The sequence below is a fragment of the Mustela nigripes genome, chromosome 6 (assembly GCF_022355385.1).
Source record: "Mustela nigripes isolate SB6536 chromosome 6, MUSNIG.SB6536, whole genome shotgun sequence".
Classification (NCBI taxonomy): Eukaryota; Metazoa; Chordata; class Mammalia; order Carnivora; family Mustelidae; genus Mustela; species Mustela nigripes.
The window spans coordinates 71732496-71804584 of NC_081562.1; the positions used below are offsets into that span (position 1 = coordinate 71732496).

The following is a 72089-nucleotide window of genomic DNA, read 5'->3' on the forward strand; positions in this document are numbered from 1 at the left end:
AGGCCTTAGCCTGCCTTCCCCATTTCTCCACCCACTCTAGATACCCCAAACATTGTTAGAAGAAACTTTATTTCTATATGACTTGTGAAGAAAGACTGAAGCATACTGAAATTGTACTTTACAAAGAATTTCCTCCAGAGGATATTAATGTTCTAAATATGGTTGAATGGTGACAATTTGTTATTGAATCTTATTAGACTCCATTAGTCACTTCCAATCTTCTGGTTAAACCTCCATCTTTTTTTTAAGTTAGCTCTGTGATGACACCCAGTGGCCAAAATGTTAACTAACCACTGAATATTGTTTTGTTTTTAAATACATGAAGTACTTTTTTCTCAGTATACAAATTTTTAATACTGCATCTAATTTGTCTTTAAAACTTCAAAAGCATGAAGGGTGGCTCAGTGGGTTAAAGCCTCTGCCTTCGGCTCAGGTCGTGATCCCAGGGTCCTGGGATCGAGCCCCACATCGGGCTCTCTGCTCTGCAGGGAGCTTGCTTCCTCCTCTCTCTCTGCCTGCCTCTCTGCCTACTTATGATCTCTGTCTGTCCAATGAATAAATAAAATCTTAAAAAAAAAAAACCAAACTTCAAAAGCATGAAACAGTTCTGTATTAGGAATATCATCGATGAAGTGTGGGCAAACCAAAACATTTTAGTAGTATTTTTAGTAGTAGGACTTACCCAGCCAGTTCAGGCAGACAAAGCACAGCAGGTCAGGGATGGTGACATTCCTAACCAGAACTCTCAGACTTGGAGAAAGGGATTTGTAGCAGTACGTCTTCATAAACAAACAAAAGTCACAGGAGAATTTAACGGAGACTGTTAAGATGTCACCATAGTCCCACCTGGCACTTTAAATGAGGAAATGATGAACCATTCAGGTAACAGTAATTACTTTACTAGTCTTCATTCCACACTGGCATAGGATGTGTTCTGTTTATTCATTCATTGATTCACTCAGGAAATATTTCACAGAGAGACAGACTCTCAGAGGGAGACCAGTGCCCGGGAGGTTTATGAGGGGGTGCTCTGGGATAATGCCTGTAGGAGGGAAAAGGAGAAGGGAGGAGTGGGCAGAGGGAGAGAGGGGCTGCCATGCAGTCTCAGCAAAAGCTTCAGCTGACCCAGCAGGGAATTCTGAGGCCAGCGTGGCCCTTCAGTGTCGCCTCTTATTGGGGCATCATCGCCTTTGTCTAGCTGCTACTAGGATATGGGCTATCCCTGGGGAGCAGGTACCTGTGGCTGAAAGAGCTTTTAGCAGAAGCAGTGCTGCCGCCGCAGTCTGACAGCTGAGGCTTGTCTGCTAACCGTCCTCCCGGCAGTGGGGGGACTTAGTCCTCCAGGCTCCAGGGGCATCTGCACGACCCATCACAACCCCCACGACGCTGAAGCCGCACAATGCCAACAAGACAGCTAGGCTTTCTGTCTTTGGGGAACTTACAGACACACATTAAACCAATGAACGAACCGATAAATCCCAAGAAAGCCTGGGCTTTAAGAGAATACCTAGCAGGGCCGGACTTAAGAGAGAAAGGCTAGTGCCTGGCTCTCTGCTAGTTTCCTCCGTGCAGTAGAGGTGTGCGGAGGATCCAAAGGAGAGTGAAGACGCTTGAACCGGAAGCCACTACCTTAGCCCGTGAGCAGTTTGGCGTCCCTGTGAGTTTTTACAAAGGGAAGAGTGAGCACAAAGTAGACAAGTAAGCTGTGCATATAACAAACTGGATTCAAAAGACATTGTGAGGTTCAAAGTGGACACGGGATCAAAATTTTTTTGAGAAGTCACTCCTCATTTGGTCCTAAATTTCTGGTCTCATTTCTCGCTGTCTTGCTCTGGATCCTGTAGGTCCTGTATACCATGGATCTCTCCCATTCTTGGAACACCCTATGCTAATCCCACTTCTCCGCTATTATCCTTTGACACCAATGATATTTTCTGGAGTCCTTCAGGCCCAGCTCGAGTTTCACCTCCTCTTGAAAAGCTTCTCCTGTTTCAAGCCCTTTAAAGGTCTCTCTCTCTCTCCCTCCCTTTATTCTGAGAATAAAGTTAAAATCCTCAATGTAAGCCCCAAGACCCTACATGACCTGATTTCTGTTTATTTACCTTTCATCCTATTCCCTTGTATTTGTCTGCCAGCCTAGGGAGTGAGCTGGGACTTGTTTAACATTTTTCTTCAGGGACTATCACCCAGTGTCTTTAACACAATATATCCTTCCTTCATCGCTGAGTTGAAAAGATGTAAATCATCCTCACAGATGAAGTTACTTTATTGATAGCTGTTCTCTTTCTAAGAACTGTAGAGTCTAATGAAGAGGACTGACTTCTCAAGCTCATCGATGTACAAAGAAATTTAAAAGACTTCTGCATTATGATTTTGTAGCCAAATTTTCCCAGAGCCCTAAATACCTGTGTTTATCACAAATCAGGCATATATGTCTTCTATGTAAAATATTTCTTCTTCTAAGTTAAACATCAGTACATCTGGCCGCTAAAGAGTTAGAAGAACCATAGAGGCAATCTATTATAATCCCCTTAGTTCATAGTCAAGTAAATTAGCTTGGCAGTGTCAAATGATTTGAAAATGTTACTTAGCTAGTTTGTGACAAAGTTGAAGCTAAAACACAAATGTCTTAATTTCTAAATCAGTCGTCATCATCATCCTGAACAACATTTAGAAATCTTGCATTAGTCAGGTACTTCTCTAAATATGCTACTTATATTAGCTGTTTTAATCTTCACAATACTCCCAGCAGTAAAGAAGCTAAGGCACAGAGAGGTTGGCTAACTTGCCCACAGTGCAAAATGCATAATAGCACCCTCAAACAGATCTTTTTCTAGCTTCTCCAAATTCCAAGTCCAGACATATGGACAGTTACAGTAGAATAAAAATAGAATTCCTTCAGAGCTCCTGGGTGGTGCAGTGGTTAATGTCAGACTCCTGGTTTTGGCTTGGGTCCTGATCTCAGGGTCACGAGATCGAGCCCCATATTGGGTTCCACACTGAGCACAGAATCTGCTTGGGATTCTTTTTCCATCTGCCCCCACCCCCCTGCGTGCACTCTCTCTCTTTCTTTCTCAAGTAAATAAGTAAATCTTTTAAAAAAAAAAAAAAAGAGGGCAACTGCGTGGCTCAGTTGGTTAAGCATTTAACTTTGGCTCTAGTTATAAGCCTTGGGTCCTGGGATTGAGCCCTGCTTTGGGTTTCTCGATCAGCAGGGAGTCTGCTTCTCCCTCTTCCTCTGCCCTCACCCCACTTGTGCTCTCTCTCTCTCTCTCTCTCAAATAAATAAATAATATCTTTTAAAAAAAATAGAATTCTTTCTACCAGGAAGTAGACTCTTATCTCCTGATGGCTTGATCTGGGTTTGATGGTCAGCAACCTGCCTCACTTTGACCATAATCACTATGGATAGATCATCCAAACACAAAATCAATAAGGAGACAGCAGACCTGAATAAAGCTATAGAACAAATGGACCTAACAAACATATGCAGAATAGTCTATCCAGCAGCACAGGGCGCACATTCTTCTAAAGCACACACGGAACATTCTTCAGGAGAGAGAATATGTTTGGCCACAAAGCCATCATTAACAAGTTTAGAAATATGGAAATCCTATCAAGTTTTTTTTTCTGACTATGATGGTATGAAAGTAGAAATCAGTAACATAAAGAAAACTAGAAAATTCACAAATACTTGAAAATTAAGCAACACCTTCCTGAGCAACTGAGTAAAAAAAGAAATAAATATCTTAAGACAAATGAAAATGGAAATATAAAATACCAAAACTTATGCAACTTATGCATTGCAGCAAAAGCAGCTCTAAGAGGGGATGGGTATAACATATAGTGCTTAAAGTGTTTCTTACTGCCTACATTAAGAAAGATCTCAAATAAACAAACTAACTTAGGCTTCGAAGAATTAGAAAAAGGAGAACAAACAAAACCCAAAGTTAGTGGACAGAAATAATAAACATTAGAGCAGAAATAAGTGAAATAGAGATTAGAAAGACAGTAGAAAAAAATCAACAAAACTAAGAGTCAGTTCTTTGAAAACAAACAAAATTGAAAAACCTTTAACTAGTCTAAACAAGAAAAAAAAAGAGAGGACTCAAGTAGAATTATAAATGGAAGAAGAGACTTTATAGTTGATACTACAGAAACATAAAAGATTATCAGAGACTGCTCTGAACAACTACATGGTAACAAATTGGTCGACCTGGATGAAAGGGACACATTCCCAGAAACATACCTTGTAAGAGTGGATGCTCAGACAGCAGCTCGTGTAAAGTATATAATATGTCTTCTAGGGAGAAATTGCGGGATGGGCTATTTTGGCTGGGTCCTCTGCACTGAGTCCTGGGGAGCTAGCCAGGACAGGTGTTTGTATGCCTATGAACAGCTGTTTCTTTGCTTGCTGTATGTAGTCTTTTAGGTCTCATGTATATCAGCCTCATTGGCTTTCAGAATTCAGTGTTTTGGGGACCTTTCCCTTGGTTATAAGTCTTAAAAATTGGGGTAGTTAAATATGGGGTCCAAATCCTTTACTCTTAGGGAGAAGTTGGGAGTTTTTGTTTGTATGACACTGTATTGGGGATGCGGTTTATGGTTGGGCTGGGGGGACTCAGCCTAATTTCCTAATGTTTTCAGTGACAAGATGTTCTCATTTGCCTGATGTCTAGGAGTTGCTCACTAGTTTCTGGACTTATATAAAAAGGAATTGCTCCATGTGTAGCTGTACATTTGATCTGATAATGGAATATTATATATAATGGAGTATTACTCAGCCATAAAAAAGAGAGGAAATACTGCTGTTTGTGATCACATGGCCAGAGCTTGAGAGCATTATGTTAACTGAAATTGGTAAGACAGAAAAAACAAATACCATATGAACTCATATATATGTGGGCTCTGCAATAACAGGGAGTACACTAGTTGTTACCAAAGGCTAAGGGATGGGAAAGATAGTTGATGGTGACTAAAGGGTCCAAAGTCCCAGTTATGAGTCTGTTCCACATATGGCATGGTGACTATAGTTAATAACACAGTGAAACTGTATACTTAAAGGCTGCTGAGAGAATACATCTTAAACGTTGTCAGAACAAAATCTGGGTGGCTCGGTGGTTTAAGCCTCTGCCTTCGGCTCAGGTCATGATCCCAGGGTCCTGGGACTGAGCCTCGCATCAGATTCCCTGCTGAGCAGGGAGCTTCTCTTTCTCCCTCTCCCTCTGCCTCCCCCCTCTGCTTGTGCTCTTTCTCTCAAATAAATAAAAAAAAATCTTTTTAAAAAATGAAAAAAAAAAAAAAAAAAAACCAAAGCAAAGAATAGGAAGAGAGAAAGAAATGGAGGCTGAATGAGGTCATGGGCTATATGAGGTCACAATAAACTTTATTGTGGTGATCATTTCCCAATGTATACATATTTTAAATTATCATGTTGTGTTTCTTAAACTTACACAATGTTTTATGTTGACTCTGATTTTCATAAAGCTAGGGAAAAAAGTAACACATGTAATTCAGATGTATAGAGAAAAAAATAAAATGAAATAGGCCAATACTGAAGCTCACCCATTCTTTCCTCATCTGTTTCAAATCTGCTGATTCAGCCATCAAAAGTATTCTTCATTTCTGTCACTGTGTCTTATTTCTAGCATTTCATTCTGATTCTTTCTTACAGTTTACATCTCTCTATGGGCATTACCTATTTGGTCTCTCATGTTATAGGCTTTTTCCATCACATCCCTTTACATGTTAGTCACAGCTTTTTAAATTCTGATGATACTAACAGCTATGCCATGTCGGAGTCCGGATCTGATGAATACTCTGTCTTCTTGGGCACTGCTTTTTCTTGCCTTTTGGTATGCCATATACTTTTTTCTTTTTGAAAGCCAGATATATTGTCGAGTAATCGGTGCCAAGACAAACAGGTCTTTAGAGCGAAGATTTATGTTAATATTGCTGGGAGTTGGACTGTATTTAATGCTTCTTCTAGCTGTATGTACGAGACTTCAAATTCCTTCAGAGTCCTTGTTTTGGCTTTGGGACTTCTTGTGGTACTTCTTCTCAGGCAGTCTGGGATCTGCAGCCTACTCATCTATATTAAACTGGGGACTTATCGGTGTGTTGTAGCATGTGAAAGAAGGGAAGCATTCTAAAATCTTCTAAGTCTTGGTCTTTTAGTGGGCTTGTCTTGAGCATATGGCTTTCACCAATGTTTCTGGGTCTCATCGATGGGTCCAGTTCTCCTAATGCTCCTGTTCCTCCTGCCTGCGGTGTACATGATCTATTTCCTTCACATCCTCTCCCCTGTTGACTATGGAGTTTTTCCCCTTTGTAGGTGACACAGGAAGGCTGAAGGGAGCTAGAGTGAAGTGGGATTCCCTTCTCCCAGTTGCGGTAAGCTTGTATTATACCAAAGCCTTCTACTGCAGAGTAGGAGTAGGGACAAGGATCTGGAAGCGCTAGAACAGTAGAAGTATGAGAATATTAGAAGTAGTAGAATATTCTTCCATTCCTATTGGGGTCCGGGGGTATCTTTCTTGGATCCTCAGATCCATTCTGAGAGAACCTGCTGGCATTCCTGGAGGGAAAGTGTGGCCCACTCCCACCTCAGCTCATGACTCATGACCCCAGCTCACGACTTCGACCCCAGCTCATGACTTTGACCTGCAGAAGTTTCTCACTCTAATAGTAGTCCATACTCAACGTCCAGCAATCCATCAAAATTACCAGGTAAGTGTTCTTGCTCATTTAAGGCATCCAGCAGCTTCTGCTCCAGGTATCAGGTGCTGTATCTCTGGTCATGTCCAACCCTGCAGGCTTTGGAGAGGTTGCTTTTTGACCCCAGTTCTCTGAGAGGTCCAAGAGTAGTCACTGGTTTTCAATTTTTCTCTCTGTAAGGAAGGGATTGGTAATTTCTGTTCTTTACATGTCAGAGCTGAACATGTATTTTCTTGACTAAGATTCCCTACTATTGAGAACACAGGAAGTAGTTCAGTGAGGACTGAATTGTCTTTACACTTGGCTTTGGTCACAAAGTGAAAGGATTCCAGTGTAATCATAGTATTATACCCAACACTATGGTGTAATAGTCATGCGTAGCATTTACTGTGGGTAGAGGCATTTTGACAGGAGTTTTTTGTGGAATGAATGATTAGCATGGGGATTAAAGGAAGAATTTAAGAAGAGGCTAATCAAGGCATTGCTGGAGAATTATAGAGAGTAATTTGATTGGGGTGGAGGGATCCACAAGAATCCGTAGGAACTGAGGCTGGAAATATTAGGCTATGTCCAAAGTACATATGGACTAGAACATGTTTTATCAAATTCTGTGGTCAGCATGGAGTCACTAAAATATTTCATAAAGGGTAACAATGAATGTCAACAGTTAATCTAGCAAAAGTATTAGATAAGCTGAAAGGACACTGGAGTAATAGTATCAAGCTCAAGATTTGGTATCGGATGAGAAATGAAAAGGTAAAGTTGAGCAGGCTGTGATCTCAAAGGTCAGATCAGACACTTGAGAGGTCAAGTCCAAGAACCCAGCTTACAACATGAAAAATCTGAGATGCAGTCAGAGTTTACAACAGAGACTAGATTCTGGAGTCACTGCATGGAGGCTACAGCTTAAACTTTGAATATAGATGTGGTTCTGGGAAGGATAAGAACTGGGATTAGAACCTTTGGGAACGGGTACAATTAAGGGGTAGGAGAAAATGAATTTAGCAGTGGAAAAGCCAGAAAGGTGGGAGAAAAACTAGGATGAGATACAAAGCAAACTAAGGTAGATGTTCCTTTTTTTTTCCCCCCAAAGATTTTATTTATTTATTTGAGAGAGATAAGTGGGAAGGAAGGGGAGAAGCAGGCTCCCTGCTGAGCGGGGAGCAGGATACAGGTCTCGATCCCAGGACCCTAAGATCATGAACTGAGCCGAAGGCAGACACTTAAGTGACTGAGTCACCCAGGTGCCCTGAAGAAGTTCCTTTTTTCCTCTAGCAATGTCTGGCCTATATGGTCAGATGCTGAACTGGACAGACACACCCAATCCTGACAGAGGAAAAGAGCTTCCTGTATGACTTGGCTTGAATGACTTACTTCTTGCCAGAACTGAATTCTTTTTACAGTGGAAATAGATGTAAATGTTTCATAAGAAGTGGTTAGTGTTTATTAGGTAAAAGTCCACATTTATGAGATAAATATCCGTTCTTGGAATTCACCCAGATAGGAGAGTGCTTTGTGGTGGATATGAAATTGTGGTGGTAGTCAAATTTTGTATATAAAATTGCCATGCCCTCGGAGGTAACTGCAAATGATTTACTCCAATGTACAGTCTTCACAATATATGAATTTCTTTGCAGCTCTGTATTTGTATGGAGTGGCCGCTATATGTATACATACCTAAAACACAAGCAGATGCTCTATGCCAGGTCCTGACTGGCTTGTTCCTCCTGCTGACCATGTGGTCGGTGTTTAAAGGAAAACAGGAATCTTTGGTAAATCCCTGCTATAGTAACAAGACAGTTTTCATCAAGTTTGTGAAATGTAATTTTATTAATTAATAGAAGGGCATGTCTGACCAGACACATTGTTCCCAAATAAATAAAATCTCAGCATCATTAAAAGCACACAAACACGCAGTTTAACAGGGTACAATACAAAGTCAATTGAGATGATGTTCTTACTTGCATTTACTAAAAATCTGAGAAAGACTGTATTAATCTCTAAATAATTATCTTGCATAAAGAGAAAAGTAGAGCACAATTATTTTGTAGAAGTTTTGGGGAGTGACAATTTGAGAAGACTTCGTTTAAAATATATTAAGGTACATCACAGGTCAAATCACATTGTTAACATTACAACATGGAATTGTACTTAATCAAAAATAAAAGTGGCTAAAGAAGGCTGTATACTTTCTTCTTCTAACATTATGCTAATTTCTATTTTTGGCATGAGTTAATAACTTTTTCCATTAGTAGGAAAATGTGCTCTGCAAACTCTCGGAGGGCACCACGGCCACCATTGCATTTGCAAATATATCCAACAGCTTTCTGGGCAGTAGAGCAGGCATCAGCAGGCACACCACTTAGGCCCACTTTCTTCAAGCACTCCTCGTCAGATACTTCATTTCCTACCAAGTGAAAGAAACACTGGGTGAGAATTTAAGGAGACAAAGAATACTCAGTTCTAATAAGGCAAAACAAGTAAGTAATTCTGGTGGCCTCAGTAAGACCTCAAGCACGGCATTTAAGAATACCCCAGATTATTGGGTTATGGACTTTGGAGAGGGTATGTGCTATGGTGAGTGCTGTGAAGTGTACGAACCTGATGATTCACAGACCTGTACCCCTAGGGTTAATAAAACCTTATATGTTAATTAAAAAATAAAAGATTATTTTAAAAAAAAGAAGCATTTACAAGTGTAACTGAGGTCTAGGATTCTCTGTAAGCAATTCAAAATCAACTATTATCAGTTAAAGGAGGAGAATGGATTATAATTTCTGATTGCTATGCATATTAGAATTATGAGAAATTCTGTAAGTAAAATGTGAATTATCTAAACTTTTCATTTAAAAAATCCCAAACACATGCAAGAACCCCAAGTTTATGTGGAATGATTATCAATGTTTTCGATCATTTATCAGTGTTTTTCTCTTTGCTCCACCCCTTAGTTTTTTAGAGGGCTAGGAAGGAATTCTTAGACATCATGTTTTTACCCCAAAGCTCTTCAGCATCTACCTCTAACACATACCTATCTCTAATAGGTACGTCTTTTTTTTTTTTTTTTTTTTTAAGTGAGACAGTATCATCAAATTAACAATACCCACAATTCCTTAATATCATCTTGGGGCACGTGACTGGCTCAGTTGGTTAAGCATCTGCCTTTGGCTCAGGTCATGATCCTGGGGTCCTGGGATTGAGCCCCATGCTGGGCTCCCTACTTAGTTGGGGGTTTGCTTCTCCCTCTCCTGCTTGTGCTCTCTCCCTGTTCCTCTCTCAAATAAGTAAATAAATAAATCTTAAAAAAAATAATCATCTAGTAACTTAGTGTGTGCTCAAATATCCCATTGTCTCAAAAAAAATTTTTTTTTATAGTTGATCTGTTTGCATCAGAAGCCAAAGTCCACAACTGGATTCTATTGCTCTATATCTTAAGTACTTTTAATGTGTGACAGTTCTCTTTGATTATTCGTTGAAGAATTACCATCAGACTGACAAAACTATACCCTTTCTCCACCTGCCCTGCTATGCTCTCCCCCTTTCTGTTTTGTGTTGATAGGATGAATTTCAGAAGCACCCAGTACCTCAGATTCTCCATTCCGAGTAAAATTATTAGTATACCATAGACCAACTACTACTAATAAAATGCTTGTTAAAAAAAGTTTTAAATCTGTTCCACATTAATCTAATGAAAATTTCTAAATGATTAAATATATTGAAATCTGAATTTTTTCACTGAAAGGTGATGAAAATTCAAGTATTTATTTTGAATAATCTACCTCTGAAACTAAGCTATGTTTTGTAAAACTTACCTATATAAGTGTTGATATTTTCAAGGAACAAATTTTCATACGTTTGTTTGACCCATGCAAAGTAGTGTTCTGATCTTAAATTAAAATTTGGAGTCTTCTCCTATTTTCTTGTTTTCTAGCTTCTGCTTTTTATAGTTTTTTAAAAAAAATTTATATAAGTAATGCATATTTTTGGTAGAAACATTTTTTTAAATCAAGGCAAAAAAAAATCACTATCATCTTAATTACCACTATTTCTGGATCATCACTATATTTTGGCATATGCAATTGCATGATTTTACCAACATAAGTGATACACACTATTATTACTACCTTCAGGCACTATATTAGGCATCCTATATTATTTCTAATTTTCTTTCCAATAGCTTTATAAAGTTTGCTTTGCATTTATACTATAAATAGGAAAACCAAGGTTTGGAGAAGCTCGCTGAGGGTCGCATGATACTTAGTACACCTGGAATTTGTTGTATGTGCCACTAAAATTGTTTTCTCCTTACAAAAACTATATAATTTTCTGGCAAGGGCTCTGTCGTCTTCTCCACTGAATCTGCACATGCGGTTCAAAGGCTATTCCTGAAGTCCTCAGATGACCTGCTCCCAAAACATTCCCGTGCTGCTTCTTTTGAGGCCCAAGTTACCCTTGTAACTACCTATCTCACACATGGCTTATGTCATATGTATTTCAATAACTTGTCATCTTTAATATCTAAAATGTAGACATGAGACTGCAAGCTCGGGAGTCAGTCTCAGCAACCACCCCTAAGCCTGCACACAGCGTATCTGCTAAATGCCACCCGTGAAAACCTTGACACATGACCCTCTTAGTACAGATTACATGGTTGCAGAGCGTTCCACTTTGTGGATGTTTTATGCTTGCAGGGTATTTAAGTGGGCCCTTTTTCTTTTTTTCTCCATTATTCACTCATTTGTCTAATTTCCTTCTGGAATTGGAACTGAAGAGTTAAAACTTGGAGCATTTTAATAAAGCAAATACCATCCAAAGTGTACTTCCTATATGTTAGGGATCTGCTAAGTGCTTTACCCAGATTACCTCATTGCTTCCTATGACAGTCTTATGACACAGGTACTCTTGACATTTCCACTTTACAGAGGAGGAAATGAAGGCTCACCTTACCAAAGCTGACCAGTCAGGTGTGGTCTGACTCCAAAGCCATGTGTCAGTAATCATTCTATTAGGATACAACTGATATAGTACTGATACAGTACTAATATAGTACTGATATGTACTATCAAACTAACCCCCAGAAAGCCCATCCCAATTTAGCACTTTCCTCAGTGGTGCAGAGAGTTTCTATTTCTCTACAATTATGCCAATCTTGGGAATTTTCTTTATTTCTCTATTTCTTTAAAAAAGAAAGAAAAAAGAAAAATCCTGGTCCACTTTATGATGACAGAATAATAAGATACCAACCAAGATATGCCACTTCTTTCCAGCACAGGCCCATTTCTTTTCTCCACTCGTCCAGAACTGCCAGCTTGTCTGGCACATTGACTTCCATTTTGCAATCCAGTTTTAAGGAAGAGAGTGTCTGCTTTGAACATGCCCTTTCTGAGATTAACCTCACCTTAAAAAATAAAAAAAGAAGAGAAAAGAAAGAAGGGCAAAATGAATAAATAAACAAGTATTTCCTAATAAAATAAAACCTGGTAAATAATATGAGTCACAAATGAGTGAAGGACCAATTAAGTAAAATCAAATGCTATTTTAAAATGATGAATTTTTACAACATTTTCTAATAGTCCAATAAAGGTAAAAGACACTGTTTTTTTTATAGTGGGAAGGAACCTATCTGCAGTTTAAAAAGTATACATTGTCTGATACTAACCTAAAATTCTCCTATAATTCAATTTATCCAGAGGAAAGTCTACAACTTGTCTCTTGTGCTGCTTAGGTACGTACACATATTTAAGATTTCTAGGGAATTATAAGAAATTATCTTAGCTTTCATTTTTGAAAGTATATTAAGTTATTTTGAGTTAAAATTTTCAATCATAAGAATAAGCTAATCTTAAAAAATCCACAAGATATTTGCTTTTTTCCCTAAATCCTGATACCTATTTTTTATGAAATTTTTCTTATTGAAAGATCCTATAGGAATTACTAGACAATTACCATTTAAAAATAATATGTTTACTGAATAAACAAGAAATATTTGTTGATTGACAAATTCCTAATTTTATTCATCTAAGAGTAAAGGTATGACAGTTTTCTAGCCATGTGAAGGCTAAATTTCAGATATTTTAATAGAGAATACTAAAAATTTAAATCTATTTCCCTCACATGTTCTTTGACCCTGAATCATCACCTTGAAAAACATCACTATATTCAGGGGGCACATACCTCAATACCACTTTTCTTTAATAAACTTATCCCAATAGCATCTTTTACATCATAAGATATTATTTCTTTTTGGTCTCCTGATACATAAATGTGGCCATTGGTGAGACATCCATCAATATTGCAAACCAAAAGTTTTATTTCCTTAAGCTTCTCTTTGCCAAAATAGCCATATCTAAAAGAAACCAAAATAGACCTCTGAGTACAAATGCAATACTAATCACTCTCTCTCGACGGGCTAACACCAGTAAACTTAATAACCATTCCCACTCAGTTTCTCAAACATTACCCTTCACATTTACGTCACATATACACTTCAACTTCCAGTGCAAGACCTTGAGTAGAGTGGTCTAACCAGACTATGTGTTTCTCAAGTTACTGAATAAGCCATCTATAGGCATGTTTTATGTGTCTGTCTTCCTCACGTGAACAGACTATTTACAAAGATCCTAAAATGTCTGGAGTATCAAAAATTAGTGTCTAGAAAACTGAACATATCTACTAAAAGTATGTCAGGGTCCAGTGCAAAGGCTGTGCAAGTCTTGTTTTTACCTTAATACTCTTTGTTCTGCAATAGGCCAATCAATATCCACATCTATATCCACACTGTGCTCAGCTCGCATTTCGTAGTATGCCATTTTTCCACCCTAAAGATGGTATAAATGCCATGAGTACTGTTTTTAACATTTATTCACAATTCCAAAAGTTTATAATACAGAACAATGAATTCATTTCATTTCTACAATACTGAGAAAAAAAATAACCGAGCAAAATGACATTTAACAAATAATTTTTTGAGGGAAAACCTTTTTGTTTCCTATATCTTCAAACTATAGGCCATAATATTTTGACCCTGAATCATCAGGGTAGAGGTAGAGAACTATAATCTGGCTTTCCTGACACCCAGGTTGGTGATCTTCCACATCTACTATGTTATTTTGTCTCTTTTTAAAAGCAATGGATTTTTATTCAACTGTACAACCACAACCTGATGGTAAAAAAACATGGATTAAAAAGAGAATTTTGAATGGAATAAAATGAAAATCAGGACATGTGTACAACATTCAGTATCTGATTCATTTCTTAGTTGTAGCGGAATTCCTTGCTTATTCACTGAATGGATTCCAAAGATTAGTTTATTGTAAGCCTACAGGATAAAGGCCTCAGATGATAAATCTTATCAGTTATTGCCTTTCCTCCAGAAACTGATATTTTCCTTTATGAACTGTGCCATACGTCTTCCTTAGAACTGAGTTATACACATAAAAAGGTTTAAAAGATTTTTGCAGAATGAAGGCACAAACCTGTAAATAACCCATCTCTATCAAATGTCTCTTAGCAAAATAAAATGAGCCATTTTCATATAATTCTCCATCCCAGTCTTGTCGACGAGGTCGTTTAGCTGGATTCAAATTCAGAGGCTCAGTCACTTCACGAACTAAAAGCAAAAAGCTATAGTAAGTCTCTGTTGCTTTGAATACTGAGTATTCATTTAGTAGTTTTAAAAAATAAACTGAAACTGTAAAATAGATTTTTTAAAGGAATAAAATCTCTAATGATGCTGAAGATTTATCTTTGGTAATATTATTTAATAATTATTATCTAATCATAGAAAAATAAAGTATTTTACAGAGGAATTCTGAATAATTGAGATTTTGAGGCATTTTTAAAAATACAAGGTTCTGGGAGGACATCAAGGCAACCTTAAGGCAGCTTCAAAAGGACTGAACATGGGCGCCTGGGTGGCTCAGAGCGTTGGTCCTCTGCCTTCGGCTCAGGTCATGATCTCAGGGTCCTGGGATAGAGCCCCGCATTGGGCTCTCTGCTCGGCAGGGAGCCTGCTTCTCCCTCTCTCTGCCTGCCTCTCTGCCTACTTCTGATCTCTGTCAAATAAATAAATAAAATCTTTAAAAGAAAAAAAAGGACTGAACTTGTCATATAATATCCTTACTTGAATATTTTAATATAGTTCTCATTATTAAGTATTTGCTTCTATAGAAATACAGTGTACATGTTTATACAAGGTAGTTGAGAAATTACTTGCAGAGAGTTATTACAGAAAACTGAAGATTTCCTCATTGAATTATTGAGACTTTTATATTGATAAAAATGTTTGTATATTACATATTCTTACCAGTAATTTAAAAATATACTAAGCATAATAATAAATAATATTAACTTATTACTATCCATGGTAATGAAGGCTCAGTGATATCAGCATTAGTGATTACAACATGATATAACAAACGAAGCTCTCAGTACTGGTAAATAGCGATCCTCTTGCCTTTTCACTGTATTTTTTCCAAACTGTGTTTATGGGTGTGTATTGACATGCATACATGATTCTGTGTGTGTGTGTGTTTGTGCATGTGTGTTTAAAGCTGGTGATTATTCAGAATCTTTTTTATTCAAATTTTGGTTGTCAATTCTAGAAGCAATGGCTTCTACAAATAACTTTACTTACTTCGCTAACTAAACCATCCTTTTTTCAATCCTAGTCCATCAGTGCTTGATATAACCTAGGAAAAATATTCAGCAAATATACACTGATTAGCTACATAGGGTATAGTTTTACAGGCACTGGATACATAGCAGTGAATACAACTCTTTCCACTTTAACAGAATGTGCAATCTAGTGGTGCAGATAGGCAATAAACAAACTAATTCAAGTGGTGCTTTGAAGGAAAGGAATGAGGGGGCAAGTCTTTCCTAAGTGAACAAGGATCAGTGGCTGCTTTCTCTCTGGGGATATTTGCTGCATCTGAGGAAGAAGTGAAAGAAAGATCAAACTTGGCATAAGCAGAAGGACTTTGCTGGGGTAAAGAGAAACCAGAAGAGTATTTAATGGGCCCTGCAGACTAGAATCACAGATTGGCTTCTATAAGAGCCCACCCACTTTTTCCCCTGCAGGACGTTTCCTGAGTGAGCTGAGGCACAAGAAGCTAGAATGGGCTGGAAGGCAGGAGAGATCATTAGAGTTTTGTGGGGCTTAGATCCCAAAGTCCTGGTGGCTTGGGGTTATCAGGGATACATACAAGATCCATCTCCTGGCCAGACATCTGCACTAAGAGGTAAAGTGAGACTAAAGCTCAAACCCATCAGTAGAACTCCTAATTGGATCAAAGTGAGTAGCTCCATATCCTATCTGCCTGATAGAAGAAAGGGTGTGCCCCCCCCCTCAGAGGAAAATAATATATACAGACCCTTGAACAACGCTGGGGTTGGGGTGCCAACCACTGACATGGCCAAAAATCCACATGTAACTTTTGATTCTCCCAAACCTTAACTACAAAGAGCTTACTGTTGACCAGAAGCCTTACCAATAACATAGTCAGTCACTAACACATGTTTTGTGTATTTTATGTATTGTGTTGTTGCAATAAAATAAGCTAGAGAAAAAAAATTCTACTAAGAAAATCATAAGGAAGAGAAAATACATTTACAGTACTGTACTGTATTTATTGAAAAACACTGTGTACAAGTGGACCCGTGCAGCCCAAATCTGTGTTGTTCAAGGGTCAACTGTACTCCAGTCTCTATATCAGGCAGATGACAAAATACGAGTCATTCTGAAGAAGCAGAAATACATTACCCATAACTAGAGAAAAACAAACAGTTGTAGAAACAGAACTACAAATGACCCAGATATCAGAACCCACAATCAAGGATTTTCAATTAACTATCATAAATATGCTAAAGATATTAGAGGAAAAGATTTTAAAAAGATAAAAAGATGGAGAATTTCAGCAGAGAACAGAATGTCTAAAAATTACTCCAATGTACATTCCACAATAGAAAACACACGTATCTGAAATAATTCACTGGACAGGATTTACAGTGCTCTGGACAAGTCAAAGGAAATGATCAATGAACTCAAATATGTCAAATGAAATTACTCAACATGAAGGACAAAGAGAAAAATCAACAAAAAATACAGAACAGACTGTGAAAGACATGTGGACCCCATAAAACTGTTTAATAAGACACACTTAAATCTGCATCCCACGAAGAGAGGAGAGAGAAAATGTGGCAAAAGAAATATTTGGAGATAATGGCACAGAATTTTTGGAAACTAATGACAGATATCAACCTACAGATATGAGACGTTCAGAGAATTCTAAATAGGATAAATACAACAAAACGACAGCAATACAAATTGGAGTCAACTATGAAAAGTTAAAATAAACGGAAAAATCTTAAAAGCAGCCTGAGGGAAAAAAGACATCATATTTAGAGAAACAATGATCAGAGTAATAGCTGATTTCTTTTAAGAAACAATGGATGGCAGAACATAATGAAATGATGTGTTAATGATGCATCTTCAAAAGAGTAACATCTTAAAGATGCAATCTGAAAATCCTGAAAGAAAGAAAAGGCAAACCAAAATTTTATATTCAATGAAAATGCCCTTTACAAATAAGGGCAAATTATAGACATTTTTAGACAGACAAAAGCTGAGAGGAGCTGTTACTAACAGTTTGTACACTATAAGACAGAAGCACATGTTAAGTGGTAAGAAATGAAGAATAACTAAAAAGGATAAATATACAGGTGAAGAGAAGTGACTATTTTAAAATAAGTTAAAGTACCATTAACTATTTAAAATAAATAGAACAACGTATCATGGCTCATAATATATATAGAAATAGATTATGTGACAATAGAACAAAAGGCAGGGGCTAAATTTACTATTGTAAGGTTCTTAGTTATTTGTGAATACAGTTATCTGTAGTTATTTGTAACTACAAATTAGTTATTTGTAGACAATAACAAACTAAGGGTACAGAGTATAATCTCTTGAGCAGTGCTGTCCAAAAAATATAATGTTTATATAATATATTTATATAATATAATTTTAAGTTTTCTAATGGCTACAATTTTTAAAAAGTACAAAGTGAAGTTAGTTGTAATAATAGATTTTACTTAGATTTTATTTAGTATCTAAAATGTTTTTAACATGTAATAGATATAAGAATTATTAATGAGATACTGCATATACTTCTTTCATACTAATCTTAGAAATACAATGTATATTTTATGCTTAATGCATATCTCAATTTGGACTAACTACATTTCAAAGGCTTACACTGCTAGTGGCTACTATATTAGATGGTAAGGTTCTAGTGTGATGACAAAAAAAAAATACAAAAAGTTATACAGTATAAAATGGAACAATTTTTCAAGTATTGATTAATCCAGTAGCACTCTTAGTGATTTTATAAACAAGGAACATAAGAATAGACTCACAAGAAATACCATTCTGGGTTAGAACCACTGTTCATCAATAGCATTCTGTTTCATCGACTAGTAGAAAATTTATGACAAGACAAAGGTCTTATCCCTAATATTCACTTCTTGATGTTAAAAGACATTTATTTGAACATACCTAATTTTCTTAAAAATACTTACAGATCTAATTTTTATGGCTTTGGCTTTGTCATCTATTTAACATACATATTTCTTGGACTTCTTGAACTTCCATCATATACCATATAAAGCTCAATATTTAGTTTAACACTGGGCTTCCTTGATTTGCTTCAAAAATTTGTTTCTTAAGCTTTAATAAGAGCCTTCCTGGAAATTATTTCCTCAGAAATAAAAATTTCTGAAAACTGGTAAGTTCAACGTTAAAATGTATAGCTTTTAACATGGCACAAAGAACATGGCACAGAGAAGACAATATTTACTGAATGTAATGAATTTGTAAGTGTATTTACTGATGTATTTCATTGGTTTGGGTAATGTTCAGATTTCGAGACTGGAAAATCTTATTCTCAGCCTTTCCATCCTCTTACTTGCTCTTTTTTGTGCTGTCTCCAGTGTCATTGCTCCAGTTTCACTCATATTTCACTGTCTTCTTGAAGTCACAATAAGGCAGCTCTCCTATACTCAACAAATGCCAGGGCACCTAACAGAAATCAAACTGCCTTTCCTTACATATGTTACATTTACCTACTTGTTGGTCATCCTATTCTTTACTCCATATTTTACTAGCTTACCTAGCTAGAAATCAGACTCCTGCGTCTTCTTACATTGGACAATCTAACAAATTTTGGGACGCAATTCCAGAATTCATTCTTGAGGTCCTCCAGAACTTTTTGATAGACTTCTATCCCCACAATCCTATTATGACTTATATGGAGTTTGCCAAGCAAGTCTAGAACCAACACAGAAGTATTTCACATCTAGAAAAAGGACACGCCTGCCTCAAAAGGCAAATCGAGTGTTAAAATGTCCATTTGTAAAAAGTAAAGCAGGGAATTTGGTTTGTCTTGCCTCAATAATCACAAGACTTAGAACTGATTATAAATGTCATTACCTACTCTAGTTAATAATCACGTGTTGCTCCCTTCACTCCTAAAGAATATTTACATATGAAAAAGCGGGTTCTCCATAAAAGCTAAAATCAATACCGATATAACAGATTACCTCCTTTCTGAATTTCACTCCATCGAAACTGATGGCGTCTCACAACAGAGAAAACAGAATCATATCCTTCCTCTCGAATCATTTCTGCAACTTTTTGAAGGTCAGTAGGATGTAAACATGGAGAAGTTGCTTGAATATTTCCTACAATGTCAACCTCTTAAAAAGAGAAAACAAATGAAGAGGACATCAAAGTTCTTTGCAAGGAATACAAAGATCTTAAATTCAAATGTGAAAACAAGTCTTATGAAATAATAAATTAGAAATTACATAAAATTTTGAATAAACTATCAAATTCATACCATTGTGATAGTTAAGAAATTCTATGATGGCATCTAGTGAGGTAGAACTGTCTTTTGAAACTTCAGAACTTCTTCGATGAACTTGGGCACCAAATTGTTTGGCCACATTCTCAATTTCATCATGGTCTGTTGAAACCCACACACTGGATAGATAGTAAAAAATAAATATAACAAGTCAAATCATTAAAAGAAACCACTAAAGATAAAAAGGAGCTCTGCAACACCAAAATACACCTTACATGATGTTAGAATAGTTTTTATACCATCAAAAAAATTACAGATCTAATATAAAATTTAAAGAATTATATTTTGTATAATATATAATAATAAATAACACTTTATTAACTGTCTGAATAAAAGTATAGTAACAAATAGACTTTTTGTTTACATATAAAAATATTTGTATTCGTATTGTCTTATGTCATTTATTTATATAAGTATTATTTCTGTAGCCCTAGATACAGTTTTATAAAAACAGAAAAAAATGACACTTGGTATATTTAAGGCTACTGGTATATTAAGTAAAATAGAAGTTCAAATCTAAAGGCAATTAAGAAGATCTTGCTTCTTATTCCTCATTCAATCCAAATTAGTGTGTGAAGAATTTTAATATACTTGCCAAGAAAAAAAACGGATTTGTATTAGTTAAACCATGAAGCTGAAAGAATTTCAAGCTTAGAAGCAACGTAATGCCTAGACTAGGCTCAAAATATCAGCTAATCCAACTCTTCTGCTTTGCCAATAATGGGTATACTATAAATATATGACACAGTACTGACGGAGTTTTAGCCATTGATAATTACAGACAAGGAGAATGTGAGTTGACTGCCTCTGGGACATTTAACTTAACTGCGCCTTTCACCACATCTTATGTGGTTCATCGTTTAGACTTTCTAAGATGATGACTATGAGTAGAATGCTACTTCGGGGAATTGTGCCAGTATCTACTGAAGTTAAGTTTCCTGGACCTTCACAGATTCCCTTTGCTAGAAAAAAAAGATGTGAATATTCTAGCCACAATGTTTTATTAGTGATATTACACAAAGACAATTTAATGACTTGTAGTCTTTGGCATATGCATTTTTCTTTTAGCACCTTTATTCAACATCTACTGGGAGTAAGAGGAACTGCATGTTTTGGATGTCTATGCTCAATTGTCAAGAATGAAAAGAAAGTGAGAAACTATAGGAATTTTTTTTTAGGAGATAGTTTACTGAACACCAAAAAAAAAAGTAAAAAAAAAAAAATTCTAACATCGCCAGATTTTACTTACTGATTTCCATTCTTCCCTTTAATATTTGCAGAAGAAAGATTTAAATCTAAAGATAAAGTCAATAACCTCCCTAATTTTTTTTCTTTTTTTAAAGCCTACTAAACACGATGAGTCACTGGCTAGGGATCAGATATCTCATATTTACTAAAAGTCTGTGTGAGGCAGAACACAGAAGTCCCCAGAAATATTTGGGGGCTGATATTCTACTGGAGAAATGTCACAGTCAACGGTGTAAAACAAAGGGAAGTACCAAGAAAACCTAGTTTTAAAATAGAGAAAATGAAGGGAGGATGGTTAAATGGTAAATACAGTTAAGGAGTGAACAGGAAACGCAAAAGAAATGGTCTTTTGACATCTAATTTATGTCACCAATTGAAATTACTGATGTCACTTATTATCCTGATTTTCTATAATAAAACTCAACACCACAGGATTCAGTGACATTTCTGAAATGCTTAAAAGGCAAATAAAAAATAACAGAGGTTTTGGAAGAGATTTGTTTTTCCTTCCTCCCTTTTATCAGTCATTCATTTTTTCATTCATGAAACGTTTATTGAGTGCCTATTATGTTTCAGGTTCTACTGCGGACATGTAGTCCATTTTCTTGAGAAACTTTCAGTTCTTAGCCCATTGGTAGAGACAGAGGCCAACACAGTTCTGAAATACTCCTTAAACCAACAAGGGAACAGAGGTAAGGAAGGAACGACTAACCTCTCTACAATGCTTTATTTTTACAAAGTATTTTTATAGTGCCTGCTCCAAAACATGCTCAATCTATATGTGTTAATAAATGAAACATTAAATGGTTAACAGCATGGAATCTGAAGGAATGAGTCCAAATCCTAGCTCTGCCACATGTTAGCTATATGACCTTAGGCAAAATCCATCATCTCCCTAGGCCTCGATTTTTAGTAAAGTGTGGATGATTTAAAAAAAAAAAAATACCAGTGATAGTAACAGTACCTCATACCGTTGTTAGAAGGATTTAATACAAACCACAAGCTATTCAAAATAATAAAACAGGAATGGTAATAAAGGCATACATACATGGTCTCATTTAATCCTCACACTGATTCTGTTGGAAGGAAAACTGAAGTTCTGAAAGTCCAAATGCCTAATTTATATGTATGAAAATAGCATCCCATATGTAGACTTAAAATACAGTGAACATCATTTATTAAAGGGGTTATGTAAGTAGATCATTTTCCTTTGATTTAGGGGAATCAGAAGAGAGAGGGCAAAAACAAAGAGTCAGCAAGTGAATAAACAGGTCAATAAAATGTAAAATCAAGTACAAAGTAAATGTCAAAGCCTAATGCTAATGACTTTAGCCTCAAATGAAGTCATATTTCATCTAACAGGATGAACAGGAATATCAAACCTGATGCCTGTGAATATTATTTCAAATCACAAAATGCCATTCGGGGAATAACACAGCATAGGCTTATTATTTAATCACAAATCCGCACCCTACGAATGAAACTAAAGTTCCAGGCTTATTATTAATCATAAATCCACACCCTACAAATGAAACTAAAGTTCATTTTTTCCCCCCACAGTATGTTAAGTAACATTCACAAAATCAATTTGTTCTGAGGTTTACTAACAGAGCATTGAACCACTGCTGAAATCAAGCTCTTACAAACTAACCTCCAATGATAACTTTTTACTAAATGAAAATAATTGTCTTAGCATTTTTCTCAACTGCTATCCAAAGTAGTATGCAAAGTTAGCAATCCTGGAAGCATTGTTAGCTTTGACTCTGGGCAGGCCAGAACAATCTGCCTCAATGAACAAATCATGGTTTTGAACAAAATAATCTCCTAAGCATCTTCTAGCCCTGAAAAACACAATTGGGCAGCTACAAGTTTCTTCAATTCCTTCCTAGGGTAAATATTTATCAAAGAAAGAAAACAGAAGGTGAGGGGCAGCAAGGTTGCTCCAAACTTGGACCATAGCTTCAGAATAAATCAATTAAATCCAAATCAACACATTTTAATTGAGGCTCCAATACATGAAGCATACCAAGGTAAGTAAGAGTACCTGCTCACAAGAACCTCTTCAACCCAGTAGAGCAAGGGTCATCCCAGGCCAAATCTGGCTCCCAGGCTGCCTATTTTCATAAATAAACTTTCAGTGGAATACAGCTATACTCATTCACTCATATTGTTATGGCTACTTTCACAACATACACAGAACTAAGCAACAGAGACAAAGTTTGAAATATTTAGTCTTTAGCCCTTTATAGAAAAGTTGATGGACCCTTGAAATAGAGAGTAAAGACACAGTTCGATTAACTCTTCAAGGTCAAAGTGTGTCAGCATTAGAAAGAATTCTGAAGATCATTACAACTTTCCCATTTTACAAGTCAGGAAACTGTGGCCCATGGAAGAGATGAAGATTGTAAAAACCTTCAACAAGGGGGGAAAATGTCAAGGACAGATCACACGCTAGACACATCCTAATGGCCGTATATATACTACTTCACTTAATCCTCTCAGCAACCCTATGAGGTGGATACTTAAGTCCATTCTGCAGACGAGGAAACTGAGGCACAGACCTTAAGTGATTTACCCAAAGTTGCAGTTAACATATGGTGAAGCTAGAAACTCAAATCCACAGTTTAACTCCAGGGTCTATGACCTTACTTCACTGCATAATGCGTGCACTAAAAGAAGGTCTGAACACTGCTGCTCTGTGAGGAAAACAAAGACACCGTTACTTTCCACTGAGGAGACCAGGAAGAACTTCACTGAGGAAATAGTGCTAGTCCCCTTTTTTACCTTTTTAGTTGAACTTTCCAGATCCCTAGAAAGGATGCAACATAGCAAACAGCTATGCAACCTAAACAGAGGAAAATCACTTTGTTACACAGTATTCTAAGTTTGAGAAGGCAGAGTCAGACCAATTACGCTCATTTTGCTGGTTAAGGAAAATACTGATTTCTTCTAATTACTATTATTAGTATAGTAACAGATACCATAGGTGGCCTGAAGTATACAATATCCTTCCAATTGTCAAGATGCTTTCTCTCATCTAGATATGCTAAATAAAAGAATAGCAAAAATAGCAATAATAATAGCAAAAATAGCAAAAGAATTGGCATAGAAAAAGGTTCTTAGGAATCATTTATTCTTTTTTTTTTTTTTTTAAAGATTTTATTTATTTATTTGAGAGAGAGACAGTGAGAGAGAGCATGAGCGAGGAGAAGGTCAGAGGGAGAAGCAGACTCCCCATGGAGCTGGGAGCCCGATGTGGGACTCGATCCCGGGACTCCGGGAGCATGACCTGAGCCGAAGGCAGTCGTCCAACCAACTGAGCCACCCAGGCGTCCCAGGAATCATTTATTCTTTCATGGAGTTCTGTATAAATGCATTTTAATAAATGGAAACAGGAAAATTACTGCTTAATATATAACATATATTTTCCAACCATTTTGTAGCAAAATCTCCTAGGTCTGCTATAAGGGTATTTGTCGGGTTTTGACTCCCAGCATTTACTCCCCGTTGGTAAGCATATTCCAATTTTTCTCTTGATGCAGCTGTCTCATTGTGCCTCAGGGGACGCTCCATCACTGGCTCCAACACCAGAAGAGGCAGCTAAACTTTACCAACATAAGCACTGGGGGACCCAAAGAAACTCTTTGGTTAAACTTAAGCCTGTAAGGAGTAAAATAAGAGGGTAAACAAAGCTGGAGAGCAAAGCAGAAAGGACAGCTTTGATTTGTTAACTATGGCAGTAGGGAAAGACTAGTAGAAACTGAACTCAAATCCCCCAAAACAAAGGCTGGAGACTTCTTAAAGGCTAGAGTGTGTTAAGAAAAAGGTATTGCAACGGTGATAGAGGGGGTTAGTCCCTGTGACTAGGCCATCTGGGTACTTATCCAGAGAAGAAACACACTCAACTTTATGATAGAGGCAAGCTGAAGCAAGATGCCCATGGAATTTAGACCCTTAATTTTCCCACAGGGACTAAGAATGAATAAGGGTTATCTACTAGGATGTTTCCATTTCAGAGAGACAGTTTTGGGTGGTAGATTTACATTCCAAAGGCTAGAGAAGGGGTTTATAATGATAAGTTTTCAAAAGTAGTTGTTCTGAGATAGGGTTCAGAGGCTACCTGCCAGTCACCAGGTTGTACCTGAAACAAACAGTAAATTATCCTGGCAGCACTGACCTTTCTCAGCCATTTTAAGGGGGAGCTAGGATCATCCTAGAAGCATGGCCTGACACTCCTGGAAACCGTACTAGAGTTTGGACAAGTCATTAGGTGCTGAGAGTTTTGCAGTTCTCAGCACAATCACTTGACAGCATAAAGGGAAAGCCTATCTAGAAGAACTAAGAAATGGAGGATTCTGGTGACAGAGGGCATAATTTCCTTACCCTGCTTTATTTTTCTCGAAAATACTGTCACCACCAAATATAGTATACACAGTTTGTTTATTACTTGTCTCTCAAAATGCAAGCTCCATGAGACTAAGGAATGACTCTTGCTACTGCTATCACCTCTGGTTAAAGACACAGTACAGTGCCAGTCACACAATAGATGGTCAACAAATACTTGCTGAATGAATGAATCATTTCGCCTTTGAATCTCACTGTACCTGAAACAAGCCTTACCCTTTTTTGTGAAGCCAGGCTGAAAGGGGGTTCCTGACATGTAACCAGAGTTGTAAGTGAGTTTTGCTCTTAATTTACTGTGACAGTGATTTTTGAGCTCTACTTCATTTCACAAAAATGGCATATCCCTGTGGCCTGGATGCACTTTTCTCAGTCTTTTTTTTTTCTCCCAGTGTGCACTCTTTATAAAGGTGAAAAAATTTCCAAAAGGCAGTAAGCTCCAGGGACAAGAACCATGTCATTTCATCTTGGTTATTTCCTTGGATGTGCATGGCAGAAATTAGGGCTCAGTAAATGTTAACTGAATTGAACCAAATTCTCAAGGCTTTCCCTATCTCTCCTTTGCACACTTCCTATTACATTGCTACATCAGTGTTATCTTCTGGGTGCCTACCCTACTTACCGCGTTCCACCCAGGGCTTCCCTTAGATTAAAACATTAAGAAAATTAGTAAATTCATACTTTTGGAGTATCTTTCTTTAAACAAGACTAGTTAAATGAAAATCATATGCCCATAAATTAATGTGGGCAATTAAGATGCTCCAAAAACAATCATCTCTTCAAGAACCAAAGCCCAATCAAAAAGTTAAAATAATTCACTTCCCACAGTAACAGATTCAAGCATAATTAGAGTGAAGTTTCTATGTGTAAACTCATTCCTGGCACAAAATTTTATCTCTGTTCTTTTATGAATGATACCAGCTTGTCCCTCCTGACCAAAATGGCATATGGGCAATGATGCACAATTGAAACAGTCTCTGGGCGGACGAAGTTCCAAAGACACAATAAAAGCATTTATATGCATATCATAAAGCAGCCTGCTGTACGTTTCCTCACTATCTCTTACCTATGGACAAATGCAAGGGGTTTTCTAGATTGTGCTGACTCACAGGCAGATAGCTTGGAGTATTTTGCAAAGGTCAGAAAGCGATCTCCAAGCTGAGCTTGAAACTAGAAAGCCTGGACACCTCACTCCATTCAGGAACCTGATGCCTCCCTAATCGATCGGCACCAAGTGGTTATCACAGGCTGAGCAACAGGGGAACCCCAACGGCCTCTGCCTGCTGGAGTTCACATGTCGCCACAGACGTTTCATAGGGGTGGCCTCCTTTCCTTTACCCGATGAGGTCAACGAGGGCGGCGGAGACGGCTGAAAAAGGGGCAATCTCCCCTCCGACGGACGGCATGCTCAAGGGCAGGCACAGGCACCGTCCCAGGTCAAGACTACGAGCAGCGACGGAACAAGGAAGAAGCTGGAGCACTTCCTCCCTGCGCTCTCACGCGGGGCCCCCACACCCCGGATCTTGCACACCCCTTCCAAGAGCAATTGCCCAGGGAGCCCCAGCCCTTCCAGCGGCCCGGCTCCCTCGCCCGACCCCCGCCCAGACCGCGCCGCCCACTCTCGCACATGCGCACCTCTGGAAGACCCCCGAGTCCAGGGCCGCACGCAGGACCCAGCCAATAAGCGGGACCCCCGCCAGGTGCTTAATGTTCTTCAGGGGGATGCCCTTGCTGCCGCCCCGGGCCAGAATTAGGGCCGCCAGGTGCGGGGGCTTCTCCACGCCTCGGCCCTGGCCTCCGCGGGAGTTGCGCTGCAGCTTCGGCGGCCGGCCCCGGGAGGGCCGCCCCCGCGGGTTGGACACGGAGGTGGCGGCCCCCTTCTCCACCGAGTCCATCTTCCTCCCACGCCTTCTCCCCAGCTTCTCCACATCCGGGAGTTCTTCTCTCGCCACCTCAGCTCGGCGCCGCCCGATCTCCCCGCCCGAGCACTCGCGGGGGTGGCTGTTCCAGCTCCTGGCCCCGCCCCCGCCACGGCCCGCCTCTCCGCGGGGCACGCCGGGAATTGTAGTCCGCGGGCGTGTCGCCGGGGTCCCCTAGGCGGAGTAGACTGGGGTAGGGGGGACCCCAAACCCACGCCAGGCACTGAGAGTCCAGGGATTACTGGAAAGAAGTGCAGCTTCTGGGGGACACCATATGGATATTTCTCAACTAGGCAGCATACATTATAGATTTTTTGGTAAGGAACTTCACCACTTAAGAAAGATAGTGGGTTTCCCACTGCACACTCAGATGCATCCTAACACAAATAAATCTTATATTTAAAAATTATAATTGTATATTTTTCTGCTGTGTTCCTGACTCTATTTCCAAGAGATTACCTCATTCAAATGTCTTACAGGCACCTTAGATTCAACATTTAAAAACCTCAATTCTCTATATGGGCTGAAAATGCTCCTACATCCGCATTTTCTATCAACATCACTGAAAATCTAGCATTGAAAACTTGGAAGTCAATCTTGACTATTCCCCTATAGTGCAGTAATCACCTGTTCTTGTTTTTTGTGGTTATTTTATTTTATTTTATTTGCTATAAATCTTTTCCTTTTATAAATTGTTACCTCTATTATCTGGTGGAGCTTTCACTCACATCCTCTGCATTGCGGAGGTGGGTGGGTGACTCAAGTGGTGTATATAGTATCTCATCTTCCTGAACACAGTTGTGGTCTAGGGACAGCCAGGTGACCAAGCAGAGCCCATTGGAAACCCTCCCTGAGACTGGGGAAGAAAGGATCTTTCTCTTGTTGAGTTTTTGGGTATTAAGAACACTGTAAGTCTGATTCCTTATGGCAGGATGAGGGAAGGGGAATAGGAGGGTTTGCTGTTCTGAAATGGGCTGGGAGACAAAAAAAAAAAAAAAAAAAAAAAGCGGCGTCAAGACATGCGGGGAGAAGAGAGAAAGAGCCCTGATGGTATCATTTAAACCTCTTGATCCGCCAAGAAGTTCAAAGGCTATCCACATGCACACACAATCTCTTTTTTATAGATATTTGAGAAAGTGTCTCTGAGCTAACACACATTTTGTCTTCACCACTTTTGCAAGCCTGTATCTAGAAATAGAGAGTCTCCTTGTCTAGTAGAGGCTAACATATCCAGAAGGCATGGGACATGGTATTGTCATTCCTTTTCAAGGAGGGTAAAAAGGCCTTTGTGCTTCTCAGGTCTTGACCTTTTTGGAAAGGAAGAGAAAAAGCCTCTCACGTTTTTGGTGTTAGGAGAGCCACTAGAAACTTTACATCCCCTTGCCTGTGAGGTAGCTGATGGACCAGCTCTTGCTGGGACTGGATCAGAGAAAGCTCAGGCTGGCAGTAATGGGGAAGGACGGCTGTCAACAGATATCAGTGCAGGCCTGGAGGAGGGAGATCTGTTCCAAGAACCATTGCAGAGCTCTAGGCCAAATGGTCAGTTTGTGCCCCTTCCCCCTATGGGCTCTTTGAATAGAAATCTTGCATTTACTGTACTTCAGAGACACCAACACTGATTTTTTGTGGCAACCATGTAAGAAGGACATCTACTGCTTCTTACACACCAAATCTTTTTTCCTCTCTACCTCAGTAACAGCCTTAGTTCTCCCTAATAATACAGTTGCCATTCTCCACAGTGATTCCCTAGAGACCCATAAACCCTATTGGGTCACCAACACTTCAGTGGAGGGACTCCGGGGCACAATGGTGTCCTTCAAGCTGGGGACAGAGCAAGTGCTACCAATGTTACTTATCAAAGAGATTATAGTGATTTGCGTAAATGCTGTGAGATCTGCTCCAGAAGTACTGTTCCTTCTTTGTCATCGCTTCTAGAACAATGTGTGGGTCAGAGTATGTGTTCAGTAAATGTCAGTGAGCTGCATTTTTTATTACTTTTCCTGTCTCTACCCACACATATTTTTGATAATAAAGCATTTTGTATTCTTTGCACAATTTTGGTTTGACTTAAGAACTGGCTGATTTCAATCTGGAGAGAGAGAGAGAGACACTGAGAGACAGAGAGAGAGAGCATAGTAATAAAAGTGGAAAATAATCCATCTAGTTCCAAATATGGCACATGAAATTTTGATAAATGTTCTTTCAGTAAAATCAGAGTATACTTATTTAATGTATTCTTCTTCACTGTAATCAATGAGCATAAAGTCTCAGTTAAGCAAAATGAATTAACTCTAGGGATCTGCTGTACAACATTGTACCTATAGTCAACAATAATCACACACTTAAAATTTTAAGACAATACACCTCATGTTAAGTGTTCTTATCACAATAATTTTTTTTTTTTTTTTTTTAGAGAGAAAGAATGACTGTGCCAAGAAAAAAAAATGTTAGCTTGTCTTTGGATTAGTTTGAAGGAATAAAAATAAACCGCCCTCAAAGCAAATATTCGGATTCATCCTTCCTTTAGAGATGAGTGTGAAGTGTTGCTGCCAAATAATAATTCATTCGTATTTATAGTGAGAGACTATATTTTCACATTAAGTCTTGTTTCATGATTATGTATATGAATATAGTCAACGCATAGAGGAGTCCTTTCATTCATTCGATTGTTCTGTTCATTGCATTCCATACGCTGGGGGCTGTGGTACACGTTAGGGATACCAGGAGATGACCAAGATGCAAGGTGTAGAATTCTGAGGGGAAAACAGGCAAACTCCATGGAGCGTGGTTTGTGCCAGGATGCAAGTGCACGTGCTGAGGTAGACCAGCACAAGGGAGAAGTCTATAGGCGAGAATGATATTTCTCTTGGCTGAGATAACGCTTGAAATACTGTTAAAGTGTAAGAATGTTCTAGGCTGAGGGAACAGCATTGTGGGAGGCACAGAGGAATGAAGCAGCACGATAAACCCAGAACACTTGAAGTGGGCCGCTATAATTGGGCACATGATACTTGTTGGTTAGTGGCAAACCATGAGAATAGAGAGGAACAGGTAGACCAGATTACAGCACGGAAAGGTGTTATGGGCCAAACTTTGTCAAGGAAGTTATACAGAGCAGGGATACGACATAATTGACTTCTTTCATTCTTTCAACAAATCATTAGTGTATGATGACTGTGCACCAGGTTCTTTTCTGGGAACCGGAAAGATACACTGAAGATGATGAAAGTGCTCAATATCTGGATACATTTTGAAAGTATAACTAATAGGATTTGCTGACAGACAACAGGAAGTTTGGTGTGACCCTTAGCAGAAGAGAGCTGCCATTAACTGAGATGGAAAAGATTACAAAAGGAACAGTTTAGGGGCACCTGGGTGGCTCAGTGGTTTAAGCCTCTGCCTTCCGCTTAGGTCATGATCTCAGGGTTCTGGATCAAGCCCCGCATCAGGCTCTCTGCTCAGCAGTGAGCCTGCTTCCCTTCCTCTCTCTGCCTGCCTCTCTGCCTACTTATGATCTCTCTCTGTCAAATAAATAAATTCTTAAAAAAAAAAAAAAAAGAAAGTTTACAGGACCGAACTAGGAATTCTGTTTAGCACATGTCAGACATGTATGAAACACATATCAGACATTCAAGAGATATAAAAGTGGGCTTTGAATAAATGGCCTGAAGTTCACAGGAGAGGTCTAAGAGATAATATAACTTTGGAATCATCAGCATACAGATAATATACGAAGCAATAATAGTAGATGACATATGGTAGGTGATAGTAGACAGAAAAGAGGAGGATCTAGAGGAACCAGAGGATATCAGCTAAAATGGAAAGTTGGTGGACAGGAAGTCCAAAGACTCAACATGGAAGACTTCTACCATGTAGGGATTCAGACCTGAAGAGGAGACAATAAAAGAGACAGAATGGGAGCACCTGGGTGGCTCAGTCATTAAGCAGCTGCCTTTAGCTCAGGTCATGATCCCAGGGTCCTGGGATCAAGCCCCGCATCAGGCTCCCTGCTCAGAGGGAAGCCTGCTTCTCCCTCTGCCGGCTCCCCCTGCTTGTGTTCCCTCTCTCACTGTCAAATAAATAAATAAAATCTAAAAAAAAAAAAAAAAAAAGTTACAGAATGGCCCAAATTGGAAGGGAAACCCATGTGGAAGCCTGAAGTCAGTTGTATCAAATGCTGTAATGGCCATATAAGCAGAGACTGTTTTGTTTAGCAATGTGGCATCATTAGTAATGTTAAGATCAGCAAGCCTTTTTTTTTTTTTTTTCCGAGAGATCATGAGAGATGAAGCCAGTAAAAGAGAGGAGAGTTGGGGGGGGGGGGGGGACATGCCTTGACAGTCAGGTGGGTGATGCGGAACCGCTTTTTCTTTTCACAGAAGTGTTGGGTGGAGTTCTGTCCTTGTTAGCAAAGAACCATTCAGGGGAATTGAGCCTGCACTAGGGATCGACTGTGTCCCAAGTGCTCCATCAATGAACGAAGGCACACGGCAGCTGTGCTGAGCACACCTGTGTAACTACAAGGATTGGAAGGCTTTGGTGTTTGGGTTTGGAAGGTAGTGGAGCATGGGGTTAGAAGCAGAGGCTCAGGGGCTGGTCCTGCCCCACCCCCCCACCCCCCCGCCCTGTGCACTGCATGTGACCCTGGGCAAGGCACTTGAGCCTGCTGAGACTTAGTTTCCTTGTCTGTAAAGTGAGAGTATACTAATACCCTGCCTCCTAAAGTTGCTGTGAGAATTACGGGCAGTAAAGGATGTCCCGCACTTCGTATGGGGGCTGGGACATCAGGCTCCACAACTGGGAGCTGACAGTCTTATTTGAAGCCACCAGTCCCCGGGACTGGGCCTTTAGTGCAGCTCATCCCTGAAACAGGAGAGGGTGTCTCTTGTCGTCTGGTTCTTTTCTTCCTTGGACACCCTGGCTCTCTGGCGTCCTCTTATCTGTTGGTCGGTGTCAGGATGGTCGCTTCCTTGTAGCTGAGCTGATAATGCTAACTGCAAGGAGTTCATGACCTCTCCGTCTACCGTGTCTCAATCTTCACTCTTACGTCCTGGGGTCCCTCATCCTGCTTCGTCACCTGAATTCCCAGCTGCCGTGGCATACTCCAGGGGGTCCTCCTGGCGCAAATGCAGATACCCACAGCAGATCCCTACAGAGCTGCTCCTTCCGCCCCAAACCGTGGTCCCGTGGCTTGGTGGTGGCAAACCCCCGAGGGGAGGGGATGAAAGAGGGCATGGGAGGAGGGGAGGTGGAGATTGTGAGTATAGACAACTAAAGAGATTTGACCTAAGGACGAAAGAGGAAAGGGCCAGGAATGGAAAGGTTAAACAGAACCAAAAAAGGATTTTATTTCTTAAATTAAGAGGTGGGAAGTAATAGCATCATTGTATGGTGATAAGGAGAGTTGGAAAAAGAGAAACTGTTGTTGCAAGAGGAAAGACTTGTTGCCTTTCCTTTACTAGACCACAGGGGATGTAATCTAACTTCAGGTGGCAGGACTGGCTTTGGCCAGTAACAGAACAGAAGATGAGCTTCATGGACATAGGTTCAGGTGTGTGACTTAATGTGATCCCCAAACCAGACAAGATTATCATAAGAAAATTACAGAGCAATATCCCATATGAATATAGACACAAAAGTCTTTAACAAAACCAGCATATCAGTATTCTGTGGCTGCTATAATAAATTACCACTAACCTGGTAGCTGCAAGCAACCGAAATTTATTCTCTCACAATTCTAGAGTCCCAGCATCTGAAGTCAGTATCTCTGGGCTAAAAACATGGTGTCAGCAGGACAAGGCTCCCTCTGGAAGCTCAAGGAGAAAAACAATTCTTTGCTTTTTCTAATTTGTGAAGGCAGCTTGCTTTTTTTTTTTTTTTTTTTAAAATAAAGAGTTCTGTTTATTGTTCTTTTTTTTTTTTACATAGGAATGAAAAATGTCTTTACGTCAAAATTTACTAGTATACACAAAACAGATCTTAAAGTTTATTGATTTTTGTATTTATTTATGTTTTATTGTTTATTATTTTTATTTTTTTTGGGGGGGGGTTCTGTTCCAAAAGGAAGGAATAGCTTTACTTGAAGATTTGTAGCCAAGCTCTGCCGATTAACAATCCAAATATTTGCCCTAATAACTTGTATCCTTTAATCAAAAAGTAAAGCCTGTATCATGGGATTGGGTGACAGCTTGAATTCTTTGTCTTGTGGCTGCATCACTCCAAATTCTGCCTCCGTGGTTGTACTGTCTTCTCCTCTCCGCTTTGTAATCTCTTTGTAATCTCTCTCTGCCTCCTTCTTATCAGAATACTTGTGATTGAAATTTGGGTCCCTGAGATAATCCTTGATAATCTCCTTATCTCCACAGTCTAATTTAATCACACCTGCAAAGTCTTTGCCACGTAAGGTAGCATTTCATGGGGACTGTACAAGAATCCAAGGTCTTGTTTCAAGATGGAATTGGGAGGGAGACAAACCATAAGTGACTCTTAATCTCACAAAACAAACTGAGGGTTGCTGGGGGGGGGGGGGTGGGGGGGGGGGGGGGGGATTATGGACATTGGGGAGGGTATGTGCTTTGGTGAGTGCTGTGAAGTGTGTAAACCTGGTGATTCAAAGACCTGTACCCCTGGGAATAAAAATATATGTTTATAAAAAATAAAAAATTAAAAAAAAATTATTAGGAATATAATCATAGAGGTTGAAGTATTTAAAATATTGAACCCAAAATATTTTATTAGGTAAATTCATGAATGCTAAGCATTCACTGTTAAAATATACTAATACTATTGATAGACTGGTAGAAGCCTAAAATCAAATATTTATTAAATATTTATATCCATAAAAAAAAAAAAAGAATCCAAGGTCTTCAATCCAGACTTCTTCTTTCCTTCTGTTAAATTTTGTTTCAGGGGCCCTACTATCCTGAGTGTTAGTCAGCTCTTGGCAGGACCTCTCAGGCCCAGGGAGGTGTTTGTAACTTAACCCCCATCTCAGACACTGGTTGAGTTCATTTAGCAGATGCTTCTTTCTGTCACTATGTAGGTTAGTTTAACCTAAATAAAAGTAGTGAAAAAAAAAAAAAGGGGTAGGTATTGTGTGGCACCATCTGACAGCCACGTATAAATTTCAGTTCTGGCTTAGGTGGGACCATTTTTTTAATGCTGGAATTAATTGAGATACTATAAATGTGCCTAGCCCAGAATCTAGCCAATAATAGAAGAGTGGTGAATGGTAACATACACCATCACAATTTTTTAGTGTTGTTTAATCTCGCCAGCAAGTGGATAGGAATGAACTCATATCAACGTCTGAATCTAGCAGTCTGTCCGTCTCCAGGCAGGGTTGCAAGAATCCCAGTCCAGGATGAATTCCCCTTTCCTTTTGTACTTCTTTGAGTCAAAAGGGGTGACTTACATGTGCCCATGAAAATGAAAGTCCTGGCTGGCACTTACATTTGCAGTTGTTAAAGACCTACACCCCTGGAAGACTTTACCTCTATTGCTGGAACAAAGATAACACTTTGTAGCTTGATTTTTAAAGTATAGACTTCTATAGAGTTATAATTACAATATAAATACAACTTTATATTCTTTTTTGTTTATATTGCATTACAAACTCTTGAAACTTACTGTTAAACATTGTTAAAAATCACTTTTTTAAAGATTTATTTATTTGAGAGAGAGAGTGTGTGTTTGCAAGAGGGGAGAGGGGCAGAAAGAATCCTGAAGCAGATTCCCCGCTGAGCCCAGGGCTTCAGGTGGGGCTCCATCCCAGGACCCTGAGATCATGACCTGAGCTGAAATCAAGAGTTGCCGCTTAACCAACAGAGCCATCCAGGAACCCCTAAAATTACTTTAAATTGACAGAATATAATTTATTTCACAATTCTCATAGCTGAACAGTTTATATAAGGTAACAATCCCTAATATCTTTGCATATAAATTTTTAATTATGTAGCTGATAGCTCCTGAAACAGAATTCTAGAAATGTAATTACTTGATCAAAATGTACTGATTATTTTCTTTAAATCCAAATTAAATTTCTGTGCTATCTGGGTATGCTGACAATATTTACTAGTTATGTTTAAGTAATCTCTTGATGTATAATAAATTACCCTACGGTGCCTGGGTGGCTCAGTCGTTAAGCGTCTACTTTTAGTTCAGGTCATAATCCCAGGGTCCTGGGATCGAGTCTCACATTGGGCTCCCTGCTCCATTGGAAGCCTGCTTCTCTCTCTCCCACTCCCCCTGCTTGTGTTCCCTCTCTCACTCTTTCTCTGTCAAATAAGTAAATAAAACCTTTTTAAATGAATAAATAAATAAAATACCCTAAAATATAGCAGCTCAAAACTACAAATACTTATATCTCACAGTTTCTGAGGATCAAAGAGCACTGGTGGTTCTGGATCCAAGTTTCTCATGAGGTTTCTGTTAAGATCTCAGATGGAGCCACAGTCATCTCAAGGTTTGATAAGAACTAGAGAATCCAATTCCAAGATGGTTCACCACCATGGCTGTTGACAGACCTCAATTTTGTGTGGCTATTGGACCAAAGGCCTCAGGTCTTTGTTGGCTATTGACCAAAGACCTCCCTCAGTTCCTTGCCATATAAGTCTCTCCATGGCACAGCTCACAGTATGGCAACCAAGTTCCCCAGTGCAAGTGATTCAAGAGACAGTGAGAAGCAGAGCAGCCAAGATGGAAACCAGTGTCAATATTGCACACTGTGACTTTTGTTCCATTCTATTTGTTAAAAATGAGCCACTAAGTCCAGCCCACAATCAAGGAGAAAGAAATTGGGCTCTACTTTTGGGGGGTGTAGCACATCAAAGAATTTATGGCCATAACTTTAAAATCACTGTAATCTCAGAGTTGGGCCTTCCTTCGTCCTTTTAAAAGTCTTCATTATGGGGTGCCTGGGTGGCTCAGTGTGTTAAGCTGCTGCCTTTGGCTCAGGTCATGATCTCAGGGTCCTGGGATCGAGTCCCAAATCGGGCTCTCTGCTCAGCAGGGAGCCTGCTTCCCTTCCTCTCTCTCTCTGCCTGCCTCTCTGCCTACTTGTGATCTCTCTCTGTCAAATAAATAAACAAAAGTCTGACTTGCTGGGGAAAGGAAAGAACAGAGAGGACACTGGGACTCAAAATAGATAGCATCTAGCTACAAATATTTCTACAACACGGTCCTCTTTTATATAGAGGAGTTCCTAGGAAAAAGAACCAGCCTATAGGTCCAGTCCCATTCCTGCAGTAGTCCATGATGGAGTAAAGGAGGCTATTGATAAAGCTGAGTAATTTACAGGGGATGTCACAAAGTTGCCCAGAGTCCTGGTCATGTGCACTGCTTCTGTTCTGCATGGACAGGGGACTGAGCAGCACATTTCTTGCAAGCATATAAGAGTCTCCAACCCTGGAAGGAAGCCAGAAATACCAGAATGATCAGGTTAACACATTGCCTATTTCTCCAGCTACTACATTGTGATGTGAGGGCAGGGTGCAGAAGATACTTGCACAAGATTGAAAGATTTTTCAGAGAACACCTTGTCATATTTTGTGCTCTGGGTCTGTGTGTTCAGATCTTCCCTTTACCACTTATTAAATGGACCTTGGGAAATTACTTACCTTCTATGAGTCTAAATTTTCTCATCTGTCTCATATTTTTTTTTACAGTTTATTTATTTATTTATTTATTTATTTATTTATTTATTTTTATGAACATATAATATATTTTTATCCCCCGGGGTAGAGGTCTGTGAATCGCCCCGTTTACACACTTCACAGCACTCACCCAAGCACATACCCTCCCCAATGTCCATAATCCCACCCCCTCTTCTCCCAACCATCCTCCCCCCAGCAACCCTCAGTTTGTTTTGTGAGATTAAGAGTCACTTATGGTTTGTCTCCCTGTCTCATATGTTTGATCATAATAATGACCACATCATAAGATTATTTTGAAGACTAAGTCACAATGTATAAAAAGCATTTAGTATAGAGGATATAGCACATAGTAAAGGGCCAATAAGTGGAGTTATTGAAATATTTATGTATCAGAGAAAAAAGTTATGAGCTGGCACAGTTTTTCATATTTTATAAGAAGATTACTAGTACTTTTTTTTTTTTAATGCAAGAGGTTCGTTGAGTAGAAACTCGTTGGGTAGAAAAGGTGAATAGCATGGGCTGGATGAGCTAAAGTTAGAGCATATTTAAGATATTTAAGCATATTTAGAGCATATTTAAGATGTGCTCTCTGTGCTCCACTGTAAACACCTTCTGCATCTTCAAATATAAGCTTGTCAAAGCCAAGCCCTAATCCCCAAAACTATAACTATGATACGTGGGGAAAAGAGGCCTTGCAGGTACAATTAATCACAAGGGTTGGGGCCAATATAATCACAAGGGTTCTAAGGAGAGGGAGGCATGTGTTAGAGTCAGAAAGAGAAGATAAAAGAATAGAAGGAGAAGTCAGAGGGAAAATGCTGCACTGCTTTCTTTGGAGACAGAGAAAGGGTCCATGGGCCAAGGAAAGCAGGCAACTTCTAGAATATGAGAAAGTCAAAGAAACGATTCTCCCCTAGAGCCTCCAAAAGGAATGAACAATTCCTCCAAAAGGAATCAGGGAAGATGCCTTGATTTTAACCCAATAAGACTGATTTTAGACTTTTGATGACTAGAAATGTCAGATAATAAATTCGAGTTATCTTAAGCCATTAAATTTGAAGTTATTTTGTTATAGCGGCAATAGGAAATTTACATAGTGAGTAAATTTTGAGTATTTGGGCAAGAGTGGGAAAGTGGAAAGAACAATGTGCCGTCTGTCTTCTGCCAGGCCCTATGGGAGGCACCTGAGTCCTCTAAAAGGAGTTATTAAAGGAAGCTGAAAGGGCTGCCATCATGAGGGAGATTGTGAAGGTTGAGGGAAGAAACAGCAATGCTTGAGGCTCTGGGTGAGAAAGTATGACACAGAGCAGGGGATGTAGAGGGCTAGCCCTGCTTCTAGGTTAAGAGCTTCCTACTAGATTTGTTAGTGGCTATTCTGGGTACAACAGAGAAAACCTACAGAGTCCATGATGGGGGGTTAGTTGGTGGGGGGCATGGTGCCAGGAGAACCAGCAATGTCACTGATGGGATAGGACTTGTTTGGAGAAATAATGGACATTTCTGAAGACTCCTAGAAAGACCAGAGGGACACTAATGGAAGGATGAGTTCATGCATGAGGGAGGAAAGGCAGAAAGTTTGAACTATCATTTCTGTTACCTCATCTTTAGGGAGAAACTTGGATAACTGAAGGGTCTTCACAGAGTTTTTAAGAATACTGATACATATAGTCAAATTGTTTTCCAGAATTTATTAACTCTGCTCCCAGGGGTGAATGTGAAGCCCTTGCTTTAGACGTTCTAAAGGTGAAATGTACTAGTATACTAGCTAGGATGGCAGCATAGGAGAAGGCTCCTAGGCTGCCCATCTCTCGAACACAACTAGATATCTATTACATCATTGTTAATACCCCAGAAGTCAACCTGAAGACTGACAGAACAAACTCCAGGGAGAGGAGAAACCATACTGGAGAAGGTAGGATGTGCAGAGATATGGTCTGGGGGAGAGGTGGATCATGGGTTCTACAGAGAGGAGGGAGCCCTGGTCACTAAGAAATGACCTGCATCAGGAGGAGGAATGCACTAGGGAGCACTTCCCCAAAGCCATTGGAGAGGTGGATTTTTGTAATTTCTTGCAACCACCAGGGCTTGAAAACTGGAGTTTTAAAGGTCGGAGGGCTTGGTTGGGATAAAGCTTTGAGGACACTGCCCTCCTTTGCACTGCCCTCTCTCCTGCACAACCTAGAGAGAAGACAGGCAAAGAGCCCAGGGTCAGATGGAGGGAAAACAGCAATTTTAGGAACACTCAGGATACACACTGGGGAGATTGTTCACTCTTCTTGTCATGTCCCTGAGAGGCAGCGTTCAGGAGACGCATCCCTGGGACAAAGGAGCCTTAACCTTAACCTCCCTTACCCCTCAGCATACACACAGAGCTGCCTGCAGGAAGGCAGCTGAACCAAGAACCATTTGCCTAACTTGCTTATACCAAGTCCCACACCTCTGTGCTCTGGAGTGACTGCCCTTCTCAGTCAAGCTAGCTTTAGTCCCAGCGCAGTGAGACTCTCTCTCAGAAGACCAAGGTAGGCCCCTGCTTTCCTAAAACTTGGAGCTTTAAAGGTTAGCATGCTTGGGTGGGATGGAGCCTGGAGGGCACTGTGCTGCTCCCAGAGAGAAGGCAGGCAAACAGTCATCTGAAAAATGTCTGGGACACAGAGCAGGGAGATTATTTGCTCTTCTCAGAATGCTTCCCTGTGAAGCAGTGTGTGGAGACCCCCCTCTGGGGAAACGGGAGCTGGCTGGTGCCATTTCCCTCCTCCACCCTCAGCGTACCCACAGAACTATCTGCAGTAAGCAGCACAGTGCTGACACCAGCAGCTGATGTCATCAAGTGGTTACACTACTAACCTGCTTACACCAAGTCCCACACCCCTGCCCTCTGACAGTACTTTCCTGCTCAGTTGGGCTAGCCTTAGTCCCAGCCCAGCAGACCTTTGCCACAGAAGACCAGCAAAACCCCCTGCCCAACCATGTTTCCTGACCAGAGAGTTCTGCAGGGCTTCAGTTCTCATGCAGTTGGTGTCAGGTCTCATTTCACAAGCAGACCAGAGCACATCTACTTAAAACTACATTCTGGCCAAGGACCAAACATTGTTCACTGCAGACAAGGAAAACCTCTACAGATTACTGGCCTAAAAGACAGAGCAGCCAAAACACAGGAGCAGAGCTCACACAGTACACTCCAAAGAGCCTGAAGTGCCAGGTCCTGGTCACTATATGATCTCTTCCTCATAAAGCCATTCTTCTCAGGAGCAGGAAACATAATGGGCTTTTCTAACACACAGGAGACAGAAACTTAACAAAATGCTAATATGGAGGAATTCATTCCACATGAAAGTACAAGATAAAGCCATGGCCAGAGATCTAAGCTGAACAGATAAAAGTAACATGCCTGATGGAGAATTTAAAGCAACAGTCATAAGGATACTCACTGGGCTTGAGAAAAGAATGGAAGGCTGCAGGCAAGACCTTACTGCAAAGATGAAGAGTTAAAAAGCAATCAGTCAGAAATGGAAAGTACAGTAACTGAGAATTGAAACAGATTTTCTGCAATGAACACAAGGATGGAAGAAACAGAGGAATGAGTAAGTGATTTAGGAGATAAAAATGGAAAATAATGACACCAAACGAAAGAGAAAGAATAATTATGGAACACAAGAATGCACTTAAGGGAAATCAGTGACTCCATTAACATAATAACATGTATATTATAGGAGTCCAAAAGAAGGGTGAAAAAAGGGGGCAGAAAATATATTGAGGAAATAATAGCTGAAAACTTCCCTAAACTGGGGAAAGAAACAGAGGAGGCACACAGAACTCCCATCAAGTCAACAAAAGCAGGCTAACACCAAGATATATGGTAGTAAAATCTATAAAATAGAGATAAGGAAAAAATCATTAAAACAGCAAGGGAAAAGAAATCCCTAACTTATAAGGTTAGCTGCAGATCTCATCACAGAAACTTGGCAAGACAGAAGGGAGTGACATGATATATTCAAAGTGCTAAATGGGAAAAATCTGCAGCCAACAATATTCTATCCAACAAGGCTATCATTCAGGATAGGGGGCTATAAAGATTTTTCTAAGACAAACAAAAACTAAAGGAATTTGTGACCACTAGTTCAGCCCTCCAAGAAGTATTAAAGGAGATTCATTGAGTGGAAAGGAAAAGTGAAAAAGACAATAAAGGAACACAGAAAATCTCCAGAAACAATAACAAACAAGTAATAAAATGGCCATAAATACATATCTATCAATAATTACTCTGATTATAAATGGATTAAATGTTCCAATCAAAAGACAGTGTGTCAGAATGGATAAAAAAAAATACCCAACACCCATCTATATGTTGCCTACAAAGGACTTATTTTATTTTTTTGTTTTAAATATTTTATTTATTTATTTTTGAGAGAGAGAAAGATGGAATAAGCACCCAAGTGGAGTGAGGGAGAGAAGAAGAGGGAGGGAAAGCAGATTCCCTGCAGATTGTGGAGCCTGACATGGGGTTCAATCTCACCACCCTGAAATGATGACCTGAGTGGACATCAAGAGTCAGATGCTCAACAGACTGGGCCACTTGTATGACCTAGAGAGTCATTTAAAACTTAATTACACCTGCACATAGAAAGTAAGGGGATGGAGAAACATTTCTCATATGAATGGACATCAAAAGAAAGCTGGAGTAGCAATGCTTCTTTCAGACAAACTAGACTTTAAACCAAAGACTGTAGCAAGAGACAAAGAAGGGGAGGATATAATATTAAAAGGGGAGTCCAACAAGAAGATGTATCCAACATGGGAGTACCCAAATATATAAAACAACTAATAACAAACATAAAGGAACTAATTGATAATAATACAATAATAGTAGGAGACTTTCATACCCCACTTATATCAATGGACAAATCACCTAAGCAGAACAAGGAAACGATGGCTCTGAGGCACACAGTGGACCAGATGGACTTAACAGATATATTCAGAACATTTCATTATAAGGCAGCAGAATAACATTCTTTTCAAGTGCATGTGGGACATTCTCCAGAATAGATCATATATTAGGCCGCAAAACAGGCCACAACAAATTCAAGAACATCGAAGTCACACCATGAACTTTTTCTGACTAAAATGCCATGAAACTAGAAGTCAACCACAAAGATCACAAATACATGGAGGTTAAATAACATGTTACTAAACAATGAATAATAATAAGAATAAATAAATAAATAAATAAATTTACAATATATTTATTTATTATTTTATTTCTTTTATAATAAATTAAATATTAATAAATAAATAAAATGAGATATATAAAAATATATAATATATAAATAAATAAAATAAATTTTAAAATAAATAATATATTTATTTATTTATTTTAATTAATTTATAAATAAATAAATGAAGAAATTAAGATATTATATGGAAACAAATGAAAATGAGAACACAATGGTCCAAAACTTTTGAGATACACTGAAAGTGGTCCTAGGAGGGAAGTATATAGCAATACAGGACTACTTAATGAAGAAGCTCCTTACACCTAAAGGAGATAGATAAAGAACCACAAATAAAGCCTAAAGACAGCAGAAGAAGGGAAATAATAAAGATTAGAGTGGAAATAAATAATACAGAAACTAAAAATACAATAAAACAGGTCAATGAAAGCAGGAGATTGTTTTTTAAAAAAATTAATAAAATTGATAAACAATTAGCCAGACATATCCAAAAAAAAGGAGAAAGGACCCGAATGAGTAAAATCACAAATGAAAGAGGAGAAATAACTGATATGCAAAGAATTATGAAAGAATATTGTGAAAAACTATAGGCCAACAAATTGGAAAACCTGGAAGAAATAGATAAATTCTTAGAAACATATGAACTATGAAAACTGAAACAGGAAGAAATAGAAAATTTGAACGAGCTGATAACCAGCAAAGAAATTGAATCAGTGGTAAATAATCTCCCAATAAACAAAAGTCCATGACCAGACGGCTTCACAGGTGAAGTCTACCAAACATTTAAGAAAGAGTTACTACCTATTCTTCTCAAACTATTCTAAAAAATTCATTCTATAAGGCCAACACTACCCTCATATGAAAACCAGATAAAGACTCCACTAAAAAAGAGAACTACAGGCTAATATCCTTGATAAATATGGATACAAAAGTTCTCTATAAAATACTAGCAAATAAAATCCAACAGTACATTAAAAGAATCATTTACCACGAACAAGTGGGATTTATTCTCAGGTTGTGAGTGTGGTTCAATATTCACAAATTAATCAATGTGACACACCACATTAATAAAGAAAAGCATAAGAACCATGTGATCATTTCAATAGATGCAGAAAAAACATTTGATAAAATGACAACATCCATTCATAATAAAAACCATCAACAAAATAGGTTTAGGGGGAATGTGCTTCAACATAATAAAGGCCATTTTCAAAAGACCCGCAGCTAATATCATCCTCAATGGGGAAAAATTAAGAGCTTTTCCTTAGGATCTAGACAGGGTTGTCCACTCTCACCACTTTTATTCACAATAGTATTGGAAGTCCTAGCCACAACACTCAGACAACAAAAGAAATAAAACACATCCAAATCAGCAAGGAAGAAGTCAAACTTTCACTATTTGCAGATGACATGATACTCTATATAGAAAACCCAAAAGACTCCACCAAAAAACTGCTAGAACTGATACATGAATTTAATAAAGTTGAAGGATACAAAATCAATGTACAGAAATCAGTTGAATTTCTATACAACAATAATGAAGCAGCAGATAAAGAAATTAAGGAATCAGTGCCATTATAATTGTACCAAAAATAATAATATACCTAGGAATAAACATAACCAAGAGGGGAAAGACTTGTACTCTGAAAACTATAAAACACTGATGAAAGAAATTGAAGATGACACAAAGAAATGGAAAGACATTCTATGTTGATAGATTGGAAAAACAAATACTTGAAAAATGTCTATACTGAGAATTATTAAAAACAGTTTTGTGTGTCATAATAATTCTCTAAAAAGTTAGTTAAAACCCCTATCCAAATCTAAAACATGGAGTTATTTAAATTTATATCCAAGCAATAAGCTCAATACCATGATTAATAAAAGCAATGAAATAACAAGTCACTTTTGAATTTCTTTTTTTTCTTTGTTTTTTACAGACTTGTATTTTTATTTTTCAAGTTTTTAAGGGAATTTTATCTTTAAAAATTTTTTTTTAATTTCTTTTCAGGTTTACAGTATTTTTAATAATTCTCAGAAAATCTGAATGTAAGACCTTTTAATTATTTTTATGATAATACCTACTAAAAACACAAATGGATTAACAATTGTGTTAACAATCACTATCAGCCAACCTACTAGAAATCTTAAAATAATTGTTACCATAACATTTCTTTTTTAAAAATTTAGAACATAATTATCTCTAAGTTATTTTCAAGACAAGTCTCTTTCAATTAACTTTGTTCAAATTTATAAATAGAATTATTTTTTAAAAGAAGAAATTTAATTGAGGACATGGTAAAGAAAAAAATAAAAAATAAACATTTTGAACTTAAAAAAAAAAAGGTCTATACTATCTATACCTAAAGCAATCTACACATTTAATGCAATCCATATCAAAATAAGCCCAGCATTTTTCACAGAGTTAGAACAAGCAATTCTAAAACTTGTATGGAACCACAGAGGATCTTGAATACTCAAAGCAATCTTGAAAAAGAAAAGCAAAGTGGAAGACATCACAATTCCAGGCTTCAAGTTACACTACAAAGCTGTAGTAATCAAAACAGCATGATACTAGACAAAGGTAAGTAGGACAGAAGAGAAAACCCAGGAATGAACCCACAATTATATGATCAATTAATCTTCAACAAAGCAGGAAAGAATATCCAATGGGAAAAAGACAGTCTTTTCTAACAAATAGTTTTGGGAAAACAAGATAACAACATGCAAAAGAATGGAAGTGAACCATTATCTTCCACCATGCACAAAAACAAACAAAATGGATTAAAGACCAAAATGTGAGATCTGAAACCATAAAAGTCCTTGAAGAAATCACAGGCAGTAATTTCTCTAAGACCAGCCATAGCAAATTTTTTCTAGATAGGTCTTCTGAGGCAAGGGAAACAAAAGCAAAATAAACTATTTGGACTACATCAAAACAGAAAGCTTCCACACAGCAAAGGAAACAATCAACAGACCTAAAAAAGCAATCTACAGAATGGGAGAAGATATTTTCAAATGGCCTACCCAATAAAGGATCAGTATCCAAGATATATAAAGACCTTATAAAACTCAATACTCCCAAAATGAATAATCCAGTTAAAAAAATATGCAGAAGACATAAATAGACATTTTTCCAAAGAAGACATCCAGATGAACAAACACATAATGAGATGCTCAACATCACTCATCATTAGGGAAATGCAAATCAAAACTACAGTGAAATATTACCTCACACCTGTCAGAATGGCTAAAATTAACAACCCAAGAAACAAAGTGTGTTGGTGAGGATAGAAAAAAGGGGAGCCCTCTTGCATTGTTGGTGAGAATGCAAACCACTCTGGAAAACAGTATGGAGGTTCTTCAAAACCTTAAAAATAGAACTACTGTATGATGCAGCTATTGCATTACTAGGTATTTACTGAAAGAATACAAAAATATTAATTCAAAGGGATATATGCACCCCAATGTTCGTAGCAGCATTATCTATAGTAGCCAAATGATAGAAACCGCCCAAGTGTCCACATGGGTGCTTGTAGTGTCTATATTTGTTTGTTTGTTTTATGTGGTTATATTAATCTAGGAACTCCTTTTTTCTACTCTCCCTGTTACTTACAAGTGTTCTGTCACCTGCACCATGAAGTGGGCCTTCTTATCTGTGAAATCAAACAGTTCTATGTTACCTAGATGGCTTGAGAAACAGATGAGAACAGGAGAATGATACTGAAATTCTCCTTTTTCAAAGATTTAATTCCTTTCTCCTTTTGATAAGGATGCGGCGTGGGGTGTGTGTGTGCAGAATATACAGAATATACAAGGACTACCTCTTTCACTTTTATGGTTTTGGCCATAATATATTTATATAGTCATCCATCTCTTCACCAACAAACATTTATTGAGGGCCTATTCTGAGTAAAATAAATTTTCTGGGTTACATAAATTATGTATGGGTTACATAAATTAAACACACACACAGACACACACACACACACACACACCTCCAACTGTAAAGAAATTTTACATTTCATGGAGGAGAACCTATATGTAAATTATTAAATATGACATATGGAGAATAAAATGGATAATGTATACTGTCCTCAATCTTCATACATTTTCATGCATTTACTTTTCACACATGATGTATTGGCATTTCCTTTTACTAACACTTATATTATACTAGGAAAATGTGTTTGAGTTTCTAACGACTGACAAAAAATGAAATCTTAAAACATAGCCATTTTAACTCAGTATTCATATCTTCAAACATAAAGAGAAATGACAAGTTTCCATAAAATTGATCTGAAATGCATTAGAAAGTCCAGAAAATGGGGAAAATGGAGAGCTTTACAGTGCACTTTTTTTAAAAAAAGTAATCTCTGTAGCCAACATGGGTCTTGAACTTAAAACCACAAGATCAGGAGTTTCATGCTCTACGGACAGAGCCAGCCACTTGCCCTTTACAGTATCCTCTTAATGACCTATATTGTCAGTAGACGAGCAAAACACCAGCTAAGCCTGAAGACTTTGAAAGCAGAAAGGATCAGAGTGGGGAATTGGGGAGATGCTGTTCAAGGACACAAACTTATAAACAGAATATGAGTAAATTCTGGAGATATAGTGCACAGCTTAGTGATTACAGTCAACAACACTGCATTATATCCTTAAATTTTTAAGAGATGAGATCTTAAATATTCTCACCACAAAAAAAGAAGTGATGATTATGTAACATCTTGGAGGCATTAGATAAAGCTACAGTGAGAGTCATATTGCAATATATAAATGTATCAAGTCAACATGTACATTATATACCTTAAGCTCACACAATATTATATGTCAGTTATAGTTCAATTAAAGATAAATAAATAAACTGATAAGGCCTCACCAAGTTTCCAGTGTGTCCAGAGAGGAAGCACAGAAATGACAAAGAGAAAGATTGTATGTGTCAGATGTAGCCAGGCTCGTAGCCCATCGTTCTCCTAGTCATGACCCGGGGACACAGTTGTGACCTACACAGAGATGCAACTAAAGACCAGACTGAAATGAAAATTGTGGCAGAAGCTAATAAAATATATTGACAGTGACAAGGAAGACCAAATGCTTCACCCTTATTTTGACATTACATAAGCCTCCCAGAATGTTGACATTATCCCAGGGATGGAGGAGGCCATGCAATTGACTGAGACTTTCTTCTTTATACCCTGTGGCTGCAGAAGATAGTACGTGAGCAGCTGTGAAAACATGCATGATGGAACTAGTATAAGAAAATTCCCTTGAACTGAATCTGAGTTCTTCCTCTTGAAGAGCAGCACAAGGTTATAGCACCTGAAAGAATTACATCTAAACTTCAGAGGAAAGGGGTGATCTTAACATTTAAGCAAGCTTACTTATCTATCAGCTATACTAGTTTTTTAATGGATTCATTTGGATTTTCTAAATGCAAGGTTCTGACATCTGCTAACAGTTTTACTACTCCCTTTCCAATCTGGATGGCTTTTCTTTCCTTACTTGCCTAATTGCCCTCACTAGAACCTCCAGGTGGACCAGAAGTGGTGACAGTGGACATTCTTGTCTGATTTCAGTGGGAAAACTATCACTCTTTCATCATGAAGTATGCTATTACCTGCTTCTTTTTTATAGATGTCCTTTATTTATCAGGTATAAAAATCCTTTTCTATTCCTAGTTTGCAGAGTGTTTTTATCATAAAAGGGTGCTAGATTTTCTTCAAATATCTTTTCTGCATCCATTGAAATGATCATGTGCTTTTTTTGGATCTTTTATACTATTAATATAGTATGTTACATTGATTGAATTTGGGGGATGTCAAGCCAACCTTGCATATCTGAGATAAATCCCACAGATTGTGGTATACATTTTTATTATTCTTTTTATGTTGTTAGATTTGGTGTCCTAATTATAGTAGGTTGAATAATAGCCTTCCAAAAGATATACATGTCATAATTTCTGGATGAAACCTATGATTGTTACCTTACAGGGCAAAGACTTTGCTTGTAATTAAGTTGAGGATCTTGAGATGGAAAGATTATCCTGGATTAGCTAGATGTGCCCTACATACAATCACAAGTGTCCTTAAAAGAGGATTGCAGAAGAAAATTAAAGATGGAATAGGAGAACGCACTGTGAGTGACCACGGAGAAAGAGATTGGAGTGATATGGCCACCTTACTTGTCCTCCAGAACCCTGGAAGAATAAATCACTGTTGTTTTAAATCCCTAAGTTTGTAGTATTTGTTATAGCAACCTCGGGAAACTAATGTGCTAGCATTTTGTTTATATTCATAAGGTATGTTGGTCTCTAGTTTTCTCTGTCTGGTTATGGTTTCAGAGTCATGTTGGTGACATACAGTGGTTTGGGAAGTGTTCCTCTTTCCAAATTTTTTTTTGAAGTGCTTTTGCAGAACTGGTATAAATTTGGTAGAATTTACCAGTGAAACCACCTGGGCCTTGTCTTGTATTGTGCAAACTTTCTCTTTAAATTCCAGTTAATTAATATACAGTGTGATGTTAGTTTCAGGAGTATTGTGATTCTACACTTCTGTACATCACGTGGGGCTCATCACAACAGCACACTCCCTCATCCCCATCACCTATTTAACCCATTTACCCACCCACCTCCCCTTTGGTAACCATCAGTTGGCTCTCTAGAGTTAAGAGTGTTTATTCATTTTTCACTTCATTTTGTACACTCCCCTTATTTTTATCTTCTATGTCCTGAGCTGTATATTTAGCAGTACCTATTTTCTCTTGTGCTTCTTCCCAACTCATTTTTGTTTCTGTGCATGATTTTACCTTTTCTCTTCTTTTCTGATTTCTCCCAGCTTGTGTTCTATTGCTTTCTATTTCCTCACCAAATCTTTGTTTGAGATGTTCGATCTCTGCTTCTTATTCTTGTGTTGTAGAGGCAATCGCTTACCTAAGATTTGCTCATTTATATTAAATACCTAGTGGTAATTTTTTACTTAGTATTTGATAACATTATTCTAGTGTCCTTAACTTGTTGGTTGATTTTCCTGTCCATTTCTTCTCCTTCCTCTCCTCCTTCTAGTATCTTTATGTGACTCCTGAGAACATTTCCTTTTTAAAATTCATCAGTGAAATGGAGAATTTCCCCAGTTACCTGCAGGAATGGTAGGGAGGTGAAGATGACCGAGGTTTTGTGGCAGAATAGCTGGATAGGAAACCACAGATTTGTTTATTTATTTGTTTAACAGTGGAAAATCTCTCTTCCACTGCTACAGAGACAGATTGCTTCGTTAAAAACTGTACCTTTGTGTGATTCCACATTTGGTGATGCCTGCCCCAATATTTGGAACCAAGCTCAATTCCTACAGTTAATGCATGCTCCTTCTGGTTATTGTTGCAGACTCGGGATATAAGGTTTTATACCTCGGGATATGCACCTCTGTTTGGGGAAATGTACTTTTATTTGGAATCTTTTGAGCTCTGCAGCTGCAACGTTTGTTCCAGCCCCCTCTGGTTCTTTGTGAGCATTTGCCTACTTGATCATCCTCATTGCTTTTGAAAGCTCTTTCACCTATTTTATGGTTTGGAGTTTTAACTGCCTTCTAGTTTCGCCAAAAACAACTTCAGTGTTTTTGTTTCTTTTTTCCCTCATTGGCTTTGGAGGATTTCCAGGAAGGGAAAGCAGAAATGCCAATTTTATGCCACTGTTTTGAAACAAGTTATTTCTATCTTAAATTTAGACATTCCTTATCCTTCTTCCCCTCCCCCTTTCACATTCTTCCTCTTTATAGTTCATCTGTGCTCACAGTTTCATCTCAGTGAGTTACTATCAAATTGTCATCTTTATCTCTGGCTTCTCTTCTTTTGATTATTCTCTCCTCTGCCTATTGTCAACTTCACATGGATATTCCTAAGAAGCCCTTAATTACTGCCCTTTACACATTTATGTTCCTGATCTTGGTCAGTGGTATCACAGTTCTCTTGGGTCATCTAGCTGAAAAACCTAGAAGTATATTTGTGCTTCTTTTTGTCATTCTATATTCAAACTTTCTCCTACCTCATTGTTTCCTTTTTGTTTCCACTGTGATGCTAGTCTGAACCCCACACCTGGTTAAAGCAGACTATTATTCCTGGATGTCTTATCTAATGCCAATTCAACTACTCAATGGATCAGAGTTAAATTCCTTAAATACACCTCATTACGTTATTCCTTTCCTCAAAAACCTCCATGGCTTCACTGACACACGTAATAATCTCTTTGACCTTCCATATATTGGCATCCTGACTCTCTACCCATGTAGAATTATTTGTTTCTTAAAAATACTCTTCTTTCCCTTATTACATAACATTGTTTATCTTTTATCCTTTACCTGGTAGGTCTATTTCTTCATCCTCATTTGTTGATGTCTTGGCTGGCTTTCAAGGTTCTGCTTAATGAGGCCCTTTCAAAATATCCATTTTCATTTGATCTTTCCTTTCTCTACACTCTTAAGATTCTTCTATTTTAAAAATTTTTTGCATGTATCAGTGCATGTCATGTACGTGTTTGCTTCCCCATTACTCTGTCTGTTCACAAAATTGCCCCGTTACTCTGTCTGTGCCTCTTTCACCTTATATTATGCACATCACATAATACAATACTTATGTAATGAATGCATTCCTTGATTTAAATTTAAATGTTATGCTAACAGATATTTGTATCATATCCTAATGAATACAATACATATTTTAATATATTATATATAACATGCTATATATTATATACTATATAAGGTAGTAATATATACTACATATACTATAGTATATATAATAGTATGTATTTTAGATATATATTTTTTCCTTTCTTCTTGGATTCTACTTTATTTGGGAAAACTCAAAAATTAACAGCCAATTCACTTCTGCTCACCTCCTCTTTCTGAGAAGGCAGTTGACCAGAAACAAAAAGGCTGTTGTTTGGGGACCTTCCACCATCTCCAGGTTTTATACTCAGGCAATCCATTGCCTAGTGGTCAGGCCTCCAAACCCAAAGCTCTCAGAAGAAATAGAAGAAACAAAAAGAGAGCTCTCACCTTGAGACAATGAAACTCTCTCAATCCTCTTTCACACACCCCAACCTTAAAAAAAAAGTAGTAGAAGACAAAGCCTGAGTGTGAGAGATAGACAGACAGATGGACAGACCCATACACATAAATTTCTTTCAGCCAAATCGCTGCAAAATCCCTCCCTGGAAGGAAGAGAGTTGGCAACACCAGTCAAGGTTTGGTGGTTCAAGTTGGTGTTTGGAATCATGTGAAACTGATAAAAATTAAGGGGGAAAACCATTTTACCATCAGTTCATTTCCAGGTCTCCAGTGGACTTATTTTTGTTCTAAGAAATTTCCATTTCCTAAAGAAGTAGACTGTGGCATCTGGGGAAGCTGGCTTAGGGAAAGGTTTCCCATGATAGGGAAGACAATGGTGGGAAATGGAGAAGCAGGGCAGGAGGGCAAAACTTTTGGGGAAAGTGTAGGAAAGGGGATCCCCGCCCTTGGATATTTATAAATAAATAATGATACATAATGTATGATAAATTTATAAATATTCTTTATCATATTATATTATATAACATGTATTTAAAAGTCTTTTTTTTTTAAAGATTTTTTATTTATTTGACAGATAGAGATCACAAGTAGGCAGAGAGGCAGGCAGAGAGAGAGAGAGAGGAGGAAGCAGGCTCCCTGCTGAGCAGAGAGTCGGATGCGGGGCTCAATCCCAGGACCCCAGGACCCCAGGATCATGACCTGAGCCAAAGGCAGAGGCTTTAACCACTGAGCCACCCAGGCACTGTAAAGGTATTTTTAGAGAGACTGTGGATTCTGAGAAACAAACTGAGGGTTTTGGAGGGGGAGAGGTGGGGAGTTGGTGAGACTGGTGTTGGGTATTATGGAGGGCATATATTGCATGGAGCACTGGGTGTGGTGCATAAACAATGAATTTTGGAACACTGAAAAAAAAAAAGAAAAGAAAAGGTCTTTTTAAAATTTTGATATACTAATACAATATCTTTAATATTCCTTTAAATTTCATTTTGCTATAATTTTTTGAAAAGCTCCTGAATCTACCTTTCTGAATGTTTGAAAAATTTGCATGGTGGGGTATATTTTTCCTGGTAACCAGGTTATAAGGAGATTTAACACTTTTTAGCTTGTTATGATGTTTACTGTCCTTTCTCTACAACATATGACTACTTAATAGGTATTCTTTCCTTTATTTCTCAAAGTTCCAATAGCACAAGATTTTTGTAGATTTCCTGAGTTTCGTTGCCAATTTGGGATTATAGAAAGTTGTTAGAGTGCCCAACACAAGAAGGTCCCAGCCACCCCTTCCATATGGAAGTTACCACTGGACAACGTCCTTAGGATCTTGCTTACTGATTTCTTGTTCATCGATTCCTCCCAGACCCCAGCTATTTTGCAAGATGTTTCCACAATTCCATAACTCCCCAAGTAGGTATCTATTTTACCTGCCGGGAGAAGCTTCAAAATTCTTGTTGCCTTATGTATCAGGAAGCTTTTGGTAAGTGTAGAAAATCCTATTCAAAGTGGCTTAAGTCATTAAAATGTTTATTACCTCATACATCAAGTCCCAAGGTATGGAGGCCCTAGAGGTAGCTAAAGGTTCAATGATGCCATGAAATACCAGGTTCTTTCTAGTTCAGTTTTCTTCTCTGCAATTCTTAGTATATTGTCTTTTTTCTCAGACTACCTCTCTTCATAAAATATCTGCGGCAGGTCTAGGCATCAAAACTGAGTACCACATTCAGAAGTACAGAAAGATTGTCTCATCCGGTTTCTTGTTTTTAAGGAAAGAGAAACCTTTCCCAGAAGCCTCCACTCAGAACTCCATCACATATCCATAGGCAGTGCCACTCCTCATCCATCACTGACTTAGATGGGCAAGTTTTAGTCCTGAGTTAGGGATATGCCCACATTTGTGCTGAGTCTCAAATAGGGTTTTGTTAGCATGAAAGAAGGTGGGAATTAAATTTGTGTAGGCAGTCAACAGTGCTTGCATACTTTATTATACATTATAATTTAACACTTTTTGTTGCTCTTTAAACTTTTTCTGCCCAAAAATGTTAACGAGGAAAACTTGTCTTTTTAATCATACCGTATCTTGAGGTTTCTTCTCTAAAAAGAAGTGCTGATTTTTGTTTGCTTATTTTGTTTTGTAAGGAATTCTGCTTTCTTAGGTTCATCTGCTCAAACTACAGCAATTAGCTATTACATAAGATTTTTTCTTCCTCTTATAATTTTTTTTAAAGATTTTATTTATTCATTTGACAGACAGAGATCACAAGTAGGCAGAGAGGCAGGCAGAGAGAGAGGAGGAAGCAGGCTCCCCACCGAGCAGAGAGCCTGATGTGGGGCTCGATCCCAGGATCCTGGGATCACGACCTGAGCCGAAGGCAGAGGCTTCAACCCACTGAGCCACCCAGGCGCCCTTCCTCTTATAATTTTTAAACTCTTTATCTCTTGAATTCTCAAAGATGTTAGTGAGGGACATAGCTAAGTCTTTAAAATTACCTTTTTTTATTGGCTAATTTCCGCATCCTTGCTGTAAGAATCAAAAAGAGAACTGTGTCAACTGAATATTTATTTTTGGCTTTATCAACTTAACATCAAGTCAACACTTTGCTCTGGCTCTTAACCTGGTATTGATAATTTGGTCAATTCTGTTAAAGTATTGGAGTGAAAAGTTTCCTCTTGTGTTTGGGTATATATAAAATAACTTTTGTTCCAAAGTTTTAAGGCCCTACAAAACTGATGAAGCACAGAAAACCACTGAATTATTTGAAGAAGTTTTTTCAGCCTGGTTTACTTAATCTTGACTTACTTAGGTCCAAGATAATGAAACATCCTCTTTAACTGAATGTGCAAAAAATGAATACTACTAACTTTAACAATTGCTCATACCAGAAAAATACATCAAATGTCTATTTTTAAATGTCACTATATTTTAGTATTATATTAGTGTTTTCAAAATCTATTTTGTGTGTCTTTATAAAATACCAGGATAAAGGTCAAAACTCCAAAGACTGAGGTTTAACAACCATGTCTGTATATTTCCTTCTTTTTATGGTATATAATCTTAAGATCTTCAATATCATAAAATTCTCATGTCATTGGCTATGACAATTTTATGGGATACAATATAAAAAGTAAACTGAACAAAACTGATATTCATAAGATTATAACTTGGAGGAATATAGAATTTATCCTGTAGCCAGATGATACCTTTCTTAGAAGTCCTGCCAAAAATATGTGTGAATTATTTAATTATCAAATATAAGAAAAGACAACCAAATTAGGAGTCTTGTTTGTTTAAGTTTTAAATAGAAACCAATTCAATTCAACGTGCATTTACTGAGAATGTACATACCATTCTGTAAATGATTTATAGAATAATTGAAATGTTGACAGATGAGATGACCTTTGATTTCCTTACAAATGCAGAGTGCTTAAAGCACAGAGGAAAGTAAACAAAACAGTAAAGCAATGACCTTCTACTATTATGAAAACACAGAGCCTTATATCCTAGTGGAGTCTATAAATTAAGCTTATAAAATGAATAAAATATTTTGTGTTGATTCCACAGGAAGTTAAAATAAGATGATTTTTATTCATACAACTAAAACCCAATCTGACTTTTCATTCTTTTCATTTTATTTATTAGAATTCTTTTTCTTATTTGTGATTTATAATTATGTAGTTGAGGCTACTAAGCAAGGTATATTTAAAGGAAGCCTTGCTCCCATCCTTGTTTCCTATGCTCTAATCTCCTCTTTCTTTTATAGGGTAATGCTTTTGATTTTTTTTATTCATCTATTTAAAAAATAACACACACACATATATATACATATCATTATGTTATTATACATAACATGATAATATATAATAACCTCTCTCTTTCCCTAGAAGAAGGATAAATTATACACAATTTTTTCTACTTTACCTTTTTGATTTAACAATATCCTAGAGACAGATCTATAGTAAATATAATATGTTAAACAAAATGATTGGGGGAAAAATTTGGATTACATTCCAAATAAGATTGAAATCACTTACAAAACTTTTTGAAAAATGCCAGTGGTCGACAAATGTTACTTCCTACAAAACAGCTGTTTGTTAAAAAACCATATTGATAATTGTTTGGTAATCAGAAAGTAATGTTTTAAGCATTTACATACTGATATAATAGTTTGTCGCATACATGTATGCATATGTGCATACATATATATGCTTCAGTGAGTTTTGTTACATTTTATAAAATTGACTTTTGGGTTGATATGGAACATGTTAGTTATAATTTTTCCTCATTGAAATAATGGGATGTATTCTCCTAGTAAGTATTATTATACACAATGTCTGATTTCCAGGAAGAGATTACTGATAATAATAAGAAGATAACCTATACTTTATTTCTCTCTCCCAGTTTGTCAAGATATTATGATTTTACTAGCAAACAGTAGATGGCACTATAAGTATACACTCATTAGAAGCCAAATTAATTTCTAATGAACTCCAACATGTAATTTATATTATTTAACAGTTGACGTTCTTGTGCCTAATATTGCTCAAAAAGGAATGGACTATTGTCTGAGGTGTGGAAATATATTTCTGACGTATTCAAAATTTCTATTCAATTTTATTTGAAATACTATTAGTTGTAATTACTAATGGTTTTTATATTAATAAAGATGATGGTACTGATACAAAGTCTACACTTGGACATTTTAATTCAGCATGGCGAGTAATTGTGATGGGTTAATCATTTCAGTGTTAGAATATCTAAAACACAAACTGCATGTATTCCTTAACCACAAATGAATAGACTATCCATCTTCCATTTTTAAAAGATTTTGATATTTTTAAAAAAAGGTCAAAGAAGTCTCAATGCCAAAATCAAAACTTTGTTGGTCTCCCTTAACCTATAATTATGATTTTTTTTCTCTCACTTTCAATTTGTTATGGTGTTTTTGAAAAGTTACCAATGACCTTTATGTTGTTAAGTTCAACTTTTATTCTTTGGCCTCATTTTGTTTGACCTGTCAGTGGCATTTCACACTCCTGATCATTCTTTTTTTTCTGAGAACATCTTCTTTTCTTGGCTTTTAGGATACCACGTTCTCCCGGTTTTCCTTTCACCCCACTGGCTGCTGTTTCTGTCTTAGCATTTCCCACTATCCCTCATTTTCTTATCTTTTAATTTTGGAGAACCCCAATATTGGTTAAATTCCTTTTCTTATCTACATTCACTTCCTTACTGATATCATCCAGGTTTGCTGTTTTGGATATAAGTAAAATGTCTAAGTTTTAGGTGAAGTCCCAAAGAGTCAATTGTATAAAAGGAATTGCTGCATTATTTTTAGGATAGCTGGATGTAGAAGAATAGTGATTGCTAATCTAGTTGTATTTAAATCCTATAAAATCATGGGATGCGTTGTGGGTTTGGTGTACTGTCTGAGTACAGGGGCCATCTCTGTGATGACAATGTTCAAATTTTTATTTCTAGCCTAGACCTACTCTTTGAATTCCAGACATATATTCAGCTGTTTATCTGCTGATTCTATGGATATCTAATAAAAATCTCAAGTGTGCCCAAATTATCTTCCCATCTCCCAGACTCCTATGCTGTGATCTTATTTATCTCAGTTGATGACAACTCTGGATCCTTTCAGTTGCTGAACATTGTCTTACTCCTCTATTTCCAACCTGTCATGAAGTCTGTTGGCTCCTCTAACTTCAACCCAGCTCTCACCACTTCCGCTGTTAACACGCTGGTCCCATAGATGATCGTCTCTCACTTGAATTATGGCAATAGCCTTCCAACCCATATGTCAGCCTCCATTCTGACTGCCTTACATTTGACATTCACCAGAGCAGCCAGAGGGGTCTTGTCAAAATGTAAGTCACTTTGTGTTACTCTGCCTCTCAAAACTCTGCTGCAGCTCCACATTTCATTCAGAATAGAATCCAAGTGCTTACAAATGAGCTGTGAGGTCAGATAAGACCTGGTCCTCAACACTGGAGTTCTTCTCTTCCTGCCCTTCCTCTCTGTCACTGCATGCCAGCCATCCTGGTCTCCTTGCTTCTCCCCAAACTCAGTAGGGGCAATTCTACCTCAGGGCCCATGCACCGCCCTTCCCCTGTCCTGAAAGTCTCTCCTCTTAGTATTTACTTTGCTCTTTCACCTCCTTGCTTTCTTGACTTGACTGAGGAGTACACAGAGGGTCCTGTTTACAATTTCAAACTTTATCGCTGCCCCAGAATCCCATTTCTCTTACCCTATTAGCTTTTTCCAAAGCTCATGTCACCTTTGCCATAATATTTATTAGGTTATTTATTTGCTGCACTAAAATATAAGCTTCACATAAGCAGAGGTTATTGTCTTTGTGGATCACTTCTCTATCAGTGCCTAGAGCATGCCTGGCATGTTGTAGGTAACCAATAAATATTTGTTAAATGATGAGTGGACAAGGAGCAAGTGGGAAGATAGTACACTGTAACCCTTTCTGTATTTTGGGTCCCTAACTATCACTTAGTTTTCATGAAGCAACTATCACATATTTTGAAGGATGATTCTCTGTTATAATAGGTTTTATTTTTCTTCTAAATCTGTTTGAACCAATGGTGGACTCATGAGAACGAAATTCCAAAATAATTGGCAATGGTCTGGTTAAAAACATAATATGCACAACTTAAGATATAATAAGTAGGTGCCTAATATTGGAGGAATGTTTACTACCCAGGTTGCGTAGTAAGGAAGGACATTGATGTTAATCGGGTTGCTGACATACATATAACACCATAGGCCTTTCACTTAGCTATTATCATTGACTCTTTGCAACTGTGCGATGTTTGTGTTGTCCTAATTTTGTTGACTTGGAAGTTTCTGCTCAGGAAGATAAAATTATTTAACCAGCATCACATATTAGCTGGTAACACAGCTAGGGTTCAAACCCAGCTTTGGTTCCTAAGCTCACAGTCTTTTGTGACACTCACTCCCCAGGCTTCCTTCTTTTCTTAAGGGCAAATGTATTTAAATATGTATTACACCAAGACTGGGTATGTGAAAAAAAATCAGACAGTCTAGAGATTCTTGAATATTTACAGCCCTGGACTTGCCTCCAATTCCAACCTACTTCCGGGATAAATTTTATCTTATCTTTATTCATTTATTTATTTTTTAAGGCTTTTTTGAAGATGTATTTATTTATTTGAGAGAAAGAGAGAGAGAAAGAGCATATGCATGAGGGGGAGGGACAGAGGAGAAGGCAGAGGGAATCTCAAGCTGACCCTGTGCTGAGTGTGGAGCCTGATACAGGGCTGGATCCCATAACCTTGGGATCATGACCTGAGAAGAAACCAAGAGTCGGATGCTTAACTGACTGAGCCACCCAGGTGCCCTGGCCTTATTTGATTTTAATTGAGGGAATAAAAAAAAAAAAAAAGATCAACATGAAACATTGGTATTGTGTTTCTTTATATATACCCGAGATCTGGATAAGTGGAGGTAGAATATTTCAAGACATGTTATTTGTTGAACCCTTTACTCCTTTTATAAAGAACAAAGCAGTTCAGTCTCTACAATAGAATTATCCTGACAAGGATACAGTCAGCCAGGTTACTTTGACAACTCTAATAGCCAATCTAGGTTTTGTTTTGATCCCTGTAAAAAATTAACCTATCTCCTGACCTAAATTCAGATGGGAAAATAATCATGGAATGAAATACTTCTGTCTGAAGCAGATTCTTCTTCTGGTGCCAGCTCTGGCTGATAACCACTCCAAGGACAAATCACAAACAAGCTACATGCAAAGACTGTATGCTGTTTTGAAGCAAAACAAAGTTGTCCAGCTCATGCATTCGCTCTCCACACCCATCTCTCTGGAGATGGCTGCTGATCAGACAGAGCTCATTGTCCTCTCCACACCCGTTCTATAGCCACACCATCAGGAAAAGTGCTCTTCTTCTGGCCCTAGACGATAGCTCAGAGTCACAGAAAGTTCTTTCCTCTCTCATGCCCCGGTGTTAGTAGAGTGACTTTTTAGGCCTGGGGATGTTTCACATCACTTTTATTTTGGGATCTCATGTCTTGAGACAGCTGGTGAGTGTTAATGACCAGGCCACAGTGCTCAGGTCTGCACGTCCACTGTCCCCATTTCAGAACAAGGGAAACATCCTGGGATGTGGTTCTCACAACACAAAGAAGACACTAAAGCCTTGGGACGATCCTCAGTGGGAGAGGAGCTATTTTTCAGTTTGGCTTGGGACCAAGTACTAAAAAATGTGAAACCATTGATTACATATTACTCCTTTCGGCCAAAAAGTCAAAATTACGCAAACACACAAGGAAAACTTACTATATTTTTCCCACATTCTTTCTTTTCCCTAGATATATTGTTTAACATTTGAACAGTTGTACAAGAGATCCCATGGGAATGATACTTCCCACATGAGCAGCTTCCTCGCTGAGATTCAATTCAATTCTCTGGCTGCTGAGGGGCCAATTTAAGTCTATCTGATTTAACCCTACAAGTCCTTATATGCTATTATGTGTGAGAAGGGAAAGAAAAGCACGATAAACCCAGATCCCTATGAGCTAAAAAAGACTGTCCTGTGTGGTATTTGGCTTACCATTATCTTCATGTCATATTTCCCTGTGCCAACACAAAGTCCCGGTGTCACAAGAGAAAGGATAATGATATAGACTGACATATATACTGTGGTGCATTTCAGATCAGTTGCCACGTGTTAAGATCCATATCCTAGGAGCTAAGCTAGTTGTGGAAGATTCAAAGGTGAATTACATCCAGTCTTTGCCATGAGCTTTATCACCAAAGCAGAAAAAATGGGCAAGAATTGAAATGTACTTCACAAACCAAAAGCAAGAATCATACCTAGAGGAGATAGATTTGATCAATTACCTTACAGTCACTTTCAATGCATGATGCTATCCCTCTGGGTCACTGAGTTAGAATTTGAAATTTGAAATTAGAATTTGAAATGAATTAGAAATTTTAACTAATGAACTAGCTAGATAACGAACTATTCAAAGCAAACTGATATTTTACCTAATTTACCTATCTTTAGGAAATAATTTATATTATCATGCAACTCTATTATACTCCTATGAAACTCAAGATTATGTCTTCTAAAAAGTTTGAAGTGCAAATAAAATTGGAAGGGTTCAGAGAAGCATTCTGTTTCTTTGATAAATGTCATTATTGTTATTTTAGTCATTATACTATCAGAGACCCCATAGGGTTCCACAGCCCTCATATCTCAAAGATTGAGAAAGACCTCATTCTTTTTATGCTATGGGGATTTGCTCTACTGCACATAAAATTCTGATAGCTATCTTGTGAGCTACAGACTTCAACCTACAACAAAGCCCATAGAGCAATTTATGCTAGGTTCTATATTGAGTGTTTGCCCATATATCATCTTATTGACTCTTGGAAGTAACTCTCTAAAGAAGCTGGTATTATTTCTGTTATTCAGAGGAAGAAATTAATTGAGTTAACTGACTTGCCCAAGGTTAGTCAGCAATTAAGTCATTATAGTGGGATTCAGAGCCAAGGTGTGAACAGTGGTCAAAAATAATAAGATATTATTTGTTAATAAAAAGCATTATTTGTTAATAAAAAGCATTATTTGTTAATAAAAAGCATTTATATGTAATTGTTAAATGAAAATATATTTGCAGTTCCCAGAGTGGCTTTGAATTTAGCAAAGCTTTAATCCCACTTGAAAGAACAGGATTATATCAATGTACTAATTAAGGTCAAATACTTATCTCAAACAAAAAAATGATTTGGAGAAGGCTGGAAAGTTAAGAAAAATTAGTGTTTTATTTTTTAATTCTTCTTTTTCTAAGACATCAATGCTTTCCTGTTGACATAATTTCTGCCAAGACATTTAAAAGTGTTCTGTATCTAGAATATATATGCTCTGTAGGACAGACAGAAAGGGTATAGATTAATGGTGTTGTTTGAATGGGAAACAGGAAATCAAGCTTCAAAATAGAGTTAGATAATGTGATTCAATTAACCTCAAAGCCTAAAACGTGCTTTTTCTTTTGTTATGCCTTAATAGTCTTATTTATTCTTTTCCTAGTACCTAAATTACTTTTACACTTTGAAGAAAGTATTTGTTTTGTTAAAGTGGAAGTAAGAATTAATTTTGAATACAGTGATAAAATCTTACGAGCATATAATTTATAAACACACACATACACAAAACATTCCGCACATATAAACAGTCCTTAAAAGACAGACTATCAAAACAAATCAACTTTCTGCCTGTCCTGAAGAGCCACTTTCTTTTTTGTTTTTACTCCCTCCTCAAGTTGGGATGAGGAATAGCTGGAAATAGGCATAGTCTCTGAAATGTGGCTCTGGAGATCTATTTAGTTGCTCTTCGGTTAGCTCATTATCTCGTTTTACAGCTTCTAGAACACTTGGCAGATATGGAACAATTCTCTTTGAGGTTTTGAAGCACCAAACATCTATGTGGTTCCAAGATATAGGGAAAATATATGTTTATTATCATTTTCATTGATAATGGTAGCATTCGTTTTTTAATAAAACTGGGTACTTTACTTCCAAAGATTTACCCGTGATATTTAAATTAAGAGAAGACGTTTCTTTCCTTTGGTCGTGAACCTGGGAGGATGAGAACCGTGCAGCTGCCACAGGTGGTGACTCCAGCCACAGATGCTGGCTTGCACTGGGGAAGAGAATCCCAACACACAGAAAGAGGCAAAAATGAGAGGGAGAGAGATTAAGAGAGAACTGGTGGTGTGGGATTCCTGATTGTAGTCCTTGAGGGCCTGGAGTCAGCTGCTCTGACTCCTGGTTTCCTGATGCCTGGATCCCCATCTTTGATTCTGTAAGCTACACCAATAGCTTTCCAGTAAGGTCTCTTACATGGGTTTCTATTTGTTGTTGCTGCTGCAATTTTGTTGTGATTTTCATGTAAGCTGGTGCAAGTTGAGCTTCTGTCCTCTGCAACCAAATATTCTTATACATATAAGAACATTTTCATCCCAAGTGCTGAGGTATCAGCTCCAGCAGTTCTGTGACCAAGAAGCAAAGGATTACACAGGGTATTGCCCTAGCCTATGAGCTAGTTTTCAGGGGATAACCAGCAGAAGGCCTGGAAGACTCCATGGTAACAGTGCTAAGTAAGAGATAAAGCTATATATTCTGGCTTTTCTAGAAAGTCCCAGTTTATTCCAACAGTCAGTGAGGTGTCCTGCCTGCTTAGCATTTGTCTCTGAGGTTTTAGTTTCTAAATAGGCATTATTATTATTGACAGTTGCATTAAAATAATCCAACACCAGTTTATGAGAGCACTGCTTTGGATTTCTTGCTTCTGCAGTGGTTCTATCAGGTACCTGTGTGCAGTAAAGAATCTTTTTAACATGTGATTAAAAGTCTGAAAGACCTCCAGCAATAGCTCATCTCTCTCCAACCCATCCCACAGGCAGTTTAACTCATACTTCTCCTTGAACGGTGGTGAGTGCAGTGAATAAAGGTGCATCTGAAGACAGTAAATTCTTGCCAGTCTCTAGCGGTGGAGGATTGTTCAAACTCGCCACCCCTGCCAACCACCTGAAGAACCTGACGGCTATGCTATAGGCCTGGGAGAGGCTGGAAGCTGCCAGGCCACAGGAAGGCTGGCAGGGTAGACTGGAATGTAAGAAATCATAGTTCAGGTTTACAAGAAATATGTGTAGGGGAAACAGTTCTCACATAAGTCACACAGAGTACAGTCTGCCCACTTTTGCTCCAAAGGTTTGTCATTTGTGGGAATGTGCTTGTTTCCATCTTATTGTTCAGTAACACTTCAGTATTTTGCAATAAGCTCCTTACAAAATTGTGAGCTTCAAAAGACAGAAGTCTACCTTCATTGAAACATTAAATTATTGATGCCATAAGACGCAGTCTACTAAAGGAGAATAAGCATCCACCTACTTCAAAATTGAAAGATTTTATCTATTTTTTTGACAGAGAGAGAGCGAGCACAAGTAGGCAGAGAGGCAGGCAGAGGGAGAGGGAGAAGCAGACTCCCCACTGAGCAGGAAGCCCAACTTGGGGCTCAATCCCAGGATTCGGGAATCATGACCTGAGCCAAAGGCAGACGCTTAACAGACAGAGCTACCCAGGTGCCCCTTGAGTTGTTATTTTTGGAAGACTGTCCAAAGACAACCATTTTATAAAGCCAGCTGCAAGATGTGTATTGTACATCAGCCATTTAGATCAATAACTTTTCCTAATTGTTTCATGTTTTCAGTTTCCAAGTTTGGCCATGCCTGTTGGAAAAGAGAAAAGGTATTAGGTGCTAAATATATACATATTTTTAGTGAATGATTTATTTGTTGATGAATAAGAACAGAGCATTCATATGAGAGAAGTATAGGTATCATTGGAAAGACTAAACCTTAAGTTACTTCTGTATAACAGGTGTTTAATAAATACTTATGGGCCAAATAGGGCAGGATTTCCAGAGGTCACTAGATGGATGTTAAATATCTTCCAAGGATGGCTGCCCTCTAATTAACAACTTTAAAGCTTACCAGTGCTTTCGTCCATCAACTTGCACAAAAGATCATCTTAATGTCATTAATACCAGCAAGTTTAGAGATTTTACTCCCTAGTTCCTAAATACAATTGTAATGGCTCTTTTTGCTGATACAGATTATTTTGCAAAGGGCTCCTAGCATCTTTAAAGAATAAAAACCAGTAGTTGGCCGAACTCCTGGTTAAATTTAGGGATCCCTTTCCTGTGTGGAGCTACCATTTCAGGAGCTACTCGGGTGGCATTTTGCCCATAGTTATAGCTATATTTCAATTTATTAGATTTGTCTCTAAGTATTAGGTAAAAATCTTATTTTTTTAATAGGTCTTCAAAATGTATTGGTAATTGTTTGTTTTCTTCTGAGAATCCTATCCTTCCATTGACCTGCAAATAAAAAATTACATGCTAAAAGGATTTTTGGAAATTTTGGGGAAATTAAACAAAGCTTTCTTATGTTAATAATTTCCTAATTTAATAGTTTTATGGGTTGAGTTATTTGTATTATGTTTTGCATGTCATTAAGCAAAGAATTAGAAGAAAATGTATCTTCTAAAGAAGAAAAAGGACTATACACTTTCACTTTTCTTCCCAGTTCCAAAGTCTTTGTCTTTCTTCTCCTGCTCTCCCCCATCCTGTCTGTCTCTCTGTGAGTGTGTGTACAACATCAGAACTTCAAAATCTAAATCAGACTCTAATTATTTGGAAATCCATGGCAAGCTAAATGTAGGAGTGGGTTAGGCAATTTTCCAGTGAATTTAGTTAAAGGAAATAGCTAAGGCTCGTAATTAGCAGATGGTTCATTCATTGCCTAAACTCTGATAATTGCTCATAACTATTTTCCTTTGTTTACATGATGTAGATTTGACCCAAGTGTGCCAAAATATTTTGCTGACAGAGAGACTCTGACACTCAAATTTTGCCCTTACTCTTCCCTTCTATGTCAGAAGCGATAATGAATAAGACAGAGCCTTAATTGGGTAGACATCTCAATTTATCATCTTATTCAAGAGGAACTATGGTCTGGACAGATAGTCACTGACTCATCCTCTATCCCCTACTTGAACCCTCCCCCAAAAGCTGGAATCCCTCCACTAAAGTTTCCCGCATAAGAAGAGTAAAATGGGAACATTTGCCTGTGAAAATATCATAGTGAGTCACAAATCTCACTGCCCTAATACCCAAACCAGAGTAGGCAAAAATGATAATGATAGGTAAAGCTAAGGATTCTCCAAAATGAACCAATCACAGAACAGATTAGAGCATACATTTCAACATTTCAAAAATTTTCTTTTTCGATAATAGAAGCCAAAGAGTCTGAGGTGGTTGGGCTTCCTTCCCAGCAGCCTCATTTGAGAAGCAAAAGGGGGGAACAGAGAAGACCCTGAGAAACATCACTTATGACCTTCAATATGGCTAAGGAATGAGAAGATCGTGCAAGGAAAGTATCCATGAATAGGTCATGCAAAATCTCTGAAGAGTGGAAACCCCTGCATCCCATCAGAAGACCTCAGGAGAGGCTCCATGGCTCTCGAGCTAGGGTAGAGGAAATGAGCCCAAAGAGCTCACATCCTGACTGGATATAATAATCTCTGATGTAAGAAAGTTAAGGGACTCTTAGATGACTTAGCAGAATCTAGGCCCTTAGCAAGTATTCATTCAGCCCCATCTGGGTTCTCCCCTTCCTTTCTCCACACCCAGACTATCGCCAGGGTAGATCTAGTACTACTGGTGTAGAATATAAGGGGGAAGGAGAGAATTGTCTGGGATAACTGCAGAGAATATTTTTACTATCCCTCCCCAGAAAAATTTCAAAACCCATCATTTAGGTGAATGCTCTGAGAACTGCCTCACAAGTGTGTTTGACATGGACAAGTAACCAATGGAAGAATTTTGGCATTAGTCCTCCAAGTGTGTCCATACGACATAGCTATATTTTTCTAACCCCAGAGAGTATTAACACTCTTTCCCACAGTCATTTTGACTCTTCTAATGTTCCCCTTTAATCAAATTGTCATTAACATCTGTTTTAAGCAACAAGACATTCCCACGGTAGCACAACTATGATGATTTTTTCATATGGAGAAAGTAAAGGGAGCACATGAATCGAGAAAAACAAATAACAACTTGAAAAATCTTGGATTTGGAAAACAAACTTTGAGTAATTAATATAAACCTTATTTTGTGGGAGAGGAACGTGAGAAGGATATTCTACTCACAGTAGGCTCTCCTTTACTGCAGAGAAGAACCAAGCTGTAGCAGCACTTTGGTTACCCCAAACAAGACTCAACTAACTCTTCTGTCTTACCGTTCTTTCTGGGGATGTTCTCAAGATGGAAGGAGCCTTTCAGATTCAGTTTTTACTGTCATTAATGGATCTTTATTGTCATAGCAATGCAGCAAGACAAAAAACTTTTCCTTAGTAACTCTAGTAAAGGATAAACCTAGGTGTCCAGAACTATTATAACTGGAGAAAGCCCTTACCTTTGCTATTACAGCCATTTAAGGGCTAAAACTGTAGGTATTTTCCATCCCCAATGATATAAACTTTTACTTATTTCTATTACAAAGAGAAGTCCTCAAGGAGGCCAAGTTCCACCAAACTAACTTTGTCCATCTGGTCTTTTCAGAAGAGTTCTTGATTATTTTCCTCAAACAAGAGCTCCCCTCAGGCTGATCAAAATTCATGGAAGGCTTGTGGCTCCTTTTAAACACCATACTATGGTACTGTACCCAAAATAAATATGCTTCACAAAAGGCAGAAGAAGAATTGGTCTAGCAAAACCATTCTATGTAAATGTCCTGAGATGTTGACTACCATTCTAGAAAATTCTTTGTGTAATTAAACATTAAAAAGATTAGCTAGAAAAGAATCTTAAAGATGCCTTCTTTTGTCTGTTGACAGGTATTTTTATTAGGAGCCTCCCAATCTCTGTGAGGCACAGGGTAGAGAGTCTTGAACAAAACACATATTCTCCAACCTCATGGAGTTTTAAGTCTACTGGGAAAGACAAAGCCCGAGTTATGCAAATAACTATAGAATCCCGGTTTGGCAACTTTCAATTGCTCCAGATGCATGGAGCACTACATTTATAGGTAGTCCTCCTATTCATACCGTGCTATGAGAAACTCTTGTAAAGAAAAGAAAAGAGAGAGAGAGAGAGAACAAGGGGGGAAAAAAAGGAAAGAAAAAGAAAAAAAAAAGAAAAAGGAAAAGAAAAGATGAAAAAGAAACTTCTCATGTCACGTGGGCCATCACTTGTCACATGCTTCTGCAGAGCCATCTCATGTGTTTGCACATCTCCTTCCTTCTTCACCAGCATTGTAAATCTGGTGCCGGAGAGGTGTTCTCTTTATTCAAATGTATGAGTCCCCCACTTTTGATCCACCCTCAGAATTCAGCTCCACGTAGATTCACCCAGCTTCTGCTAGTACATGTCGGTTGGTTCCCACAGACCTTTGAGGGTAACATCCCTTTTCTCCTTTATCAAGCCCAGTGTCCCAATATATCCTGACGTTATTGTTATCCTAGAGGCTGGGTGGGCAAGTGGGGGTAGATCCCAGTCATAGCTCCTACTGTGCTGGAAGAGGACCTCTGTATGGTCTTCAAGGAAGGGGGCAGTTCAGACCCTTAGTGGGGAGGAGTGAGCTATTTGTGAGGCTCACAAGGCAGGGAAATCTGGGTTTCAAGAATTTCAGGGGACCCCATCCATGAGTCAGGATCTCAGTCTTTCCTATACAAATGTTAAGATAACTAACTTTAAAAAGTTCAAGGATTCAGCAGTGAAACTACTAGAACAACAACAAAAGCTCAGTAATTTCTCCAGTTTCATTACAAATAAACAAAGCTACTGATTTCCCAAATTCAAAAATTGGAAGTTATAAAATACAATTTTAAGATGTTCTATTCTTACCAGTATATCAGTTATGTGTTGCACTTTCTTGCTTACAACAGAGCTTGTTAAGATGTCTGGTTTTTAAATAATAAACTAACTTTCCTAAGGAAGAATCACAAGCTATAAAATACAACTTCAAATCCTTCCATTTACAATAGTGTATCAGTTATGAGGTACGTTTTGCTGAAAATAGAAGCTCCATAAATAAGACAGGAGTCTCTTTATCTTTCACTAAAAAGAGGCCTAGAGATAGGCAGCCCAGAGCTGCTATGGCGCTATAATTGTTCGGCTTATCTCTTTCTGCTCTGTCATTCTCAGAGAAAGGCTTTTCCAGCATTGAGTTTATCCCATGGTTCTAATAGTTGCTGGAGCTCCAGCCGTCACATCTATAGTCCCAAGAGCAGAAAAGTAAAGGTCAAGTGGGGCATGTACTCTAGCTGTATGTCCCCACTTTAACAAACATTTTCAGGGGTGTCATCTAACAACTTTCACTATGTTTCACTGGCCAGAAATTAGCCACTGGCCACACCTAGCTACAAACGAGACTGGGAAATGTTACCTTTTAACAGAGCGCTTTGCTACCTTGAATCAAGGCAATGTTATTTAATTAAAGGAGAAAAGGAAAATGAACATTAGTGTTGGCAACTAGCAATTGCTGCTATAAATAACATTTAGAACTACATATTATTGATAACTACTGAGGATTTGTTCATGGGCATATAAAAGAGATTTGAATAAATTAAATTTTACTGAAGCTGAAAAATATCTTTGAATGGAATGAGAAGTGCAACGGTAGCTATGGATGAGCAAAACCTAAGGATGGAGGGGGTTGTTGTCAAGGCACCAGCTTTTGTTTGGGGTAGTAGTTTGCAAGTGATTACGTCATTGTTAAAAATTAATAGCAAACTAAATGCACAGAGGGAGACCACTCACGAACAAACAATAAGAGGGTATCATCAGCCAAGATTTGATATTAATCTATCTCAAAAAAGACAATACAATTTTGAAATCCTACTTTTAAATTTAAAAAAAATGATTAAATGACTCCAAAATGCAGATGGAAGTATAAATGGGTGGGGAAAAAAAAAGTGGGAGGGGAAGAGAATAACGAAAAAAACATGCACTGTCAGATTTTTAAAATTCTTGTCACATCATTCTAATTAAGCACTTTGCCTCTTGGAAGGAGGAACCAGATCCTAGTCATTAACCCATGCTGTCATTGATTCATGGGTAACATCCTCTGCATATTTTATCGGGAGTAATGGAAAGGGATTCTTAGCTCACCCTTCTACACTAAATAAAAGGTGATTACTCCTGTGCTGTTTCTACTATATTTTCCAGGACTCATCTATGGATTTTGAGGTGCCATTTTATGCTGTGCCTTCTGCTGCAGAGATTTCTGGTTACCTACGCTCTCTCTCTTTCTACCTTGGTCTTATTCAAACTGTCAACAATGTGAAAGTAGAAATGTGTAACTTCCAGAAAATGTTGTTAAAAGACAGCGGGCATGTACCCTTTGACCTTTCTGCCATTTTCCCCTTCCTGCTGCCTATGAGGCAGAGGTAATGCGTTTGCGAAGATGAAGGATGGGAGAGCTCAGTGCTTCTTTGGGGCCCCTGTGACTCAGCGGAGCCACAGTTTCAGGCCTGGACTGCTGTCTCTGATCTTCATTAAACATAGACGAGCACAAACTCGTGCGTTTCAACTTCTCTAAGAGGGTTTCTGGTATATGTGACAGACCCCAGCCTTAACTGACACACTTTCCTTCCCTTGGTTATATGCCAAACTATTCTAAGAATCAGAAGTCACAGGAAACCAACAGCAGAATGTTCAGCAGAACCCACATTCTGAAGCAGGATCTTGAAGATAGTGGTGCAGATTCTTTCTATTGTGCATTGGATTGGATTCTCTCAAACGTATATTCATTGTATTCTACTATTATATCTTAAAAGTAGAAAGATTACCTCTTCCAAAGTCATCTCCTCCATCCTGAAAAAGTGTAGGTGCTTGTTATACTAGCACTGCATAAAAAATCGTATTTAAAATATGAAGTGAAGCATTAGGAAACCAAAATTCTCTGGGATTGATTAATGTGATAGTTGCAGTACAGAAAGCATGTTTGATGAACTGTCTATATAATATCCAGACACAGAGAAGTGTGCCATTCCTAAATGTTTTACCTCAGTAATATTTTTTTTTAAGATTTTATTTATTTATTTGACAGAGAGAGATCACAAGTAGACGGAGAGGCAGGCAGAGAGAGAGAGGGAAGCATGCTCCCTGCCAAGCAGAGAGCCCAATGCGGGACTCGATCCCAGGACCCCGAGATCATGACCTGAGCCAAAGGCAGCGGCTTAACCCACTGAGCCACCCAGGCGCCCCTCAGTAATATTTTTGAAATATGTTATTTAACACAAGAAATATAGTTGACCTTTGAACATCAGGGCTTTGAACGTGTAGATCCACTTATATGTGGGTTTTTTTTTTTTTTTTGGATAAATACATTACAGGGTTAAAAATGTGTTTTCTTGGGGCGCCTGGGTGGCTCAGTGAGTTAAAGCCTCTGGCTTCAGCTCAGGTCATGATCCCAGGGTCCTAGGATGGAGCCCTGCATCGGGCTCTTTGCTCAGCGGGGAGCCCGCTTCCTCCTCTCTCTCTCTGCCTGCCTCTCCGCCTACTTGTGATTTTTGTCTGTCAAATAAATAAATAAAATCTTTAAAAAAAATGTGTTTTCTCTTCCTTAAAATTTCTTAATAACATTGTCTTTTCTCTAACTTACTTTAGTGTAAAAATATGGTATATAATACACTAAACATAGAAAATACGCATTAATCAACCATCTTTGTTATCAGTAAGGCTTCTGGTCAACAGTTGGCTATTAGTAGTTATTATGCTTTATGGGGTCAAAAGTTATAGGCTGATTTTTTACTGGGGGGGGGGTGGTCATGGGCTAACTGCACATCCTTTACTATCGCTGTTACTTCAGATGGAAAGTCCTTGGTCCAAATCTGAAGTGGGAGTTGTAGTGATCCCAGCCAACAATCTGAAGTTCAAAGAGTAAAGTTTGGTCAACCCAGAGGACAGACCAGCATAGATACAGGGGAGTTGGGGAGGAAAGGTGAAAAGTAAAGACTGGAAAAGAATGGCAGACTGTTGAGAAAGTGCAGAAGAACTCTCGCTGTAGGTCTTGCTGGGTAAAGTAAGCTTTGCTAGAAGCTATCACCAGCCCTAAAGGATCATGGGATTCTTGGTTGTTCAGTAGCTCTTGCCTGTGACATACAGACAAATTCCAACCATCAGAGTTGAATTCATTTCACTGGTAAGTTGGAAACTTCTAAGTTGCTTCTTTCCATGTATATTTTTGTCATGTAACTCATTCTTTGAAAAATGTGGAGAAAAAATTGAAAAAATTCTTATTCAATGCTTTCATAGCTACTGAAATGCTGTTTTATGATAAGATGCTTCTAAAAATTTAGGTGCTACTATAAAAGGCACATTTTAATTTTAAAAATTTAAGATGGAGATAGTTTTAATTCTTTTCTCCCCCATTCCATGTATTCTCTTGGCATTTTGGTTCAAAGGACATTTGGTAGGAGTCAATGCTGCACTACCTGCTGCATATATGGTGATGATGAAGACCCTCTCCCTGACTTGCAGATAAAGTACTTTTACTGTGTAAATGCTGTAATTCTGTCTGCAGTTACCTTTTCTACTACTTAAATTAGCGAAGCGCTTACGTTAGTCTCACGAATATTCAGTCTCTTGACTTGGCACTAGGGGGAGCAACACTGCAGAAGAAAAGTTGAGGAAATTTGAGCTTCACCATCATGATAGGAAGATGGAAAATTACAAAATTTCAGAAATGAATGCTGAGAAGTGGTAGGATGTCTGACAGTCTGTGATGGGGAGCAACCAGTCAGGAAAGTGCTTTTAAGTGAGGGCAGACAGGGGAAGCTGAGGATTCTGGTCTGGATCACCAAAATCTTTTTAAGGGAAGTTTCTCCAAGACTGGAACTTGTAGAGTCCATATATTGAACAGCATCCAGGAAACTAATGCATATCACATTCAAAGACTTTGCTGCCAAGTTTTGCTAATTAGCAGGGATAAAGCAAGGATGAACAGGTAGAACAGTTTTGGGCCAAAAGCAATGCAATTATGATCTGGTTTAAATAAGTAGAACCCTGAAAACAAACGGCTTTTAGAATAATGGTAATTTTATAACACAGAGAACATACTATGTTGTTTCCTGGTAAGGACATTAAAAAAAAAAAATCAAGACTTTTTTTTTAAATAAAAAATTTATTTAAGTAGGCTCCATACCCAGCCTGGAGCCCAATATGGGGCTTGAACACATGATCCTGAGATCAAGACCTGAGTTGAGATCAAGAGTCAGATACTTAACCAGCTGAGCCACCCAGGTGCCCCATAAAAAAAAAAAAAAATCAAGAAATTTTGAATCAAAGACAATGAATTATGGTAAAAAAAAAAAAACCAAAAAGAC

The 72089-nt window shown here is 38.1% G+C and overlaps 1 protein-coding gene and 1 long non-coding RNA gene across 2 annotated transcripts; both read right to left on the bottom strand.

Annotated features, from left to right (window-relative positions):
• Nucleotides 1-8517: 8517 nt before the first annotated feature.
• CMAS (cytidine monophosphate N-acetylneuraminic acid synthetase) lies at nucleotides 8518-27301 on the bottom strand. Its single transcript, XM_059404790.1, has 8 exons — nucleotides 26922-27301; nucleotides 19614-19756; nucleotides 19315-19470; nucleotides 14190-14323; nucleotides 13438-13532; nucleotides 12889-13060; nucleotides 11959-12112; nucleotides 8518-9124 (listed from the first exon to the last, which is right to left on the bottom strand). Exons 1-8 carry the CDS (start codon nucleotides 27179-27181, stop codon nucleotides 8934-8936), a joined length of 1305 nt encoding a protein of 434 aa, XP_059260773.1. The 5' UTR covers nucleotides 27182-27301; the 3' UTR covers nucleotides 8518-8933.
• Nucleotides 14465-19262, bottom strand: LOC132020647 (uncharacterized). The gene is made up of 3 exons (XR_009405049.1): nucleotides 18295-19262; nucleotides 15350-15404; nucleotides 14465-14768 (listed from the first exon to the last, which is right to left on the bottom strand). It is a non-coding gene; the product is annotated as an uncharacterized LOC132020647 (long non-coding RNA).
• Nucleotides 27302-72089: the final 44788 nt, after the last annotated feature.

Bases quoted from the DNA above. Each gene is read 5' to 3' on its own strand.
- CMAS (XM_059404790.1), bottom strand. From the start codon at position 27,181: ATGGACTCGGTGGAGAAGGGGGCCGCCACCTCCGTGTCCAACCCGCGG. The intron at 12,113-12,888 runs GTATGTGCCCCC...TTATTTTTTAAG, and splicing joins TAAAGAAAAGTGGTATTGAG to GTGAGGTTAATCTCAGAAAG. The intron at 9,125-11,958 runs GTTGGTATCTTA...TTCACTTGGTAG, and splicing joins GAAAGAAGTGGCATATCTTG to GAAATGAAGTATCTGACGAG.